Source organism: Lathamus discolor, chromosome W (assembly GCF_037157495.1).
Source record: "Lathamus discolor isolate bLatDis1 chromosome W, bLatDis1.hap1, whole genome shotgun sequence".
Taxonomy (NCBI): domain Eukaryota; kingdom Metazoa; phylum Chordata; class Aves; order Psittaciformes; family Psittacidae; genus Lathamus; species Lathamus discolor.
In genome coordinates, this window is record NC_088908.1 from 4,231,679 (window position 1) to 4,303,090 (window position 71,412).

A 71,412-nucleotide genomic window follows, 5' to 3' on the forward strand; every position below is an offset into this window, starting at 1 on the left:
GACTCTGATCTCTCTCCGGTGTTGAAGGCGCCCTCTCTCGAGCTACTCACCTCAGCAATTGCAAAATTGATGATAAAGTTAAAACGAATCACATCCAGAATTCAAAAATTGGCTCATGTTCCTGTCTAAACCTGAAAAGGATTCAGTTTGACCCTTTTTCCTGGCTACCTGGAGACCCGTGGGTTAAAGAAATTTTACTGTTATGTGGCTTTGCCTTGTTTTTATGTTTACCTTGTATTATTCCTTGTCTCGTTCAATTAATTCAGTGTTGTAACAAATATGCAATTTGTAACTACTGCCTCTCCTGATGGAACTAAGCAAATCAGATTAATATGTCCACAGAAACCATCGGTTGTAAAGATAGTTTAAACCACTGCTCTTTTAATTTCTTGGCCTCTTTTGTACTATCTCTTTTCTGAAACCACCTGGATCCAGAACAATCATTGAGACCCTGGGTGGTGTGAGAGGCTGAACTGAAATCAGACTCCACCATCCATTGTCTCAAAGATTGGTGTGAGAAGCTGAGGTCCACTATCTTGAAGATGAGTGTGAGGAGCTGAGATAAGACTCCACTGTCCATTGTCTCAAGGACAATGTGTGAGGAACTGAGATCCAGTATCTCAAGGATTGCTGACAGACATGCAGTTGAAGAGCTGGCTGCAGGTAATCCACCATGAATGTGCAGTAGGTGGCATTAAGAACAGAGGTACATCCCCCTGACACAATAAAAGGGGAAAAGGTAATTGCCATGTGGCTGCTCACCACCAAAGACAATGACTATGAACCCGCGGGACGCCACTGGATCCATGGTAGTGACTATCTCTCTTCATTCTGAATTCCTGCTTAATTCCCATCCTTTTTTTCTGATCTGTCCTATTGATATCTTTTTTATAATTGTCTTTTTATAATAAACAAACTGACCAATAGCAGTACTTGACCTTGCTTGTGTCTGAATTTCACTCTGGGGATCATGAACAAAATATTTCCAGTACTGGGTTTTATCTAGTTGGACCTTGACACTGTTCCCAGCAGAAATGGTACAGTTCAGATGGGTGTGCTGGGCTGGCCCTGAGACCAGATGGGCAACTGCAACAACTCATCTGGGAGTCACTAGGCAGGAAAAGAGCAAAAATTATGTGCTGTTGTGTGTGCAGAGGTTACCATCTCCTGACAGACCTTCACTGCTTCTCTCCTCTCTGGTTATGTACTGATTTTCTGGTGGAATATGATTTAGGAATGTCTCTCACACAAGTAAAACATCCCCAAACCCTGTTCTCTCCTTCTCAGGAACACCAATTTATCCTTGTCCTGGGTTCAGCAGTAGCAGTTATTTTTCTCCTTCTTAGTAGCTAGTGCAGTGCTGTGTTTTGTTTTTTTGGTCTGGGAACAGCGCTGATAACACCGATGTTTTTAGTTGCTGCTTGAATGTTTGGTCTGCCAAGGACTTTCTGAGCCTCATGCTCTACCAGGGAGGAAGGAAAACTGGGAGGAAGCAGAGACAGGACACCTGACCCAAGCTAGCCAAAGAGGTATTCCATACCACAGCACATCATGCCCAGGATGTAACGGGGAGTTAGCTGGAAGGGCTAGAGGACTGCAGGGTTGGATGAGGTATTGGTCAGTGCTCGGCTGGGGGGAGTGGGGCGAATTATTGGTCGGCTGGTGTTGAGGTGTTGTATTCTCTTCCCTTGTTATTTCCTTTATCATTATTATTACTGGTGGTAGCAGTAGTGATTTGTGTTATACCTTAAGTTACTAAACTGTTCTTAACTCAACCCGTGGGAGTTGCATTCTTTTCGATTCTCCTCTCCGTCCCTCCGGGAGTAGGGGGAGGGCAAGAAGGGGGGCAGTGAGGGAGTGACTGTATGGTTTATTGCTGACTTTGTTTAAACCATGACAATCCTAAAGCCTGAAATTTCCACGCTTGGGTTCTATGTTTGGAAGTGACTCCACATCACATTAGCTAGTATGAGGGACCCCAGGCGGTCCACGCAAATCCTTCTCCTTTGTCTTTCCATATGAAGAACAAATGAGAAGTAGCTTTTTCTGTATATTCATAGCTTTGCATTGGTGTGTAATCAACCCAGTTCCTACACCTTCCTAGAGAAATCCAATGGGTCAGGCTCACCACGCACAAACTGTTCACTCATGTAAGAGTGTCACAGATTCCACAATTTAAAAAATACATTTTGTTCATGACACAAATTCTTAAGCAGAAACCACAAAGAACTGCAATCAGGATAGTGCCAGTCATTCCACTGACATCTTTCCCCCGCCAGGGTGGAGAGACATCAGTAGCAGACTCAAGGTGCAGAGCACATGAATACATCTAAGGATAGCAGTTGGAGATCTGAGAACATCATGATAAAGACAATGGAAAAGCTCATAATTTTCTCCTAGGCATGAACCAGCACCTCAGCCAGAAAACAAGGGTGAAAGGGGAAGAAAATCACCCATTCCAGGCTACATAGGGAAAGAAACCATAAGACAGTGACCAACAGAGCATTGGCACACAGGTTTGCCTTTTTTTCATGGATGAAACCTGTTGGAAGACATTATCTACCTGGGCTTGCGCAAAGTGTTCAACACTATCCCACACGACATTCTTGTCTCTAAACTGGAGAGACATCAATTTGATGGATGGACCACTCAGTGGATAAAGAACTGGCTGGATGGCTGCATGCAAAGAGTTGTGGTCAACAGCTCAATGTCGAACTGGAGAACAGTAATGAGAGGTGTCCTTCAGGGATTGGTGTTGGGACCAGTGTCTTGTTCAACATCTTCGTTGCTGACATGGACAGTGGGATTGAGTGCGCCCTCAGCAAGTTTGCTGATGACACCAAGCTGTGTGGTTCGGTTGATACACTGGAGGGAAGGGATGCCATCCAGAGGGACCTCAATACGCTTGTGGGATGGGTAGATGCCAACCTCATGAAGTTCAACCAAGCCAAGTACAAGGTCCTGCACCTGGGACGGGGCAATCCCCGGCACAGCTACAGATTGGGCAGAGAAGACATTCAAAGCAGCCCTGTGAAAAAGGACTTGGGGGTGTTGGTTGATGAGAAAATGAACATGAGCCAGCTTCAGTGTGCATTCACCCCAGAAAGCCAACCGTATCCTGGGCTGCATCAAAAGGAGCATGACCAGCAGGTCAAAGGAGGTGATCTTACCCCTCTGCTCTCGTGAGACCCCACTTGGAGTATTGTGTACAGTTCTGGTGTCCTCAACATAAAAAGGACATGGAGCTGCTTGAGTAAGTCCAGAGGAGGGCCACAAGGATGGTCAGGGGGCTGGAACACCTCCTGTATGAAGAGAGGCTGAGAAAGTTGGGGCTGTTCAGCCTGGAGAAAAGAAGGCTGCATGGAGACCTCAGAGCAGCCTTTCAGTATCTGAAGGGGCCTAGAAGGCTGCTGGGGAGGGACTCTTCATCAGGGACTGTACTGATAGGACAAGGGCTAATGGCTTCAAAGTTAGAGGAGATTGGAGTTAGATATAAGGAAGTAGTTCTTTACTGTGAGGGTAGTGATGCACTGGAATAGGTTGCCCAGGGAAGTTGTGAATACTCCATCCCTGGCAGTGTTCAAGGCCAGGCTGGATGGAGTTTTGGGTGACATGGTCTAATATGAGGTGTCCCTACCCATGGCAGGGGGGTTGGAACTAGATGATATTAAGGTCCTTTCCAACCCCAACCCCCAACCCCTATGATTCTAAGACACCTGGAGGGGACTTTGGACAAGGGCCTGAAAGGACAGGATAAGGGGGAATGGCTTTAACCTGACAGAGGGGAGAATGAGATGAGATGTTCTTCCCTGTGAGGGAGGTGAGGCACTGGCACAGGTTGCTCAGAGAAGCTGTGGCTGCCCCAGACTGACTGGTCTGTAGTTCCCTACATCTTCCGTTTTCCCCTTCTTGAAAATGGGGGTTATATTTCATTTTTTCTGGTCATTGGGAACTTCACCTGGCTGCCATGGTTTTTCAAATATGATGGAGAGCGGCTTAGCAACTTCATTCACCAACTCCTTCAGGACCCGTGGATGGATTTCGTCAGGTCCCATGGACTTGTGCACATACAGGTTCTTAAAATGATCTTGAACCAGATCCTCTCGTACAGTGGGCCTAAGGTCTTCATTCTCACAGTCCCTGCATCTGCCTTCCAAGACTTGAGTGGTGTGGTCAGAGCATTTGCCAGTGAAGACTGAGGCAAAGAAGTCATTAAAAACGTCAGCCTTCTCCAAATCCAAGGTAGCCATTTCTCCTGATAGCTTCCGGAGAGGGCCCACATGTCTGTCTGTCTGTTATTTGCTACATACCTATAGAAGCCCTTCCTGTTATCTTTCATATCCCTTGCCAGATTTAATTCTAATTGGGCCTTAGCTTTCCTGACCTTGTCCCTAGCTTCCCAGACAATATCCCTATATTCTTTCCAGGCCACCTGTCCTCGCTTCCACCTTTTATAAGCTTCTTTATTCCCCTCTAAGTTTCTTCAGCAGTTCCTTATCCATCTATGGAGGTCTCCTGTCGCTCCTGCCGCATTTTCTTCTAGTCAGGATGCAACACTCCTGAGCTTGTAGCAGGTGATCCTTGAATATCAACCAACAGTCTTGGGCCTCTGTGCCCTCCAGGGCTTTATCCCATGGAACCTTACTAAGCAGGCTCCTGAAGAGGCCAAAGTCTGCTCTCTTGAAGTCCAGGGCAGTGAGCTTGCTGCATGCTCTTCTCACGGCCCTGAGGATCTCTGACTCCACCATCTCATGATCGCTGCAGGCAAGGCTTCCCTGGAGCATCACATTTCCAATCAGCCCCTCCCTGTTGATGAGTACGAGGTCAAGCATGGTACCTCTCCTTGTTGGCTCCTCTATTATTTGCTGGAGGAAGTTGTCTTCCACACAATCAAGGAACCTCCTGGATTGCTTGTGCCGGGCCGTACCATCCCTCCAACAGATATCAGGATGTTTGAAGTCCACCATGAAGACAAGGGCCTGTGAGCGTGAGGCTTTTCCTATCTGTCGCTTTATCCACAGAGTCCTCTTGATCAGGCGGCCTGTAACAGATCCCCACAGTAATGTCCCCCTTAGCTGTTCTCCCTTTAACCCTGACCCACAAACTCTCTCTAAACTGCTCACCTGTCCCCAGACAGAGTTCCATACTCTCCAGCCTATCCCTAACATAAAGGGCAACTCCCCCTCTCCACCTGCCGGGCCTGTCTTTTTTAAAGAGCCTGTAACCTTCCATTCCAACACTCCAGTCATAGGAGCCATCCCACCATTTTTCTGTGATACCTATTATATCATATCCCCATAGACGTGCACACATCCCTTATTCCCCATAGTACAGGTGTTGGTATGGAAGCATCTGAGCCGAGCTCCAAATAAAGCCAACTTATTGGCTGGAGCAGCTGTAATATCTCTTCATCACTCCAAGCATTTATTACAGGTGCTGGCAAGTGACTGGGAGTGTTGGAATGGATCAAAGCCTCCCTCCCCCAACACATCTAGCTTAAAGCTGCCTTTATGCACTGGAACTGCTCTAAGCTCTCCCCTTATAGGAGCCTTTTCCAGGCTGAACCAGGCCAGCTCTCTCAGCCTGGCTCCAGAGCAGAGCTGCTCCAGCCCTTGCAGCAGCTCTGTGGCCTCCTCTGGACTTGCTCAAACAGCTGCACATACTTCTTGTGCTGTTGTCCCAGAGCTGGACGCAGGACTGCAGGTGGGGGGCTCCTCAGAGGGCAGTAGATGGGGAGAATCACAGAGATCTGTAGCTCTGGCTGCTTTTCATTTCCTCCTTCCTCGCTCGGGGCCTATAGCTCTCAGAGCTTCCCTGTCCGGGGTGACATCCCGTCCCGGTTACAGGTCCGGTACAGCTGTAACGAAAGCCCAGGCCTAAGGCGGGCCCTTACAGGGCTGCGACCCTCCTGCCGCCGGCTCGCGAGAGAACAGAGCACGGCAGAGCCGCCCGGGGAAGGCTGGGCGGTAGTGGGGCAGGCGGGACCGCTGGGTTTGCCCAGCAGTGGCCCCAGGACCCTGACAGAGAGTTCAAGGTAGACCCCACTGAGGCGAGAGAAATCACCCTCCTCTACCTTCGCCTCCCCCTCCGTGTTCCAGCCACTATCCCACAGTGCTCCTTAACATCGTCTTGCGAACCCAGCACCGCAAAGCCCCCCTCCCTTCATTCAAATGAGTCACCGCGGGCGGTGGCGCGGAGCACACCGGGAGTTGTAGTCCTCCATGTTCCTCTCATAGCACGCGCCGGTGGTTGGCGGGACTTGCTGTCCCGGTGTGCTTCGGGGCGGGGAACGTAACGTGGTTGAGAGAGGTTGAAGGTGTTTGCGTCATGCACAGTGTTACTGCCGCCATAGTGGGAGTTGTTGGGTGAGTGCGGGATGGTGGGACTGAGGACCGGCCTTTCCTCAGTTCTACCGCCGACTGGTACATGGTGTGGCGCCGCCCCACCCCGCGCTCGTTGGCTGCGGCCCTTCCTCGGACTGGGCTGCAGCCACCCTGACCTTCTCCGTCTTTGAGACGCCGCAGCGCAGTCCCAGAGGAGCCGCGGCCAGCGCCCGCGCTTAACGGCTGAGGGAGCGGCTCTGCCTGAGGCTGAGGGGTCTGGGCGCGGTCCCACGGGCGGTGGGGGTAGGCCTCTGTCCCGGCTCCTCCGGTAAGAGCGAGGGGTCTCAGTCCTGTGGGCGTAGCTCCGGGTGGCTGGGAGGTGACGGCTGCTCCTCTGCCCCGCCAAAGTATCGGCACTGCCCGGGAGAGCGGTGGTCTGAGGTACCGGGAGTTTTTCTTGGTGCTTGGCGGTGCTTCCACCTCGTTTTGCGATAGCCAAAACGATGTCTGTGAGTTGTCGGGGGGGGGGGGGGAGGGAAGGGAGAGAGAGAGGGAGGGAACTCTCAGAGCTGATTTGTGTAGCCGAAATTTACACTGGAGTGTGCTTCGAGTGTTCCTGTTCTTGCTATATTACTACTTACTAGGAGCTTGTGCCAGGATTGACGTGGTAGAATCGCGTTGTCACATAGGAAATGCAGCGTTCATGCTTCCTTGGAGGAAAGTTACCGAAAGTGCATGTGTTCAGGGATTTGCTGCAGCCGGGTGGGTTTTCCTTTGAGTTGCTAGTTTCCAGTGTGATTCTACAAGAAGTTTGGGGTTATTTTTTCTTTCATCTCTTTAGCTGTTGTCACCCTTTTAGTTTTAAAAACAATCAAAACCTACAGTAATTTATAGTAGCAAGGAGCATGTGTTGCATTTTGTTAACATGGGACATCTTTCTGGAGACATTAAGTCCCCAAGATGCTGCTCTTGCAATTCCCGTTTAACTTCCTATCAAAGGTAGGCTGTGATAATGCATCAACTGGTTGTTCTTATTTGAAGTCCAATGCTTCCAGTGTAAATGTGTCTTTTAGAGCTGTATTTCTGGCATACACAGTGTTGCAGACAAATTGGAACAAAGTTCAGGTAAATGTTTGAATAGGAATCAGGTGCAGGACTGTTACTTGAAAGTTAATCTGATTCCTTAATTAATTGCCTTCTCAAGTTGATATTCTTTTTAATTTCTCTTTTTCTGGTGTTCAAGTAATGCTGTCTGGTGACTTTAAGTTTTCTTTTAGCAGTGGCAAAAACAGGCATTTCACAGATCTTCACATAGAAGTGCATACCATAGTTAGTATCATTGCCAGTGAAACACATCATCTAATTTAAAGTACAATGATATTTTAGCTTGCTTTTGGACTATTCAGCTGGTTTCCCACTGGGGTCCTAATTATTATCTCAAGTGCTTCTCAAAGATTGTAAGCTATTTGGTAGATGGGTTGAAATAGATTTGCTTTAACAACCATGTTCAGTTCTTTAGAACAGTGCAAATGGGGGCAACTTTCTGTAGTTCTCTGCTGGGATTTATTTTGTCTCCTTAGTAGTGGAGTTGTCTAGTTAGTGATGGTGTAGAGTATGTTTTGTGTGAGGATTATGATATATACTAATAGCTGGTAACATTTTAAGTATGATTACTTTCAGTTCTGAAACTCCTGGGTACTGTGGCTTCACAGGCAGTTTAGATATTCATATTTGTGTGCATATGTACCATGTTTCTGGAAGCAGGATTGTTGTATGAGGTAGACATGTTCAGAAAAGTTCTGGTGACTTTCGCAGATGTTTCTTGTAAATTTGGAGCTCAACCAAAGACCTGATACCAATTGTATAGAGGTGAGGTACAAGCAGCCTTGCTTACACACATGAAAAGCTTACTGATCATAAAGCGTATTGGAGAAAGCTTTCTATGTTTGGAATGACACCAGTCAGTAATAGAGGAATGCTGGGGCTAAACCTAAAATTATGGGGCAATATAATGTGAAATAGCAATGTTATTTTGGTCCTCTTGTATTTAGCACTGCATGAGGGTACCTAGAGTTATGTTTTTAGGGATGATTACCTTTGTGCTATCTTCATAGAATCATAGAATGATTAGGATTGGGAGGGACCTTAAAGATCATCTAGTTCATCTAATTCAGGGCTGTTATTTACACAACTGGCTGCCTTAATGAACATACAACACTGATTGTTTTCAAATGTCCTGAACTTCAGTTGTGAACCACAAGAAAAATTGCAAGGGTCAGATTGCAGTTGTTGGTAGAAGTTCTAGTTAGAATGAAAATTGACACTGAATATTATTTTCCTACTGAGTTCATGAGCAAACCTGGTTAAGTTTGATTTGATAGAGAAGAACATATAACTGAAATTTGGTGCCTTTGCTTCTATAACTTAAGAAAAAAAAAAAAAGGCTGTTTTTTAACTGGAAACAGTTGTCATGATACAGATAGTTCTACCTATCTTCTGCTGTTTCTTGGAGATTTAATATTATGTTACAGTGCCTATAAGGTGAAGAAAAATGCAGCGCAGCAGTTCTCCTCCCCTCCTCCCCAATTCCCCCATGTCTCCTCTGTTATTTTAAAACTGAGCAGTCTTAGGTTCATCCTGGGGAAAAGAAATGGAAACTTGAATTCAGTTTTTGGCTTGCATAAAGAATACTGGGGGGGGGGGGGAATGGCAGATGTGGAGCATTGTTAACATTATGTTTTCCTTTCCAATTATGTGTAATAGGTGTCTCTATATTTGAAAGTCACTTTGCTTTGCAACTCTACTGGGTTGTTGGGTTGCAGACAGGGCAAGCATCAAGCTGTAGTCACAGTAAAAGCTTTTCCAGAGTCCTCCCCATGTGTTTTGTTTGCTAGTGGCCTTGTACCTGCTGACATCTATAACAAAAAAACCCCATCTACTTCAGGTTGGCATAATTCCTGCATTAATTTCTTTTAATGAAGTTGAAGTAGAGGAATAAAAAGAGAAGGGGGAAGTCAATTTATTTTCTGTATTTTCTTTGAATGAAACAGACTGTACCTTGTCATTCTTCCCTTCTTTCCCTTTCCATCCTTCTACTGTTCACATATATAGACATAAGTATTTTTAGATCTGAAAGCATATTTAGAATAATGTAATTTCTTGCACAATGCAACCCATAGCAATTACTTGGTGAAGGTCTCTGTTGAAATCAGTAATTTCTGATGGTCCTGGAGCAGTAATTTTCAGATTAACCTCCATAGATTGGTCAGCTGATGTGGAGATGATAGCGAAGGTACCTAGGAGAAGCACTTCTTTCTTTCAGTCTCTGAATGCCTTAATTTGCTTCTCAATGGGAAATTTCAGAGTTTTTTAAATGGAAAAAGGTTGACCACTGAATTAGCATTTATCAGAAAAGTGCAGTGTATTTAAGGTAAATGACTGATGGTGCATGATGTCCCTGAGTACGTTGCAGTATTCCATCATCCCTATGTTAATGTACCTGATGCCTGGTCTTGGGCTTGCTTAGCCTGTTGGAAGAGAAGGCTTGAGTGGTGCTTAGGTGTAGCCTCTGATACCTGTCAGCCATTATCAGGAGAATGGAGCCAGGCTTTTCGGAGGGGTGCTGGGTGGAGGGATAGGAGACAAGGGGCATGAACTGGAACAGGAGGGATGTAGGAGAGCTGCCCTCTGCATGAGGACAGTCAGGCATTGGAAAAGATTGCCCACAGAGGTTATGTAGTCTCAATCATCAAGAGGTTTTTGGGATCAAGGTGTGGATAAAGGCATGGTCAGTCTTGTCTGATCTCTTAGCTGACCCTGCTTTGAGCTGGAGGAGGTACCTTACAACCTGAATTATTCTGTGATAATTTGCATGTTTTCTTCTGTTGAGAGTGTGTGCCTTTGCTAAAGGAAGGTGACCTGTTATCAGGTGATTCTGGGTGTAATTGAATAGACTGTCTGAATCATAGAATCAACCAGGTTGGAAAAGACCTTTAAGATCAAGTCCAACCATTGCCTAGCACTACCAAGGCCACCACTAAACCACATCACTAAGGGTCTTGTCCACATGGTTTGTGAATGCTTCCAGGGATGGTGACTCCACCATTGCCCTGGGCAGCCTGTTCCAATGCTTGAACACCCTTTGGGGAAGGAATTGTTCCTAATCTCCATCTAAACCTCCCCTGGTGAAGCTTGAGGGTGTTTCCTCTTGTCCTGTCACTTCCTCCTTGGGAGAAGAGACTGACCCCTCCTGCTCCATCCTCCTGTCAGGCAGTTGTAGAGAGCAATAAGGTCCCCCTGAGCCTTCTCCAGATTAAGCAACCCCAGTTCCCTCAGCCGTTCCTCACCACACTTGTGTTCCAGGCCCTGCACCAGCTCTGTTGCCCTTCTCTGGCCCCACTCCAGCACCTCAATGTCTCTTGTCATGAGGGGCCCAGAACTGTACATGGGATTCGATGTGTGGCCTCACCAGTGCCCAGTACAGGGGGATGATCTTGCACTTTTTGTAGAGAGTTGTCATATTGGCCAACCTCCAGTCCTCTGGGACTTGCCCGCTACACCAGGACTGCTGATAGATGGTGGAGGGTGGTTTGGCAAGATCCTCTGCCAGTTCCTTCACTCTTGGGTGGAACCCATCTGGCCCCATAGACTTGTGTACATCTAAGTGGAGCAGGAGATCACTAACCATTTCTTCTTGGATTATGGGGACTTCAATCAGTTCCCCATCTGTCATCCAGTTCAGGGGACTGAGTGTCCTGAGGATGCTGGTGTGACTATTAAAGACTGGATTAAGTGGTCCTGTGATGCTTGTCTCATTGTGTGCAGGAGATGCTCCTATTCGGTTTTAGTGGCAATAGAAATGAGTGAAGGAAAAATAGTCTAAAACATGTTTGCCATTTTGCTTTTTCATTTTTTATTGCAGTCTAAAGTCTGCTCATTCTTTTTCATCTAAGCGATCAAAAATACCTGATAGAAATTGGATGAATAATAGGAACTGAAACAACTTGAGAGCTCTTTCATTGTCCTTATTTACTCTTGTTAATCAGTAGTGAAGGTTGCAGCAACTGATGGTCTAAATTGTGTTTGCTATGGATTCACATGTTCCCTTGGACCAACAACACCAATTTAAGGGGGGTATTGGTGCTGACTTTCAAACTTTCCGGAAAATAGCTTGAATTCAGTCTTAAGAGAGTTAAACTTTGGTGCAGTGGTGTATAGGGCCAGCTTGAAGTGTGATTTATTAATGTTCTGATTACTTATGGAATAAGTGTAGTCATAACTGGATAGCAAATGTTTTGGGTTTCTTTATTTCCTCCACTAGCATGTTAGAATGTATTGGTTTGAGGCTTTTTCCTCTTTAAATTCAGTTGTTTGTTTCTTGGTGTTCTGCAGATCAGCAAGTCTTTACTGATCTTATTTGCCCATGATGGTTGTTCATGGATTCTTTGAATCCAGCTTGTTTTTTAAATGTGGCCATCTCTGGGAGACCACCTTTGTTTTCTCTAGTACTTTACATTATACTTTACTACTGCTCATATTAGTTTTTGTTGACTTCTTTAAGGACTCTTTAGAAGTGCAGGTCTGCCATGTTTGTATTCAGAAAGACTTAATTTTTTATGACTTAATTTTAAAGCATGCATGTGTCCAGGTCTGATAATGCAGCAAACATAACTGCTAGTTGAAACAATTCATAGAATCATAGAATAGTTAGGGTTGGAAAGGACCTCAAGATCATCTAGTTCCAACCCCCCTGCCATGGACATGGACACCTCACACTAAACCATCCCACACAAGGCTTCATCCAACCTGGCCTTGAACACTGCCAGGAATGGAGCACTCACAACCTCCCTGGGCAACCGATTCCAGTGTCTCACCACCCTAACAGGAAAGAATTTCCTCCTTATATCCAATTTAAACTTCCCCTGTTTAAGTTTTAACCCGTTACCCCTTGTCCTGTCACTACAGTCCCTGAGGAAGAGTCCCTCCCCAGCATCCCTATAGGCCCCCTTCAGGTACTGGAAGGCTGCTATTAGGTCCCCACGCAGCCTTCTCTTCTCCAGGCTGAACAGCCCCAACTTCCTCAGCCTATCTTCGTATGGGAGGTGCTCCAGTCCCCTGATCATCCTCGTGGCCCTCCTCTGGGCTTGTTCCAGCAGTTCCATGTCCTTTTTATGTTGAGAACACCAGAACTGCACACAATACTCCAGGTGAGGTCTCACAAGAGCAGAGTAGAGGGGCAGGATCAACTCCTTTGACCTGCTGGTCACGCTCCTTTTGATGCAGCCCAGGATACGGTTGGCTTTCTGGGCTGCGAGCGCACACTGCGGGCTCATGTTCGTTTTCTCATCGACCAGCACCCCCAAGTCCTTCTCTGCAGGGCCGCTCTGAATCTCTTCTTTGCCCAGTCTGTAGCTGTGCCTGGGATTGCTCCGACCCAGGTGTAGGACCTTGCACTTGTCATGGTTGAACTTCATAAGGTTGGCATCAGCCCGCCTCACAAGCGTGTCAAGGTTCCTCTGGATGGCATCCCTTCCCTCCAGCATATCAACTGGACCACACAGCTTGGTGTCATCGGCAAACTTGCTGAGGGCGCACTCAATCCCACTGTCCATGTCAGCGGCTAAGATGTTAAACAGGACACTGGTCCCAACACCGATCCCTGAGGGACACCACTTGTTACCGGTCTCCAGCCGGACATCGAGCCATTGACCACAACTCTTTGTGTGCGGCCATCCAGCCAGTTCTTTAATTATTGGGTCTTTCTCCATATTGCAGAGACGTGCTGATATCTCACATGCTCCAGATGTCACTGGTGCTTACATGTTCCAGGGGAAGCCATCTGTCTGTTGGCAGCCAACTCTTTCTACTTGGCCAGGTGAAAAAGTGGCTTTTCCTTAGGTTGCACCTCTGTGTAGCTCTGATGTAACTTTAACAGAAGGATGGACTTTGTGCTGCAGTGTGCTGATAGACAATTTTTCCAGATTGTTCTGTGGTCCCTTGTTTGTGAAGGAGGCAATGGGAAGAGGTTTCATCCAGACCCATTTGCAGAAATGGGTCTTAGAAGGACTGTGTTCCCCTTTAGGAGTTACAGGCAGTCTTGGTACGTTTGTGCTGATCTCTCATGTCCAGAGTTATAGCAGAGAAGGGAGAGGGATGAGTGTAGATAAGAACTCCTAAACTGGGTCAAGCCATGGTAAAGATTCTGTGGACAGAATACCTGCTGCCTTAGGCCCTGGTCTAATTCAAGGTCACTCATGGCCCATGTGAAGGCTTCATTCTCTTCTAGTCTTCTGCTGTTTCATACCTTGATACATCTTCCTTCTTGGTGCTACTGCTCTCTGCGTCATGCAGCTTCCCATGGTATTGGTGCCATCTGCCATGTGTCAAAGCAGATGAGGGGGAGCTTAATTCAGGCAGTTGTCTCCCTCCTGGACCAGTATGGCTGGTGGTGCAGGACAAGCTGGAGGAACTTATGAGGAAGTGGGGAGAAAGGCTTTGGGGTGTAGCATCACCTTTGATGATTTGGCAACATTAAGTAGCAACAGAAGCACTGGGCAATATGGACTCTGTGGGCAGGGCTGCTGGGATTGTGGGGCTGTGGAAACCAGTTGGTGTTGAGAATCTGTAACTGTGTGTAGGAAAGCCTGGTGTGCTAGGAAACTGGGAAGTTCTGCGTGGTATAGGGCATGAATTCCCTCTCCCGTGCTGCAGGATACTGTCTGTGAGAGCTTTGCTGTGTGTGCAGGGATGCTGTGTACGCCAAGGTGTTGTGCAGCAGTGGCAGTTCCAGACCAAGGGACGGGCATGGGATGAAGATATTGGGGATACCATGGCACCTTGTAGGGTGAGATTTGTAGGAAGGTGTGGTCAGAGATATGTGGAGGGCTGGAGTTTACTCTTGAGGATGTCAGTGTGTGGCCTGGCAAAGGTATTGGAAAATGTGATTTAGATGTTGCTGTGGAAGAGCAATCCCAGTTCTGCAGTATCAGTGTGTACCTGTTGAAGAGATGGTTGCTGGCAGCTGCAGGTTTTGTGGACTGGATTGGGTTTCAGCTTGAGCACTGACTGCTGGGTGGTATTTGAGGTGGGGATAAATGCTTTAATATGAGCAGATTCTGGGAAATTGAGTAATATTAATTAAAGTGTTACACTCTGTGATGTTAGCTTAGCTTTGCTACTGTGCTTATACATAGAAGCTGTTAATCAAATGGACTGTGATGTTCTGAAGTGGATGTGATGGAGTAGCTTAGAAGTGTGTTGTGGTTTAAGCCCAGAACCATGCAGCCGTTTGCTTACTCCCCTCTTCTTCCTACCCCCACTACAGGAGGGATGGGGAGGAGAATCAAAAGAAAGTAAGTATCATGGGTTGAGATAAGAACAGTCCAATAACTAAAGTATAATACAAAACTATTACTGTTACTGCCAATAATAATTGATTAATGGCTTGGCTTCGTGAGCGAAGATTTGGGAAGGGGCTTACCCACGCTTACTACAAGCACGATGATTAAGGGCAATGTGGGATAGGCAAATCTGGTTGGAAAAAAGGCCACTTAGGCATTCAGGATGTTTCTGAACAGGACTGTCATCTCCTGGGACAATCTTGAGCGACCAATGTCCTGAACCACCACCAATAATAATGATAAGGGAAATAACAAGGGAAGAGAGAATACAACCACTCGCCACCTGCTGACCAATACCTAGCCCAACCTGAGCACTTATCTAGCCCTTCTGGGTAACTTCCCCCAGTTCCTATACTAGGCATGATGTGCTGTGGTATGGAATTACCCCTTTGGCTAGTCTGGGTCAGGTGTCCTGTCTCTGCTTCCTTCCGGCTTCCCCTCCTCCCTGACAGATCATGAGACTCAGGAAGTCCTTGGTCAGAGTAAATATTACTTAGCAGCAACTAAAAATATCGGTGTTACCAGCATTTTTCCCAGTCTGAAAGTCAAAACCATAGCACTGCACCAGCTACTAAGAAGGAGAAAAATGACTGCTACTGCTGAACCCAGGACAGTATCCACCCCTTATTCTATACCATTCACGTCATGCTCAGATTCTACATTTTTCAGTATACCATCGCTTTTGCCTCATATACACACACACACACACACACACACACACACAGATATCATTCCGTAGTCCATGGACCAATCCCTGTAAAGCTGATGGATTCATCCAGTCGATGATGTTGGGTTCCATCTCTTGTAACAGTCTTTCAGAGCAGGAGAGACTTATGTGCAGTGTTGGATTGTTGCCTGCTGATGAGACTGTGGAACTCATCTGGTCACTGCTAAGCCAGTCTGGTTTTGTCTAAGTTCATTCTCTGTGGGGATGATGATCGGATGGAAGTCAGGGTCAGTTGCTGGTGTCCTGAAGACATCTAGTTGGTGGGCTATAGAAGTGCTACATAGCAGGCAACAGCATACAATAGAGTTAATTGGCTGTTTTCCCCTAAAATCAAATCCCCTTGAGGTACACATCAGACTTCCCCATCTTCCCACATTACCCACCAAGTATATCTGGGTCCCTGAGCAAAAGCAATCCCACAAGTGGGTTTGCCTTTACCTGAAGCAGGAATCACCCAAACTGTCTTCCCCAGCAAATTCTTTCTGTGCACCACAGGACCTGTATCCCCTTCTACAGTATGTAAAAGTTCTGACTGGGCTGGGCCAGCTCTGTTGGCAGATCCTCTGGTGTTGACCAACCAGGTGGCTTTTGGTAAATGTGTATCCCAGTGTTTGAAAGTCCCACTACCCATTGCTCATCAGTGTAGTTTTTAACAGCTCGTACCGTTTGATTTTCCCAGAGACTGGTAAGGGATGTGATATAACCACTCAATGCCATGTTCTTTGCCCCAAGTGTCTATAAGGTTGTTCTGAAAATGAGTCCCATTGTCTGACTCATTTCTCTCTGGGGTGTCGTGTCGCCACAAAATCTGTTTCTCCAGGGCCAGGATAGTGTTCCAGGCAGTGGTGTGGTCACTGCATATGTTTCCAGCCATCCAGTGGTTGCTTCCATCATGGTACGCACACAGCATTTGCCTTGGCAGGTTGGTGGGATTGTGATATAGTCAATCTGCCAGGCCTCCCCATGTTTGTACAAGACCCATCAGTAAGCAAGGCATATTGCTTTTCATTTTCCGACAGTGTATTATATGGTGGGGCCTCTTCAGTACGCATCACCTCCTCCTTGTTGCAGCAGGGAGGAATCAACACGACCATTGTGATCAATAAGCACGATTCGTTTATTGGGCTTCTACCTTTGGTTTATATAACAGTGAATATGCAAATACTAGGCACTTGATTGGTTCTGGCACAAATAAGGTATTGCGTAAACTCTACACTTTTGCAGCTACACCGTGCAGCCCCCCACCATCCTCTTTCTCATGCACTTATCGCTTAGTGTCCTTGGCTGTGATTGGTCATAGCATGTTGCCGTTTGCCGGTGTCCTTCAGTTCCTCATTATCTGGTGCTAGTAAGTCTGCACCATTCTCTAAACAAATGTTCTATTTCAGCTCGTTGATGGGAACGTGACCTTTCTCTGTTAGCCACTTCTCCACACCTCCTCTGGTGACATTCCAAAACCTCTGCCCTCTGGCTGGTTCATGATGACTTCTAGAATTCCTGGACGCCTGGGATTTCCTATTCTAGCTAGCTGTGCAGTTAGTGTGGCTCACTTACTTCATAGAATCATAGAATAGAATCATAGAATAGTTAGGGTTCGAAAGGACCTCAAGATCATCTAGTTCCAACCCCCCCTGCCATGGACAGGGACACCTCACACTAAACCATCCCACACAAGGCTTCATCTAGCATCAGTTGCATGATATGTAGAGGAGACTCTGCCTTTGAACATCCAGCCCATCACGGGCAACCAGGGTGCCAGGAGGAACTGTGCTTCAGTGCCAGTCACCTCTGAAGCAGCTCAAACCCCTTCATAAGCTGCCAGTATCTCTTTTTCAGTTTGAGTGTAGCCTGCCTCGGATCCTCTGTATCCCTGACTCCAAACGCTGAGGGATCTACCTCAAGTCTCCTTTAGAGCTTTCTGCCAGAGGCTCCAGGTAGGACCATTCTCCCAGGCTGCGGTGTAGAGTACACTTTTCACATCTGGCCTTGGACTGGTCCAAGGGCTACTGCATGAACTATCTCTCGTTTAATTTGCTCAAAGGCTTGTTGTTGCTCAGGGCCCCATTTGAAAAATGACTGCTATAGCTGAACCTATGACAAAGAAAGTTAATTAGCTTAAGGAAGCTTTTTCCTTTTCCATGAGGAATTAAGGTGGAATATTCAATAAAACTATAATTTTGTTTTTTCGCTCATCCAGTTTCAGTCCCCTGCCATGGGCAGGGACACCTTCCACTAGACCAGGTTGCCCTGTCCATCCCATTAAAAAATGGAATAGGTATGTTTTGCGCATCTTTGACCTCATACTTAAATAAAATTCAGTTTCTGAGGTGTACTTAAGAGCTAGCATTCAGCCAGCATTAGTTAAAGGTCAAAACTCACAGCATGCTTTTGGGGTGCCCTGTCCCATCAAAGCTCCTCCTGCTGAGCCTCTCCTCTTTCACAGGCTGCAGAGCATCCCTTTCTCAACAGGGACAACCACTTTGCCAGGTCTCTATGCTGTCACGTTCTCTGTTCCATAGATTCCAGCCATTTTCTTCCACAAGTAGTTCTGGGGATCTAAGCTCTAGCATTTCTTGGTCTGTATTTTACTTTGTTAGTTGAATTTACCACTCTGAAAACTTGTATGCTACCTCCTGTTACACCATTGATCTAATAAGATATTTGCTCTTCTGTAAGTGTGGCCAAATTTGTGTAACCTTAAAACTTCTGGACTAGGGTTTGAACCATTTCACTTCCTGTTTGTGTGAATAATGCTCAAACAGCCAAAGGCCTAAAACATGAAAAGAGCTTTCTTTTCTGCACAGAAAGCTAGGCCTGGTGATGCTTGATGTGGAGAACTTGGTAATATGTTGGTTTGCTTCTTTTAATAATTTGACAGTTCCAGAACCACTTACAGGTGTGTAAGTAATTGATATCTAAAGGAAGCCAAAATAGATGTCATGTCTTGCATCTTAAACCAGAATTTCACCCTTTTGTACACTTGCAGTACAACACAGGCCTGTAGCTCAAGGGTTCCTGGTTGGGGATTGCAAAGAGGGTCTAGTGGCTGTCAGATCTTGATGTTTAGCAACTATAATAGAGTTTGAAGTAAGCTTGGATCTTAAAATATAATGTCATGGGTATTGAGTGCAGTGCTGTTGCATTTTGAATTTTAGCCCATTTCTTCAGTCTTTTAGAGAGAACAGGATAAAGAAAATTAATTTGCTGTCTTGAAAAGCTCATTGGCATGGTAAAGCAATCGTACTGATCCTGCATGATCATTTCTAGACTGGGTCTGCCTGGACTTTTGTACATGCTGTATGTCTAATCCCTCTATTTCTAGAGGGACTCCTGTTTGGAAGTGTGGGATGCCCCTGAGCTTCCAGTACCTTCCCTGGGACCTGCAGGTTCTCAGCACTGTGAAAACTCATGGTTTGTATCTTGAAATTGCTACAGACTCAGACAAATGCCAAGTGTACTTCACCTTTAGTGACAGCATAGAAGAGGGAACTAAGTGTGTTAAGCAAAGAGCTAGTGAATTAACTCCTGTTGTGTATCATTGAGAGGACATCCTTCCTTAGAGTGGCCTGGGGATGGTGAAATACTGAGGAGCTGAACAGATAGATCAGTTGGTATAAGGCACTTGCAGTAGTCAATATTAACATGTTAATTGTTTACAGTAAATGAGATGAAGTTGAAATAGCAAGTGCTTGCCAGCTTCTTGGTCTGGTTAGAATTGTTAAAGTATGTGAATATAAGGTGGTAGCAATTGATCAGTTTTATTTTCATTCTCCACTTCTGTATGCGAGTTGTGACTTTGCTACTGTAAAGGTCAGCTGAGGAAACTCTCCAAGACTTAATGTGGAGTTCTTGAAAGCAGCATTCTTTATTGCAGCACGGGGTGCATACGTGAATCATTTTGCAAAGGTGAGTGCACCCGATACTTGCCAGCAGTGGCTATATATTTAGCATAATTATGCTGGTTTCTGTAACATAAAAACTTGGGCCTCCACAGCCTTTTCATGAGGAACATGTATCTGATTTTTTGTTGTTTGATTTTTTTTTTTTTATGTAATTTATGCATGTAATTTACCCAGTAATCCAATAGCAGCATGGGGCACACAGGCATGTAACGAAATCTGAACATCTATCAACATCTGTTTGGCAATTTTAAAGGTTGTAAGAAAGGCCGTGTTCATATCCAGCCTGTGGCACCAATGCCTGAAGCTGGTTGCTTGCTTGCTGTCCTGGGTTCAGCAGTGGCAGTCATTTTTTTCCTTCTTAGTAGCTAGTGCAGTGCTGTGTTTTCATTTTTTGGCCTGGGAAGAGAGCTGATAAAGCCAATGTTTTTAGTTGCTGCTCAAATGCTTGGTCTGGCCAAGGACTTTCTGAGCCTCATGCTCTGCCAGGGAGGAGGAGAGGCCAGGAGGAAGCAGAGACAGGACACCTGACCCAAACTGACCAAAGAGGTATTCCATACCACAGCAGGTCATGCCCAGGATGTAATGGGGAGTTACCCAGAAGGGCTAGGGACTGCAGGGTTGGACGAGGGATTGGTCAGTGTTGGGCTGAGGGGAGTGGGGCAAGTTATTGGTTGGCTGGTGTTGAGGTGTTGTATTCTTTCCTCTTGTTATTTCCTTTATCATTATTATTATTGGTGGTAGCAGTAGTGATTTGTGTTATACCTTAGTTACTAAACTGTTCTTATCTCAACCCGTGGGAGTTGCATTCCTTTCGATTCTCCTCTCCATCCCTCCAGGAGCAGGGGGAGGGCAAGAAGGGGGGGGAGTGAGTGAACGAGGTTTGTGGTTGGGTTTAAACCACGACAGTTCTTTTTGGCGCCCAACGTGGGGCTCGAAGGGTTGAGATAACGACAGAGATGATCGGATTAATACTCGTCACAATGCTGATTTATTGGCTCTCAAAGTTGTTTCTCTTGCTCTCAGAGTTTCACAATGTAGTAAATTACTTAGAGCCGGTATTTGCTGTGATAGTGTTTATCAAGTGTGGGGCCTGGGCTAAGTTTCTTGTTTCACTATACTTTATGGCAATGACTTGTAATACGGTTGGGCTCCGGCAGCAGGGAGAGATGGATGTGGCCGTGGACTTGTACCTGGCCGTCCCGCTGCTCTTCACTGTCCTGGCCCTTGTCCTCCCCTCTGTCTTTGTGAGGCTGCGGGGAGCTGAGGGGGAGCGGCCTCGAGAGCCAGCCGCGGCTGAAGCGGCCCGGGAGAGCGGCCCCGGGGACCAGGCAGCGGCAGGAACGGGGCCCGAGCTGAGCAGTGGGAGGAGGCGGCCGAGGAGCCAAGCCCTGCGGAGGAGCCCAGCCCCGCAACAGCCGAGAGCTTTCCCCGGAAGCCGCCCGCCGAGCCCCAGGAGGATGCAGGAGTCCACGCGGCATTTCCCAGCAAGGCAGAGGAGGAAGATCTGCAGCACCCAGGAAAAGAGAAGCTGGTGGTGGGAGAGCTGGCAAGCACAGCAGCTACACCAGCCCCAGGGACAAGTACAGCAGCATCACTGGAGAGTTCTGAAGGGTTTGAATGGCCTTTGGGTACCCTTGGGACCTGCCTGCTGATTGTGATGGGGATCAGCATGTTGGCACACACACAGAGTGTGTTCTACTCATGGCCATTTTGTCTGATCTCAGAAGTCAAGCAGACTCAGGTTTGCTTCTTGTCCGGGGTTAGACCACAATATGGGAGGAACAAGAGATCTTCCCCAAGGCTGGACAGTCATGAGTGGCAGTGTGTGTGGGACAGTATGAGCGAGTATCTAGTCCACTGAACCCCTCCAGTGCTTTGGAAGTGTCGGAGATGGAAGGCAGCTGTATGGAGTCCCCAGCAACAAGCTGCAGAAACTGCTGAAGGGGACAGTGAATTATTTTGAGTCTGGTGGGTCCCTGACACTTCAGGCCATCAGGGCAGAGATGCAACATACAGATGGACTCATGATCGAGGGGTGGACTCAGCAATGGACACTATTGCCCAGGTTATTCACAAGTGTGAACGCTGCACACAGCCTCTCCCTCTCTGAAAGACTGTTACAAGAGATGGAGCCTGCCATCATGGACCAGATGGACTCAGCAGCTTTATAGGGACTGGTCCATGCACTAAGAGTGTACTGAGATAAGAGTGATGGTATACTGAAAATGTGGGATGTGAGCATGACGTGAATGGTATGGAATAAGGGGTGGATACTGTCCTGGGTTCAGCAGTGGCAGTCATTTTTTTCCTTCTTAGTAGCTAGTGCAGTGCTGTGTTTTCATTTTTGGCCTGGGAAGAGAGCTGATAAAGCCAATGTTCTTAGTTGCTGCTCAAATGTTTGGTCTGGCCAAGGACTTTCTGAGCCTCATGCTCTGCCAGGGAGGAGGAGAGGCCGGGAGGAAGCAGAGACAGGACACCTGACCCAAACTGACCAAAGAGGTATTCCATACCACAGCATGTCATGCCCAGGATGTAATGGGGAGTTACCCGGAAGGGCTGCAGGGTTGGATGAGGGATCTGTCAGTGTTGGGCTGGGGGGAGTGGGGCAAGTTATTGGTTGGCTGGTGTTGAGGTGTTGTATTCTTTCCTCTTGTTATTTCCTTTATCATTATTATTATTGGTGGTAGCAGTAGTGATTTGTGTTATACCTTAGTTACTAAACTGTTCTTATCTCAACCCGTGGGAGTTGCGTTCCTTTTGATTCTCCTCTCCATCCCTCCAGGAGCAGGGGGAGGGCAAGAAGGGGGGGAAGTGAGTGAACGAGGTTTGTGGTTGGGTTTAAACCATGACACTTGCTTACTTGCCTTTTACAAGTACTTATAGCAGAATAAGTAGCTTTTGTTTCTACAAGAAATTTTTATCCTATCATAGAATAGTTAGGGTTGGAAAGGACCTTAAGATCATGTAGTTCTAACCCCCCTGCCATGGGCAGGGACACCTTGCACTAAACCATGTCACTCAAGGCTCTGTCCAGCCTGGCCTTGAACATCGCCAGGGATGGAGCATTCACAACCTCCCTGGGCAACCCATTCCAGTGCCTCACCAACCTAACAGGAAAGAACTTCCTCCTCATATCCAATCTAAACTTCCCCTGTTTTAGTTTTAACCTGTTATCCGTTGTCCTGTCGCTACAGTCCCTAATGAAGAGTCCTTCCCCAGCATCCTTATATAGACCCCCTTTGGGTAATGGAAGGCTGTTATGAGGCCTCTACGCAGCCTTCTCTTCTCCAGGCTCAACAGCCCCAACTTTCTCAGCCTCTCGTCATACAGGAGGTGCTCCAGCTCCTGATCGTCCTTGTGGCCCTCCTCTGGACTTGCTCTGACAGTTCCATGTCCTTTTTATGTTGAGGACACCAGAACTGTACACAATACTCCAAGTGAGCTCTCACGAGAGCAGAGTAGAGGGGCAGGATGATAACCTCCTTTGACCTGCTGGTCACGCTCCTCTTGATGCAGCCCAGGATATGGTTGGATTTCTGGTCTGTGAGTGAACATTGAAGTTGGCTCATGTTCATTTTCTCATTGACCAACACCCCCAGGTCCTTCTCTGCAGGACTGCTCTGAATCTCTTCTCTGTCCAACATGTAGCTGTGCCTGGGATTGCCCCTACCCAGGTGTAGGACCTTGCACTTGGCTTGGTTGAACTTCATGAGGTTGGCATTGGCCCACCTTACAAGCGTGTCAAGGTCCCTCTGGCTGGCATCCCTTCCCTCATGTGTATTAACCAAACCATACAGCTTGGTGTCATTGGAAAATTTGCTGAGGGTGCCCTCAATCCCATTGTCCCAGTCATTCCCCAACTTAACTATAGTCAGGGGTTCTGCTGGGGAGGGTTTTGAGTCTTTCCCCAGTCCTCCTCAGTCTTCATCTGAAGTAATAATTTTCTCTGCTTGTCCTGACATTCCAGCAAATCTCCGGTGTTTATTTTGATTTTGAGGGCATTCCCTCTTCCAGTGCAAGCAGTGGAGTCTGTTCACAAACCTTTCCATGTAGTTTTTCTTTATTCTTTTCCTGGGCCACTCCCCTGTTTCCTAGGTGAGAACTACAGCCAACAGTTTTTCTTTTTTTTTTTCTTTTTTTTTTTTTTTGTTTTGTTTTGGGGTTTTTTGATGGTTTTCTTGTTTGTTTTTTCTTTTTCCCCCTAAACATTCCAATTTTACTCTGGAGCTTCTCTTATGCCCTTCCCACATATATAGTAACAGATTTCTAGTTGAAACCAGACATGTTATAACCCACAATACACAACATTGTATTATATCAGGCAATAATATTAATAATTGCGGACTCCAACCCCTTCCCACTGTCATTTGAACCGTTTCAAGGAACTTGCACCAGAGCAGTGGTGGTCTGATTGTGATAGGTCTCCCAGGCCACATTCATTATTTTCCCCAAACTGTATTGGTCTTCCCCCTTAAGCTTTTGTACCTTCCATGGATTGACCTTTTATTAAATGGCCTAATTCCCTCCCTCCCTCCCTTCCTTCCTTCCTTCTTGGACCTTCCTTCCTTCCTTCCTTCTGTCCTGGACCTTCCTTTTTTTCCTTCCTTCTTTCCTTCCGTCCTGGTCCTTCCTTCCTGGACCTTCCATCCTTCCTTCCGTCCTTCCTTCCATCCTTCCTTCCGTCCTTCCTTCCTGGATCAATAGTAGTGCATTTACAAAACACCTCTTTTAATCTCTCCGTGAATCCAGAGGGTGATTCATTTATATCTTGCATTATTTCATGTAGCTTAGACCAGTTCAGTGCCTTGGGGAATGCATTCCTAATACTGAATAAAATCCGCCTCTGATATTGTTTCAAAGCCTGCCTGTCCTGGTCCTGATTAGGGTCCCAGTTAGGATTGGTGGTAGGCACGTGAAGATTCACTGTACCTGCCAATGTGCCTGCAATTATGTGTTGCTCTACTGTGGTCCGAGCCATATGAATAATGATATCCCTGTCAACAGTCTCACAAACATGATGCATAATTACCAGCCACTTGTTTCCAAATATTCGGATCTATAATGGTAAAGCGAATCTTTATCGTGACTGGACCATCACTGCCCACAGCTTGTCTTAAAGTCAAAATCACAGTTTCCCCTTGTTTTCCCCTAGTTTGCCCTGCTATAGGGCAAAATCCTTCAGCCCCCTCTAACATCTCCACTTTCCTGTGCTTGTGCGTGATTCTCGTTGTCTGCACCTTCGGCCCCATTATTCACAATACCCCTTCTCTGGGGGCTACCATCAAATCGAAATCCTCCTCCGCATTCTTCAAATGTTTAGTGCATAATTGTCCTGTGCTGCACAAAGAGCAACAGCGTTTAAACAAATTTTACTGTCTTTCTCCAAGGACAATATTAACGGGTCCTGGGGTGAAAGATCAAAACCACAAACCTTTTGCCATTCCAGATTATTTCTCAAAATGAAAAACATTTCCACATAGGCTACTTCATCCCAGTTTCTTTCTTGTCTCAAGAATAACATCAATTGTATCAAAGTATTATAATTAATTGTGCAATTCATAGGCCACTTTTCCCCAAAATCCAGTTTGTATAACAGCCACCACTGGTTACAGTATTTTACCAAAGTCTCCCAGGTGACTGTGCCCCTTGGGGGTCCACCACTTTGTTTCCAGTGTTGAAAACTGCAACCCAGTGGGGATTTCTTCAAACCACCCCCCCCACCCCCCCCCCAGAGGCAATGATTTGGACTTCCACCCAGATTGCAGAGTGTTGCAAAATGCAACCCAGTGGGGACCTTTTCAGGACTCCCCCTTCAGAGGCAGTGGTACCCATGATCCTGACCACACCCAGATACCAGAGTCCAGACAACCAGAACCAGACTACCTTTACCTACTGTGCAGGGCATCCCCTGTGACTACTGTGGAAAGGGACCAGAAAGAATGCCTTTGTCAAAGAAATAAATTCAGGGTCTTACCGAGGTCCTGAGTCGGTCTGGGGAGCTGTGGTTCCTTTCAGGGAAACTCCCCCAAAGCCAGCATGAAGGTCCCAGAGACTCCCCAGATCTGTGGCGAACACGGCAGAGGGTCCCTGTTCGGGTGCCAAATTGTTACTGTAAAAGTTGGTTGGAGTGTCATTGTTAAAGCCCAGGTGATAACTTGGAACTGAGCAGCTGCTTACTTGCTCTCCACCTTCTTCCTTGCCTGCTCCTGGAGGGAAGGGGAGGATAATTGAAAGAATGTAACTCCCATGGGTTGAGATAAGAACAGTCCAGTAACTAAGGTATAATACGGGTCAACTACTGCTACCACCAATAATAATAATAATAATAATAATAATAATGACAAGGGAAATAACAAGGGGAGAGAATATAAAACTAAAAGGGGAAAAGGATAACCACAAGTGCTGGACAATACAATTGCTTAGCACCTGCCAACCGATACCCAACCTGACCCAAGCAGCAATCTCTGCCTTCTGGGTAACTCTCCCTAGTTTCTACACTGGGCGTGATGTGCTGTGGTATGGAACACCCCTTTGGCTACTTTGGGTCATGTGTCCCATCTCTGCTTCCTCCCTGCTTCCCGTGCACCTCCTCACTGGCAGAGCATGAGACTGAAAAGCCCTTGATTGGAGTAAGCATTACTTAGCAACAACTGAAAACAATGGGTGTGCTCACCTTTGTGAAATGATTTGTGTGTGTGCCTAGTGCTGCAATAAAGAATGCTGCTTTCTAGAACTCCACATTGAGTCTTAGAGAGTTTCTTTATATTCTGGGTTCAGCTGTAGCAGGTATATTTCTCTTTCTTAGTAGCTGGTGCAGTGCTGTGTTTTCAACTTCAGTCTGAGAACAGTGCTGATAACACATCGATGTTTTAGTTGTTGCTAAGTAATGTTATACCTGGAAGGCCCAGATGGCTGCTCAGGGTGGGCTGGGTATGGATTGGCGGATGGTGAGCAATTGTATTCTCTCCCTTTGTTATTTCCCTTATCATTATTATTATTGGTGGTAGCAGTAGTAGTATTGTGTTACACTTTAGTTACTGGACTGTTCTTCTCTCAGCCCCTGGGAGTTAACTTCTTTCAGTTCTCCTCCCCATCCTTCTGGGGGTGTGGGGTGGTGGTGTGAAGAAGAGCAGGGGAGTGAGCGAGCAGCCGTGTGGTTCTGAGTTACTGGCTGGGCTTAAACCACAACAGCAGGTTAGAGCAATTTACTGTACTATTTACTAACTATGTACTATTTACTAACTATGTTAGTTTAAAGATACACTATTGTTAGTTTAAATCTATGATTTAAACCTACAACTTCATACTGAAGTAGCTCTAGAAATATCAAAATAATAATGAATTTAACCAATTGGTATCCTAGGTTTTTATTTACTAAAATCTAGAGTATAGAGGTGAATTTTGTCCCAGTTTTTCCAAAGAAAAATTCTGGCCATCTGAGGGGACCTGTGTTTATTGGTGCCAAGCACTCAAGCCAAGTGTTATGATTATTTCTGACAATGGTTTGTGTTTTTGTTTGTGTGTGCTTTGTGGCTTTTTTTGTTTTGTTTTTTTTTGTTGTGGGTTGTTTGTTTGTTTGTTTTTTTTCCTCCCCTTTTTTTCTTTTTCAGTCACAGGCTTTAGGTGAGGATTCAGAATGGGAGACAAGCCTATCTGGGAGCAGATTGGGTCCAGCTTCGTACAACATTATTACCAGCTTTTTGATGCAGACAGGACTCAGTTAGGAGCAATATATGTAAGTATCTACACAAAGGGGGCTGGGGCTCTGTCCCATTACCTGTCTAGGTTTCCCCATTTTTGATGGGTGGGAATACACAGGGTAGGATAGTGGGTTTTATCCTGACTCCAGGGTATTAGTCAGTGCAGTTACACTTACTCAACTTTTATTTATTGCATTTCTTTTATGTTTCACTTCTGTTTTGAGCTTTGTATGCCTTATAGACAGACTCATAAAAGCCTTGGTTGGCTGTGGACAGTGGTTCATAGTGGAGGGGGCTGATGATGATACTGTGAAATTCCCTGTAAAAGCAAATATTCTACCCTTAGTTTGCCATTAATACACAGGTGTAGATATGCTTGGATCCCTCTTGATGTGATTTAAGTCCTAATCTGTTTAGCAGTTCTTGCTGGTGTTTCTCAGCTCTTATGCTGTGTTAATCCTCTGAACATTAAAATAAATTTAAAAATTTGGATCCAGTTTAAATATTTAGAATTTGCTAAGTAAATCTAAATTCAGTTTGAATTTCTTAAAAAAAAAAAAAAAAAAGTTTTTTATTTTTGCTCCTTGTTTGGGGCAAAGTAGACTTGGCTTCCAAAATGAAAGATGGTAACAAGCCCAAGGAGCATCAGCTGAGTTTTGGGTGAAGTTTCCTTCAGAGCATGCAAAGTGCTCTGCCTATGGAGTTAATTACTGGTGGTGAGGAATACTGCTGGGTGGCTGAGGTGTTTCAGCAAGGCATTCAAGTTTTACAAGTCTCTTAGCAGCATATCCTGTTTTTTTGACCTGTATTTTATCTGCTGGATGAGTTGTCTGAAGCTTCACCAAGCTCTTGAGGATTGGGACTGTTGCACGAACAGTTCTGCATCTGATCCCCCTCCTTATACCTTAGCAGTATCCACCAGCACTGACTGTTTGCCTTTTGGATGTGTTTGCTCTCTCTTTGATTGTTGCCTTATTTTGGCTAAGAAGCTGTGTACAGAGAGCCTATAAAGCAAGAAAAACAAGTAGCCTGTGTTCGATCCACAGCTGTAAACAGGAAGGCACTTATTAAATTCTGTCATGTTATTACCAAAACACATTCAGTCCTCAGAAGACTGGTGATAACTAGGGGCCTTCCACACAGTGAACTCCTGGCTTTTTAATACCCTTAGGATCTTTCTGCCTTTTATCATTCATTGGAGAGACCTAGGCAAATGTAGACAGAACTGCTACAGGTCACCAATATGTTTTGTGGAGTTCTTGAACTACAGAGGATGTGAGCCTGTTTTGTGTGGCTAAAATGCACCAAGGTCACAACTTGTCTAAATTAGAGGAGGTTCTGTAGAAATGTGCTTTTACAGATGAGCTTTTTGCCTTCATAGACCCTGTGGGAGCAAACAAATGTTATAGCATGTGGGAATGCAGCAGAGAGCTCTTGGATTTCTTTTGCATTCCTTTATCTACTTCACCTGAAGGTTCAGTTTTCTGCTTTAGTGGTGTAATCCAAGTCAGTTGAGCTTTTGTCACCTATTCCAGGTAGGGATGTGGGCCAGTCACTTTTTCTGTGAATTACTTGAGTTACGACTTGTTTTACAGTTACCCACCTGCAGTTGTTTGGCAGGAAAATGCTGCAGCTACTTCTTTCCTCTGTTTTGGGTGTGTGGCTACTATAATATTTTGTTATTTTTATGCCATTTTTTCATCTGTAGGGCTTTGGGATAGAGGAGGAGTTGCTTTTTATTTTTGAAGCAGTTGCTCCCAGATTCTCAATACAGCAAGTGGTTGTGGAGGTAACCTGTAGCAGAGAGTCAGGTGGACACTAATTAGGTACAGTGTGAAGCTGAGTGTTTCAGGAAGAACAGATTTCCTCACCAACTTAATCTTTGTTCTCTGCTGCTCTTTGAAGCATCAGGAGGGCCCTGCACCACTTCATGCTCACCGGCTGATTGTTAAAGTTGATTCAGTAAGGCAGGTTCTGGGTCCCCTCTGCTTTTGTGGCTTTCCATACTTGAAGGCAGTAATTTGAATGCTTGAGAGGATGGCCTCATTCCCTGGCCTGGCTTCTCAATTTATGAGTGTTGGGTTGATGTCATGTAAGATGCAAGTGGTGTCAGCTAGGTGATTTGCTATGTGACCTCGGGTTACGCAATCCAAGTCTATCTTCTCATAAAAGGAGCGTGTCCAAACTCAAGACTTAGAGGCTGTATTCAGGGGCTCTTTATACTGCTTTTGGTTGCATCTGTGACCCTGAAATACTTCGTGCTGTTGCCTCTGGTCCCCTTCTTTGTTCTTTTGGCTCTTGCTGCACTGTATAGTTCTTCCTGATGATATGTGGAGGACCAGAAGCTTTTTCAGCATGGTTGTGATGTTGTGCAGGTGCAGCACAGTGTGGCTGAAAGAAGTGTTTTTTTTTATGTGGTGTGGATCAAAAACAAGCCCTGGAAAATCTGCTAGCATACAAGTGGAGTTCTTAGGAATCTGCCATTTTCTGCAGAGGCATTCAGAGCTTCAGTGAGAGTTGAAGACTGGATGGGAAAGAGTTGGGAATTGTGTTCCTGGAGGTATTTAAACTCAAAAAGGTAGAAGGAACTCCCATCTATGGTAGGGTGCACAAGAACTTGGGCTGTCGGGTATAGCATGAGGGTGCTGTTTGGAGATGGCAGCAGGCGAACTTTTGAGCTCAGTGGAAACCAATTTAAATGTCTGCAAAGTTTTAAGATTGGGTTTGAGAAGGCAGAGCTATGTCAGCAATTGGATATTGTGACTCCAGTTTAAACAGAGGGTCCTAAGCTGAGCAGAAAGCTTGTTGTCAGGTGCAACAAAAACAGACAAGAGCATGCTCAGAACACCCTTCCTCATATCCTGGAAGTGCCTGTAGGCTGAACCACCTCAGTCACTTCATGCCCCACCTCAGTCACTTCATGCCATGCAGGGCAGTTTGTTAGAAAACCTTTAGAGGCATATTCTGTGTTTCTGGGTGTGAGTAGGATATGCAAATCAGTACCTGAGAGGAAAAAAAATTGGTAGTGTAACTCATTTTGTCAGATTTCTTAATGTATTTTTGTCTTTCTACATGCTTGACTTTGTGTCCATAGTTTGTTTGTGGGGTTTTTTTTTTTATTTGTTGGTTGGTTTTTTTTTTGGGGGGGGGGGTTAACCTTCAAATTTGTTTCTGAGAGCAAGCTTTGATCCAAAGGCAGGAACTTTCTTTGCTGGTACAATCATGATAATGAAATTTAGTCTACTTAATTCCTAGTTGATTCTTCCAAACTTTTTCGGTTGTTCTTTGTGGCTTCTTTCCATTTCTCTTGGAGGTAGTTTTCAAACAGCTGGATTCTAAGGATATATGCCAAGTAAACAAAGTCTCTCACCAGGGTTGTTTGGGGTTGTTTAAGGGTTACCTAAGTAGGCTAATGACTTTTTTTCTTCCTCCCCCCCCCCCCCCCCCCCCCAGATTGATGCATCATGCCTTACATGGGAAGGACAGCAATTCCAGGGCAAAGCAGCTATTGTTGAAAAACTCTCTGTAAGTCTGTAATCCTTCCTGAATGCTTTATGAAACAGTTCTGAAGACTCTTAAGTGAATGGATTCTGAAAATGTGAGTTAGGCTTCAGCAGTTTAAAAATCTCAAATATGGAACTTGTGCTTCCAACTTCTGGTCTTCAAAAAATGTTACTTGTGATTAATTCTGTGTAGTGGGGTGTTCCATTGGGGGTTCTACTGGAAAAATGTTAACTGACTCCCTTAGTTTGCAAGATTATTTTTGTGACTGTAATTGCATTTGACTTTATTAAAAAAAAAAACAAAAAACCCCACCAAAACCAACAAAAAAACCAAAACCAAAACAGAAGTTGACCCCATGATCTAGAGAAATGAAAGGTGTTGATTTTTTTTGTTTGTTTTTGTTTTGTTTTGTTTTTTCTCTTTTAAAGCATGCCATGGAAGTAGCAATAGCAAACCTGTTATTTGAATCTGCCTGTGACAGGCTAAACATGTTATTTCAAGGAACCATTTGCTTTCTGACGCATAAACTGCAATTAAGTACTACAGTGGAGAACCTAGCTTGTCAATGCAGCATTTCTCAGCTGTTCAGATATGAACAGTTATGGTTCAGGACTTTGAAACCAGTATTTTCTCTTCAGCAAGTGACAGGAGACCATTTCTTACTTCATAGAGACTGAAGCTCCGTGTTCATTTAGTTAAACTTGCAGAAGTTTTATCTTTTTGAGTAAATCCATGCTTCTGTTATAAAATTGGGTGTACTTATAAGTTGTCATGAGACTAGAAAGCTATTCTCTTGCAAGATGTGGAGGGCATGTTTTAGGTCCTCATACCATGCTCTGAGCAGAATGTCTATCAGGCTGATACACCATTTTTATTGTACATTGAGAAGAAAAATCTTCAACTCGGATGCTTGTCTTGTTGCACAGCTACTGCTCCTTTGTTTTGGAATCACTGCTTTCATCGAGGACGTCTTGAACTGTGAAGGCTGAGGTTTGCCCTTGGGTCTGCATCTTAGGTGCCTGCATTGCCTTTGAGAAGGCCATAGCTAGTGCACCTGTACATTGCTAAAGAGTGGGAATTAACAGTTGTTCCTTCTGTCTTAATTGGTGCTGGACTTCAGAGTTGTTTCAAATAGAGTGCCTGTGCTAATCAGGAGCAGACGGATTTCCACTGAGCATTTGAGGTAATTATCCTGTAGTTCTATGAACTTCCTGGACCAAGGAGGAGGCTGGAACAGGTAGTTTTATTGCCAGGAGTGAGTTTCAGTTAATCAACTTTATTCTTGCAAAATTTCTCTTAACTGACTTCAAAGAAGATTCAATGGCTTTGGTGGTGAAAACCCAGACAACTTTGAGTGTCAGAAGGCACTTTATCCTGCTCTTGTGAGACACCACTTGCACCACAGTGTGCAGTTCTGGTGTCCTCAACATAAGAAGGACATGGAACTGTTGGAACAAGTCCAGAGGAGGACATGAGGGGGCAGGGGGGCCCAAGACTCTTGGTTGATATTCAAGGACCACCTGCCACAAGCTCAGGAGTGCTGCATCCCAACTAGAAGGAAGTGCGGCAGGAGGGCCAGGAGACCTCCTTGGATGGATAAGGAGCTGCTGAGGAAAATTCAGAGGAAAAAAGAGGCTTATAAAAAGTGGAAGCAAGGACAGGCGGCCTGGGTAGCTTACAGGGATGTTGTCCGGGAAGCTAGGGACCAGGTTAGGAAGGCTAAGGCCCAGTTAGAATTAAACTTGGCCAGTGATGTTAAGGATAACAGGAAGGGATTCTACAGGTATGTAGCAAACAAAAAACAGACTAGGGACAACATAGGACCCCTGAGAAAGCTTTCGGGAGAACTGGCTACACAGGATTTGAGGAAGGCTGAGGTTCTGAATGACTTCTTTGCCTTGGTCTTCACTGGCAAAGGCTCTGACTGCACCACCCAGGTCTTAGAAGGTAGATGCAGGGACTGTGAGAATGAAGACCTTGGGCCCACTGTAGGAGAGGATCTGGTTCGAGACCATCTTAAAAATCTGAACATGCATAAGTCCATGGGACCTGATGAAATCCATCTGTGGGTCCTGAAGGAGCTGGCGAATGAAGTTGCTAAGCCACTGGCCATCATATTTGAAAAATCATGTCAGTCAGGTGAAGTTCCCGATGACTGGAAAAAGGGAAATATAACCCCCATTTTCAAGAAGGGGAAAATGGAAAACCCGGGGAATTACAGACCAGACAGTCTCACCTCTGTGCCTGGCAAAATCTTGGAGCACATTCTCCTGGAAGGCATGCTAAGGCACATGAAAAACAACAAGGTGCTTGGTGACAGCCAGCATGGCTTCACTAAGGGGAAATCCTGCCTGACCAATTTGGTGGCTTTCTATGATGGGGCTGTGGAACTGATGGACAAGGGTAGAGCAGTTGATGTCATGTACCTGGACTTGAGCAAAGTGTTTGACACTGTCCCACACCACATCCTTCTCTCTAAATTGGAGAGATATCAATTTGATGGATGGACCACTCGGTGGATAAAGAAATGGCTGGATGTCCGCACACAAAGAGTTGTGGTCAATGGTTCAATGTCCGGCTGGAGACCAGTAACGAGTGGTGTCCCTCAGGTATCGGTCTTGGGCCCAGTCTTGTTTAACATCTTCATCGCTGACATGGACAATGGGATTGAGTGCGCCCTCAGCAAGTTTGCTGATGACACCCAGCTGTGTGGTCCGGTTGATACACTGGAGGGAAGGGATGCCATCCAGAGGGACCTTGACACGCTTGTGAGGTGGGCTGATACCAACCTTATGAAGTTCAACCATGACAAGTGCAAGGTCCTACACCTGGGTTGGAGCAATCCCAGGCACAGCTACAGATTGGGCAAAGAAGAGGTACAGAGCAGCCCTGCAGAGAAGGACTTGGGGGTGCTGGTCGATGAGAAAATGAACTTGAGCCCGCAGTGTGCGCTTGCAGTCCAGAAAGCCGACCGTATCCTGGGCTGCATCAAAAGGAGCGTAACCAGCAGGTCGAAAGAGCTGATCCTGCCCCTCTACTCTGCTCTTGTGAGACCTCACCTGGAGTACTGTGTGCAGTTCTGGTGTCCTCAACATAAAAAGGACATGGAACTGTTGGAACAAGTCCAGAGGAGGGCCACAAGGATAATTGGGGACTGGAGCACCTCCTGTATGAAGATAGGCTGAGGAAGTTGGGGCTGTTCAGCCTGGAGAAGAGAAGGCTTTGTGGAGACCTCATAGCAGCCTTCCAGTATCTGAAGGGGGCCTATAGGGATGCTGGGGAGGGACTCGAGGAAGACTCGAGAGACTGTAGTGACAGGACAAAGGGTAACAGGTTAAAACTTAAACAGGGGAAGTTTAGATTGGATACAAGGAGGAAATTCTTTCCTGTTAGGGTGGTGAGACACTGGAATTGATTGCCCAGGGAGGTTGTGAGTGCTCCATTCCTGGCAGTGTTCAAGGCCAGGTTGGATGAAGCCTTGGGTGGGATGGTTTAGTGTGAGGTGTCCTTGCCCATGGCAGGGGGGTTGGAACTAGATGATCTTGAGGTCCTTTCCAACCCTAACTATTCACAGAATCACAGAATCCCAAGGGTTGGAAGGGACCTCAAAAGATCATCTAGTCCAACCCCCCTGCAAGAGCAGGGTAACCTACAGTACATCACACAGGAACTTGTCCAGGCAGGCCTTGAATATCTCCAGTGTAGGAGACTCCACAACCCCCCTGGGCAACCTGTTCCAGTGCTCTGTCACTCTTACAGTAAAGAAGTTCTTCCTGATGTTAACGTGTAACTTCCTATGCTCCAGTTTACACCCATTGCCCCTTGTCCTATCACTGGATATCACTGAAAAAAGCCTAGCTCCATCATCCTGACACCTACCCTTTACATATTTGTAAACATTGATGAGGTCACCCCTCAGTCTCCTCTTTTGCAAGCTAAAGAGACCCAGCTCCCTCAGCCTCTCCTCATAAGGGAGATGTTCCACTCCCTTAATCATCTTTGTGGCTCTGCGCTGGACTCCTTCAAGCAATTCCCTGTCCTTCTTGAACAGAGGGGCCCAGAACTGGACGCAATATTCCAGATGCAGCCTCACCAAGGCTGAGTAGAGGGGGAGGAGAACCTCTCTTGACCTACTAACCACTCCCTTTCTAATGCACCCTAAGATGCCATTTGCCTTCTTGGCCACAAGAGCACATTGCTGGCTCATGGTCATCCTCCTATCCACCAGGACCCCCAGGTCCCTTTCCCGTTCACTACTTTCCAGCAGGTCAACCCCCAACCTGTACTGGTACATGGGGTTGTTCTTCCCCAGATGCAAGACTCTACACTTGCCCTTGTTAAATTTCATCAAGTTTCTCCCCGCCCAACTCTCCAGCCTGTCCAGGTCTCGCTGAATGGCAGCACAGTCCTCTGGTGTGTCAGCCTCTCCTCCCAGTTTTGTGTCATCAGCAAACTTGCTGAGGGTGCACTCAGTTCCCTCATCCAGGTCATTGATGAAAATATTAAACAGCACCGGTCCCAGCACCGACCCCTGAGGAACTCCACTAGTCACAGACCTCCAGCTAGATTCTGCGCCATTGACCACAATTCTCTGCCTTCTGGAGCACCTTCCGTATGAAGACAGGCTGAGAAAGTTGAGACTGTTCAGCCTGGATAATAGAAGGCTGCATGGAGACCTCAGAGCAGCCTTCCATTGCCTGAAGGGGGCCTACAAGGATGCTCGGGAGGGACTCTTTATTAGGCACTGTAGTGATAGGATGAGGGGTGATGTGTTCAAACTGGAACAGGAAGTTTAGGTTAGATATAAGGAAGAAGTTCTTCCCTGTGAGGGTGGTGAGGCACTGGAATGGATTACCCGAGGAAGTTGTGAATGCTTCATCCCTGGCAGTGTTCATTGCCAGGTTGTGTGGAGTCTTGGGTGACATGGTCTAGAGGAAGGTGTCCCTGCCCGTGACAGGGTGTTGGAACTAGATGATTTTAAGATCCTTTTCAACCCTAACCATGCTGTGATTCTATGACACAAAACCCCTAGTTGTAGTTTGGCTTCTTACTTGTTAGCTGCTTTTTTGTACTCTTCATACCTAGAAATGCTTCTCTCCAGTACAGATGGATGTCCGTAAGCCAGGTAGCCTCTCTCTATTGTAAAAAATCAGTGATCTTTCCTGTCAGCTGACCCTACCCTTTCCAGTGGGGTTTTCCCCACTGCATCACCTGAGTAGCTCATTTGGCCAGCCAACCATTGGGGAACTTTTCTCTGAATGGGACAGTCAGGTACTTGAAACAGGCGCTGTCTTACGCAGCCTTGTCTTTGGCTCCTTGTCACTGTTTTGTAGCACTCTTGACTCCAAAGCTGGAAAGTCTTCTCTCCCCAGTCTCACCTCTCATTGGCATTTTGTTACACTGAAAGCTGGGTTCTGGGTGCAACCACATTTATTCCCTTTCATCCCTCTGCCTTTTCAAGAGACTCTTCTTGCAGGACTTGTTTCAACAAGAAGCTGTTGTGCTAAGGTGAGAGCAGGCTTCATAGTACTCTTTTCTCAAAGGAAGGGTGTGCAATGCCCCAGCCTATGTGGGCACATTGCATGTTCAAGTTTGGGATGGTAACCCTGTAAAATATTCTGCTGGTGGTTCAGAAAAGACTGATCTGAATTTTATTTTTTGTTCCTAAATGTCTATTCCATTTTACAAACCAGTTGGCTCACTTTGCAGTTCATAGTAGGTTGTGATTGTTCTCCTAGCCAAGAGGAAACACTGCAGGCTTTATTGGAGTGTTCTTGAATAGTGTCCCTCTGATTAGAGGACTGCTCCCTACATTTCCTTTGCTTCCCCAGGTCCTGATCCTTCCACACTTTGTGTTTTCTGTTATCTAAGGATTTAGCTTCAGGTATTCTTCCTAGTGCCTTATGCTTGTAGAACCAAATCTGTACTTCACATCCTTGATGCTGTGACTCCGGTCTCCCATTCCTGTACTCTAGGCCTTCTAGGAAGTTTTTCAGGCTCCTTCCACTAGAGTGGAATGCAGAACTTGTCAAAGAATGTGTTTGGGTCTGCTTCAGCCTGTTAACAAACCAGGAAAATGAAGCAAGGGCATTAAAGTACACCCTGAAGTCTAAAAGATCACCTGCTGCTGTCCTCTGCAGTGCATGGACTCTGGGTTTGGTGGTCTCTCAGAGCTCTGTCGTGCTGAACTGCCACTTCTAAAGCATCTAGCATTAACACAGCTTTTGATAGAGCAGTGCCAGAACATCATTTTATGACAGGACTCTGAGAGATCCCCTAGATATTTGATACTCACTGCTTGGAATCATCCATGGTTGTAATATGAATGTGGTCTTGGTTGAAAGAGAGGATTTGTGACCCAGTGTCTGGTGTTTCTCAGCGTGTGTTCCTTGTACACTTAACTCCAGACACACTTGCACTGGCTATGAGCATCAAGGGAAGACAGAAGGGGAGAGGTGGATTTCCAGTCTTGAAAACTGGTTCTGGATCAAACATATTTCCTTTCTATTCATAGCCACTTGAACAAAGAAGCAAACTGGGAATTGTCTGGTAAACCCCAGTACTGGTTCATACAGTCTTTGAACACTGTTAAGAGTAGAAGCAGCTTTGTGTCTTTATGTGAACTTTCAGCTTAGAGTTGTTTTGAAGCTTGTCAGGCAGTGTAATTAGACCAGGAAAAGGTGCTCTTTACTGTATAGGGTGACGTTATTTCATGTCTCAGTGCTTGAAAAGCACAACTGTTGATCAACCCAGCCTGAGTAGTGTTGAGTTTCAACTCTCCACACACTACTACCAAAATAGTCTAATGCTTCATAATGTCGGATTTGCTTGATCTTTGTTTTGCCATCATGCAATGACTGTACACTTCCTTATTTTGCTTTCTTTTCATTGCAGAGCCTCCCTTTCCAAAAAATACAACACAGCATCACAGCACAAGACCACCAACCTACACCTGACAGCTGTATACTCAGTATGGTAGTGGGACAGCTTAAGGTAAACTCCTTCCATGACAGGTTAACAAATGCTTATGTCGTAGGTTTTATTTTTAGGATTCTAAATCATCTGATCTCTTAAAACATTAAAATACTCTCTCGAGTGGAGAAGGAACACCAGTAAGCTTGTATTGGGGCATCATTCTTCTGCTCTTCCAGACTGTCAAAAAACTGCTTATCCTTTCAGATAACTAGCACTAGGTAAACCACCTGTAATTTGACAGCCCTATGTTCCTGCCAAGCAAATTGACATGGTTTTTACTGTGCATACAAATACTGGAGGCTCTAGAAGCATTAGTATTTCTCTTACCCTGATTCAGTAAGGTTTCAGTGTCTTCTGTTGCATTTAAAAGCATCATTACAGTGTTCTTGGTCAATATAAGCACATCTAGTTTAATGTGCTCTTTGATGTAACATGCATCAAGCTGTGGCTTAGCAGACACTTTGTTAGCTGTCAACCCTTCAGTAAGACCATGCTTTTTTGTTTGCTATCACAGTACACAAGAACACAGTCCTGGTGTTAATACAGTTCAGTACTTCTGTGGTCAAAACTGGTTCAGCATTCAGAGTGTGGCCTCTGAGATCAAGCACACTTACTGTTTAAACAGTTGCTGCTTGTGAAGAAATCAGATTATTTTTCAGGCTGTAGTATGATTACATTGCTGTTTAAGTTGTTGTTGTTCAGTTACACAGCTGAACTGTGTAAACTGACCCAGTCCTGTTGTTTTGAGGATGTGTTGTATCTTATACCAGGGTCACAGAGTTGTAAATTGATAGGACTACTTATGAAATAAATTGTCCTGGAATTTGCAAAAAATATCCTGTATGTAAAGTCAGCTAAAGGCAGACCATGCTCACAGTAGGCAGTGTTTATTTGCAAAGTGTGAAATTACATACCAGTAGTTAAAATTACCAGAGTTAGTTTTGTCAGGGCTTGGTCCAGCCATGCAGACAAGTCAGGACTCTAAAGCCATCCAGTCTTTAAAAGAAACTGGGTTCAAGTAACTCTAAAGTAGCTTTTCAGGCTTCCTTTTCCTGTTAAATCTGAATAGCACCTCTGGTATCAAAACATTCAAACTTGCACTGACTGAACTGTTAACTAAGTAAACATAGGACTGAAAGTCTGAATCTGCTATTCCTCTTAATTGTTTTGGACTGGGCGTTTGAGAAGAGCGGTTCCCAGTGTGTTGCATCCATTTCTAAGCCTAGCATAGATAGCTTTGGCTCTCACAACAGTTGCTCCTGCTTCCTAGCTGCAAGTTGGGTTCCAGCTTTCTTGTTGCTTAGTCCTACCTGCACACACTGTTGAGGAAAGACAGCTATACACTACCATGGAAAGCACTGAATTGCAGGACAGGCATGAAATCAGACATGCTGAGCTCATATGTCATAGTCTTGGGTATGCACAAAACTCACTGATGAGCCCAAGACTTCTTGACTCAATGTCTTGGGCCATTCACATATGCACCTGGTTTCACACAGTCATGTTTTTAAGGTTATTGCAAAATCATCAAGGAGATCACTGCTTGCAACAATGACTGTATTGAATCCTGTGCCAAGATAGTAAGTTCTGAAAGATTCTGTAGAGCTTTGGGGTTTTCTCATCCATTAGTATTGTCATTAGGGTTGTAGATGCAATCTGGGAGCTTTCCATAAATACCATGGCTTAGAGTAGTATTTCTTACTGTGCTGGTTTTATTCTCTGAATAACTTCAGCTTCTTGAAATTATCCATAGTAACTCAGGGATAGCATGTTAGTGCATCTGTGTATTTGGAAAGAACAGAATGGATTATTATTATTATTGTCTGGTGTGGTTTAAGCCCAGCTGGTAACTCAGAACCACGCAGCCGCTCGCTCACTCACTCCCTCCACCCCCACCCCAGAGGGAAGGGGAGGAGAATCGAAAGAATATAACTCCCATGGGCTGAGATAAGAACAGTCCAGTAACTAAAGGTATAACACAAAACCACTGCTGCTACCACCAATAATAATAATGGTAAGGGAAATAACAAGAGAAGAGAATACAACCGCTCAGCACCCGCGAACTGGTACCCAGGCAGGTTGCTGTGATTTGTCCCCCTCTTGTATGACCAGGAAGACAACACAACTTATTTAAGCATTTTACTATTTTTTTTTTTTGGTTTTGCATTTGTTCAGTGGTGAAGTTCCAAAGCACTGGAGGGGCCCACCGGCCTAGATAGTTGACCATACTATCCCACACACCCTGCCACTCATGACTGTCCAGCCTTGAGGAAAATCTATTGGTCCTCCTATATGGTCATGTAACCCTAGACAAGACCCAAACCTGACTCTGCTTAACTTTTGAGATCAGATGAAATGGTCATGGGTAAAATACACTCTGTATGTGAGCCAACTTGGTGGTCCCCATCACAATCAGCCGACAGGTCTCAAGGGTACCCAAAGGCCATTCAAAACCTTCATAACTCACAAATGATGCTGTAAATAGTCTGGTGGAGGGGCTGGGAAGGTAAGGGAATGTCTCAATCATAGGTTAACACCCACCCCCCCCCCCCCCCCCCAAGGAGGGGAAAAAGAAAATAAATAATTTAATGGCTAAACACTTTCATGATATACCTCCTGAAGTATAGAGGTGCTGACCACACTGGGAATGCAAGCCAGATCAGTTTCATGATCAATGATTCTATTTTATTACAAGTCATTAACATCTAGTACAGTGAAACAAGAACCTTAGCCCAAGGCCCCCAGCCAATTAAACACTAAAACAGCGAATACCAGCAGTAAGGTGTATGACATGCTGAACCTGTGAGATCAAGAGCAACAACTTTGAGAGACAATAAATCAGCATTGTGATAAGTGGCTATTAATATGAAATTAATATGAATGCTTATCACAAATAGACACACCTTGGTCAGATCTGTTGTTATCTCAATCCTTCGAGCCCAATGTTGGGTGCCAAAAAGAACTGTCATGGTTTAAGCCCAGCCAGTAACTCAGAACCACGCAGCCGCTCGCTCACTCACAGAATCCCAGAATCCCAGAATCCCAAGGGTTGGAAGGGACCCAAAAAGATCATCCAGTCCAACCCCCCTGCAAGAGCAGGGTAACCTACAGTACATCACACAGGAACTTGTCCAGGCGGACCTTGAATATCTCCAGTGTAGGAGACTCCACAACCCCCCTGGGCAACCTGTTCCAGTGCTCTGTCACTCTTACAGTAAAGAAGTTCTTCCTGATGTTAACGTGGAACTTCCTATGCTCCAGTTTACACCCATTGCCCCTTGTCCTATCACTGGATATCACTGAAAAAAGCCTAGCTCCATCATCCTGACACCTACCCTTTATGTATTTGTAAACATTGATGAGGTCACCCCTCAGTCTCCTCTTCTCCAAGCTAAAGAGACCCAGCTCCCTCAGCCTCTCCTCATAAGGGAGATGTTCCACTCCCTTAATCATCTTTGTGGCTCTGCGCTGGACTCCTTCAAGCAATTCCCTGTCCTTCTTGAACAGAGGGGCCCAGAACTGGACGCAATATTCCAGATGCAGCCTCACCAAGGCTGAGTAGAGGGGGAGGAGAACCTCTCTTGACCTACTAACCACTCCCTTTCTAATGCACCCTAAGATGCCATTTGCCTTCTTGGCCACAAGAGCACATTGCTGGCTCATGGTCATCCTCCTATCCACCAGGACCCCCAGGTCCCTTTCCCCTTCACTACTTTCCAGCAGGTCAACCCCCAACCTGTACTGGTACATGGGGTTGTTCTTCCCCAGATGCAAGACTCTACACTTGCCCTTGTTAAATTTCATCAAGTTTCTCCCCGCCCAACTCTCCAGCCTGTCCAGGTCTCGCTGAATGGCAGCACAGTCCTCTGGTGTGTCAGCCACTCCTCCCAGTTTTGTGTCATCAGCAAACTTGCTGAGGGTGCACTCAGTTCCCTCATCCAGGTCATTGATGAAAATATTAAACAGCACCCCCTTCCTTCCTCCTCTGCTCCTGGAGGGATGGGGAGGAGAACCGAAAGAATGTGACTCCCATGGTTTGAGATAAGAACAGTCCAGTAAGAAAGGTATAACACAAACCACTACAGCTACCAGCAAAAATAATTATGATAAGGGAAATAACAAGGTAAGAAAATACAACCGTTTACCACCTGCTGACCAATACCCAGCCTGACCTGAGAAGCGATCTAGTCCTTCTGGGTAATTGTCCCCCAGTTTCTATACTGGGCATGATGTGGTGTGGTATGGAATACCTCTTTGGTTAGTTTGGGTCAGGTGTCCTGTCTCTGCTTCCTTCTGGCTTCCTTTCCTCCCTGGCAGAGCATGACACTCAGAAAGTCCCCGGTCAGACTAAACATTTGAGCAGTAACTAAAAACATCAGTAGCACCAGCTACAAAGAAGGAGAAAAATGACTGTCACTGCTGAACCCAGGACAGTATCCACCCCTTATTCCCAGACTGTTTTCCCCAGCAAATTCTTTATGTGCACCAAAAGCACTTTATCCCCCTCTGGAGTATGTAAAAGTTCTGACTGGGCTGGGCCAGCCCTATTGGTGTTGACCAGCCAGGTGGCTTTTGGTAAATGTGTGTCCCAATGTTTGAAAGTCCCACCACCCCTTGCTCTCAGTGTAGATTTTAACAGCCCGTTATACTGTTCAGTTTTCACAGAGGCTGGTTCATGGTAGGGAATGTGATATACCTACTCAATGCTATGTTCTTTGGCCCAAGTGTTTATAAGGTTGTTCCAGAAATGACTCCTATTGTCTGACTCAGTTCTCTCTGGGGTCCCATGTCACCACAAGATTTGTTTCTCAAGGCCCAGAATAGTGTTCCAGGAAGTGGCGTGGGGCACAGCGTATGTTTCCAGCCATCAGGTGATTGCTTCCACATGGTAAGCGCATGCACTTGCCTTGGCAGGTTTGTGGGAGTGTGATATAGTCAATGTGCCAGGCCTCACCATATTTGTACTTCAGCCATTGTCCTACATAAATGTCTTGGTTTAAACCCAACCACAAAGCTCATTCACTTACTCCCCCCCCTTTCTTTCTTCTTCTTTCTTTCCTCCCCCCCCCCGACCCTCCCCGCTCCCAGAGGGATGGGGAGGAGAACTGAAAGAATGTAACTCCCACGGGTTGAGATAAGAACAGCTCAGTAACTAAGGTATAACACAAATCACTACTGCTACCACCAATGATAATAATGATAAGAGAAAATAAGAGAAGAGAATACGATACCACTGCCGAACAAGTTCGACCCCCCCAAAGAGAGACTGTGCCCTTCCGGGTAACTCCCAGTTACGTCCCTGGGCGTGATGTACTGTGGTATGGAATACCTCTTTGGCTAGCTTGGGTCAGGTGTCCTGTCTCTGCTTCCTCCCGGCCTCCCCTTGTCCCCGGCAGAGCATGAGGCTCACAAAGTCCTTGGCCAGAATAAACATTACGTAGCAACAATTAAAAACAATTGATGTTATCAGCTCTCTACCCAGGCTGGAAGTCAAAACACAGAGCTTGCACCAGCTACTAAGAAGGAGCAAAACGGCTACTGGTAAACCCAGGACAATAACAAGGAGACTTTAACCACTTGGTTTGCTTAATTGCAGCACTCTTCACAGTTACGAAGAACCTGGGCAATAGTGTCCATTGTTAAGTCCAACCCTCGGTCACGGGCCCATATATATGTTGCATCTCTGCCCTGATGGCCTGAAGTGTCATAGGCCCACCGGGCCAAAAATAATTAACCTTTATGTTGCCAATCTAAGTCCATCTGAGCCACTTCAGTCTTAGCAGCTTGATCCACTTGTTGGTTGTTCTGGTGTTCCTCAGTGGCCTGACTCTTGGGTATATGAGCATCTGTCTATGTGTCATACCTTCATCACCAGGTTCTCCACCTGGGCAGCGATATCTTGTCGTAGTGCAGCAGTCCAGATCGGTTTACCTCTGATTGCCAGTTGCTCTGCTTCCATTGCTGCAACCACCCCCACAGGGCATTTGCCACCATCCACGAGTCAGTATAAAGTACTGGCCACTTTTTCAGCAATGTCCAAGGCCAGCTGGATCGCTTTCATCTCTGTAAACTGACTTGATTCACCCTCTTCTTCAGCAGTTTCTGCATGTCGTGGTTTAAACCCAACCACAAACCTCGTTCACTCACTTCCCTCCCTTTTGCCCTCCCCCTGCTCCTGGAGGGACGGAGAGGAGAATCGAAAAGAATGCAACTCCCACGGGTTGAGATAAGAACAGTTTAGTAACTAAGGTGTAACACAAACCACTACTGCTGCCACCAATGATAATAATGATAAAGGAAATGACAAGAGGAAAGAATACAACACCTCAACACCAGCCGACCAATAACTCGCCCCACTCCCCCCAGCCGAGCACCGACCGATACCTCGTCCCACCCTGCAGTCTTAGCCCTTCCGGGTAACTCTCCATTACATCCTGGGCATGATGTGCTGTGGTATGGAATACTTCTTTGGTCAGTTTAGGTCAGGTGTCCTGTCTCTGCTTCCTCCCAGTTTTCCCTCCTCCCTGGCAGAGCATGAGGCTCAGAAAGTCCTTGGCCAGGCCAAACATTTGAGCAGCAACAAAAAACATGGGCGTTATCAGCTCTGTTCCCAGGCCAAAAAATGAAAATATAGCACTGCACTAGCTACTAAGGAGAAAAATAACTGCTACTGCTGAACCCAGGACACTGCAGCTTTTTTTCAGGGACTCCATACAGCTGCCTTCCATCTCTGATGCTTTCCCACAATATAGCAGGACCCATCAGTAAACAAGGCATGTTGCTTTTTACTTTCTGACAGTGTATTATATTGTGGGGCCTCTTCATCATGCATCATCTCCTCCTCTGGTGACATTCCAAAACCTCTGCCCTCTGGCCAGTCCATGATGACTTCTAGAATTCCTGGACTACTGGGATTTCTTTGAGCTCTTTGTGTAGTTAGTGTAACCCACTTACTCTATGTAGCACTGGTTGCATGATGTGTAGAAGAGACCCTGCCTTTGAACATCCAGCCCAGCACTGGCAACCAGGGTGCCAGGAGGAGCTGTGCTTCAGTGCCAATCACTTCTGAAGCAGCTCAAACCCCTTCATAGGCTGCCAGTATCTCTTTTTCAGTTTGAGTGTAGCCTGCCTCGGATCCTCTGTATCCCTGACTCCAAACGCTGAGGGATCTACCTCAAGTCTCCTTTAGAGCTTTCTGCCAGAGGCTCCAGGTAGGACCATTCTCCCAGGCTGCGGTGTAGAGTACACTTTTCACATCTGGCCTTGGACTGGTCCAAGGGCTACTGCATGAACTCTCATTTAATTTGCTCAAAGGCTTGTTGTTGCTCAGGGCCTCATTTAAAATCAGTCTTTTTCTGGGTTGCATGATAGAGAGGGCTTACAATCAAACTGTAATTTGGGATGTGGATTCTCCAGAACCCCACAGCACCTAAGAAAGCTTGTGTTTCTTATTAGTTGGTGGAGACATTGCTGTTATCTTGTTGATCACATCTGTGGGGATCTGGCAATGTCCATCTTGCAGTGTTTTTCCAAAATCTGAATCTCCTGTGGAGGTCCCTTGACCTCTCTCTATTTTAGGGCAAAACCAGCTTTTAGCAGGATTTGGATTATTTTCCTTCTTTTCTCAAAGACTTTTTCCACTCTATCGCCCCACACAATAATGTCATCAGTGTATTGCAGGTGTTCTGGAGCTTGCCCCTGTTCCAGTGCAGTCTGGATCAGTCCATGGCAGATGGTAGGGCTGTTTTTCCACCCCTGGGGCAGTTGGTTCCAAGTGTACTGGACTCCCCTCCAGGTAAAAGCGAACTGCGGCCTGCACTTTGCCGCCAAAGGGACTGAGAAAAATGCATTGGCAATATCAGTTGTGGCATGCCACTTGGCCGCTTTTCACTCCGGTTCATATTGAAGTTCTGGCATATCTGGTACGGCAGCCTTCAGTGGTGTGACTTCATTCAGGCCACGATAGTCTAATGTTATTCTCTTCTGTCCTTTAGACTTTCACACTGTCTGTATGGGGCTATTAAAGGGTGAACGGATCCTACTGACCACTCCTTGGCTTTCCGGTCTACGGATCAGTTTATGGATGGGAATCAGGGAGTCTCGGTTAGTGCGATATTGCCACCGGTGCACTGTTGTGGTCGCAATTCGCTCTTGTTTTTCTTCGACCTTCAGCAACACCGCAACAGAAGGTTCCTCTGAGAGACCAGGAAGGGTGGACAGCTGCTCAGTTTTCTCTGTCTCCGAAGTAGCAATACCAAAAGCCTATTGGTACCCTTTTGGGTCTTTGAAGTACCCCCTCCTGAGGTAGTTTATGCCAAGAATGCATGGAGCCTCTGGACCAGTCACAATGTGGTGCTTTTGCCACTTCCTTCTAGTCAGGCTGATTTCAGCCTCCAGTGCAGTCAACTCTTGGGATCCTCCTGTCACTCCAGAAATATAGATGGGTTCCACCCCTTGACAGCTTGATGGCATCAGGGTACATTGTGCACTGGTATCTACTAGAGCCTTATACTTCTGTTGGACTGATGTGCCAGGCCATCTGATTCACACAGTCCAGTAAATCCGATTGTCCCCTACCTCCACCTGGCTGGAGGCAGAGCCCTTCTAATAGTCATCACAACGTTGGACACATAAGTCTTGCTGAAAGGGATTATTCTTCGTTATCACAGGAGCTGGAATAAAATCAGCTCTTCCGCTCCATCTGCAGCCCTGCTCACCAGAGACTGAAGCCACAGCTTTCATGTAATGATCATCCCGCAGGTTGATATGAGAACAGTAATGTAACTAAGGTATAACACTACTGCTACCACCAAAAACAGTTATGATAATGGAAATAACAGGGGAAGAAAATACAACCGTTTACCACCTGCCGACCGATACCCATCCCGACCAAAGCAGCAATCTAGTCCTTTTGGGTATTTGCCCCCAGTTTATATACTGGGCATGGTGTGCTGTGGTATAAAATACCCTTTTGGCTAGTTCAGGTCAGGTGTCCTATGACTGCTTCCTCTCAGCTTCCCCTCCTCCCTGGCAGAGCATGAGACTCAGAAAGCCTTTGGTTAGTGTAAACATTATTTAGCAACAGCTAAAAACATCAGTGTTATCAGTGATGTTCCCAGCCTGAAAGTCAAAAAACCACAGCACTGCACCTGCTACTAAGAAGGTGAAAAATGACTGCTACTGCCAAACCCAGGACATTGTCATGATCAAATCCAACTTGTTTGTGAATTTTTAGTAGGAGAGGCAACATTTTTCCACTCTTTGTGTCTCTGGTTTTGATTTTTAAAAAGGACATTTTGATGCCTGGGAATGCTGCTCCTTGTTGAGGAAGTGTCCCAAAAAATCAAAGTCAACTTATATCTTTGACTTCTTGCTTGTACCCTGTGTGATACTTACACAGGTAGAGAAATGGAAAGACCAGTGACAGTCAGTAGCCTGAATCATAGGATTATAGAATCAACCAGATTGATCAACCTTTAAGATCATCGAGTCCAACCTCTACCCCAGCACTGCCAAGGCTACCACTAAACCATGTCACTGAGGGCTTAGTCTACATGGTTTGTGAACACTTCCAGGGATGGTGATTCCATCACTGCCCTGAGCAGCCTGTTCCAATGCCTGAACACCCTCTCTGTGAAGAAATTGTACCTAATTCCAGTCTGAACCTCCTCTGGTGCAGCTTGAGGCTCTTTCCTCTTGTCTTGTCACTTGTTCCTTGGGAGCAGAGACCAGCCCCCTCCTGCCTCCATCCTCCTGTCAGGCAGTTGTAGAGAGCAATAAGGTCCCCCCTGAGCCTTCTCCAGACTAAACCCCCCCCAGGTCCTTCAGCTGTTCCTCATCACACTTGTGCTCCAGGCCCTTCACCAGCTCTGTTGCCCTTCTCTGGTCCTGCTCCAGCACCTCAATGTCTCTCTTGTAGTGAGGGGCCTAGAACTGGACACAGGATTTGAGGCACAGCCTCACCAGCGCCCAATACAGGGGGGTAGTCAGTGCCCTGGCCCTGCTGCCATACTTGTGCTGATACAGGACAGGATGCTGTTGGCCTTTTTGGCTGCCTGGGCACAAGCTCACTTTCAGCTCTGTCATTCAGCACCCCCATGTCCTTTTCCATGAGCAGCTTTCCATCCATTCTTCCCCAGGCCTGGAGCATTTTATGGGGTTGTTGTGGCCCAAATGTAGGACTTAGTACTTTGTCTTATTGAACCTCATACCATTGGCCACAGCCCATTGATCCAGCCTCTCCAGATCCCTCGGCAGAGCCTTCCTACCCTTTAGCAGGTCAACACTCCCAGACAACTTGGTGTCATCTGCAAATTTACCAAGGGTGTACTCAATCCCCTCATCCACATCATCAATGAAGATGTTAAACACCAAGCCCTGAGGGACACCCTTAGTTACTGGTCGCCAACTAGATGTGACACCATTTACCACAATTCTTTGGGCTCTGCCACCCAGCCAGTTTCCAACCCAGCTAAGAATACACCTATCCAGGCCATGAGTAGCCAGTTTCTCCAGGAGAATGCTGTGGGTGACAGTGTCAAATGCTTTGCTTAAATCCAAATAGACAATGTCTGCAGCCTTTCCTTCATTAACCAGGTGGATCACCTTATTGTAGGGGATCAGGTTGGTCAAGCAGGACCTGGCTGTCATGAACCCATGTTCACTGGGCTTGATCTTTCCGTTTTCCTGCAGTTGCTTTTGATCTCACTTAGGATGATCTCTATGACCTTCCCTGGAACTAAGCTCCGGCTGACAGGCCTGTAGTTTCTGGGGTCCTCCTTCCTGCCCTTTTTATAGAGAGGTGTCGTATTAGCCAACCTCCGATCACCTGTGACCTGCCTACTAGACCAGGACTGCTGATAGATGATGGAGGGTGGCTTGGCAAGATCCTCTACCAGCTCCTTCGCTCCTAGGTGGAACCCATCTGGCCCCATAGACTTGTGTACGTCTGAGTGGAGTAGGAGGTCTCTAACAATTTCTCCTTGGATTATGGGGACTTCAGTCAGCTCCCCATTTCTGTAATCCAACTCAGGGGACTGATTACCCTGAGGATGATTGGTGTGGCTATTAAAGACTGAGGCAAAAGCAGCATTAAGTACCTCAGCCTTTTCCTCATCCTCAGTCACTAGGTTTCCCCTGGCATCCAGCAGAGGATGGAGGTTCTCCTGGGCCCTCCTTTTATTGCTAATATATTTGAAAAAGTATTTTTTATTATCTTTGATAGCAGTGGCCAGATTTAGTTCCAGCTGTGCCTTCACCTTTCTAACTTTCTCTTTACAGAACCTAACAACATCCTCGTGCTCCTCATGGGGTGACAGTCCCTTCTTCCACAGGTGGTAGATTCTCTTTATTCCCAAGTTCCAGCTATATCTCCCTGTTGAGCCAGGCTGGTCTCTTTCCTGCTGGGTTGATTTTTGGCACATAGGGACTGCCTGCTCCTGTGCCTTAAGGATTTCATTCTTGAAGAGCATCCAGCCTTCCTGGACCCCTTTGTCCTTCAGTAATGTTTCCCAAGGAATTCTGCCAACCAGCATCCTAAACAGGCCAAAGTCAGCCCTCCAGAAGTGAAAGTTTTGCTGACCTTCTTCCTGACTTTTCCAAGGATTTTAAATTCAATCATTTTGTGATCACTTTGCCCAAAACATGTTCATGACATGTTCATGTCATATGTAGAGAATACTTGTGTGACTACATATGTGTTGACAGCCATTTTAACACATCTCAGTGCTGTTCTAGATACAGTACTGTAACTGGGAACAACTGGGTTCAGTTAGTGCATTGTAACAAGTGGTTCTTCTTTACCTTCAGTTGAACAGGGTGCACTTCAACACAAACATGGAGCTGCACACTTTTGTTTAAAAGTTGTCTTCTTAATGGTGTGGTAGTTCAGCTCACATCCATTGGTCTCAAGGAAAACTGAAGAGAAATTTGCACAAGGGAGAGCACTTCCAAGACCACCAGTAGCAGAAGGGAAAAGCCGTGCTTCCTGCTTACCGTTCAGTTATCCTTTCCATAGCCCTGTGAGCCAGATTCTTCAAAACCCAATACAGTCAATGCATATGCTTTTGAATCCTCTGCCATTTTCCAAAACATGCATCATTTCATGTAATGAAGGAGCATGCATAATGCTTTTAATAGAGTAATCAAAGAAAATAATAATGCTAAAATACCTCTTACATGTTCTTTCTAAGAAGTCATTCTTGGCATGATATTTAAATTGATTTTCTGAGGCCTTAGTTGCTTGAGTTCCTAGTTTCAAAAAATCAGTGGAAACTCACTCATTCTTAAGTCAGCTGGGCGCATCTTGTATTTCTTCCTTAAACCATTATATTTTGATCTTGTTTGATTTTAGTGAGGGAAAAAACCCAAACCAGAGTCAAAAAACCTTCTACTCTCCCTGCATATATAGTGGAGTGAACTGCTACCAAATTGTCACAAAGCCTCAGCTTTCTTCTTAACTGCACTAGAAGAGTTCTGAAGAAATCACAGAGCCAAGGACTATTACTGTCAGACCCTGTTTCCTTTGCCAGATTAGTATGCCTTAAGTAAGCTTGCAGGTTTGGGTTGTTTTAAGCCTTTGGCCTCCCCTGCTAGAGGGAGATTTAACAGAGGTCAATTGAAATCATTACTGCCCTGTGACAAGGTTGGGATGTGTATCTGCTCCAGCCCACCATGCTAATACCAGTATGAACTGTAAATTAAAACAAAGCAACATCTTTTGCAGCAGAATAATCAGCTGCACTGAGGGGACTGGGCACAACAGCTTCTTAGAGATAATGTTGGAGAATAATAGAGCATCTGAGTGGGGTGCATGTTACTAGCAAGGATCTTACTCTCAGTCTTTTATCATGTTTTGCTGCTGTTCTTCATCTGGGTGCATGTTTGTTTGCTTCAACTAGGAAGGATAAGCATCAGTTTAAGCCTGTAGGAGTGAGTTTTATTTGGTGTGACACTACTTTGCTAGTGTTCATCCAGAATGTCACCCAGTGTGCTTCACCTTGTAGCGTATTTCTCCCATTATGCTCAGGCAGATGATCACCAGGTTCTAGGCTTCCACCAGTCCTTTTTGTTGAAAAGTTCTCAAGGTGCCTGGGTGTGCACCAGTGAAGTCTTCAGGCTAGCCCTCCACAATGTCTTACCCTCTGCCTTACTGCTCTTCCGTGCTGTCCTGGTTGAGTAAGGAGTGCTCTCTTCTCGCTCTTCTGTCCCTTGAGCTTGGCTGAGAAGCATGGCTGTGGCTTGTGCCTTCTCAGAGCAACCTGGCAGACCTGTGGCTATCCCACAGAATGTGAATTTTGAAGTGATGCAGAATTAATTGTGAATAACTAATTGTTATGTGGTGTTTCCTAGCCTTAAAAGGGAAAGGCAGTTTGCAGTTCAAATCACTGGATGATTTTGTAATGCACAATGAACACTTAAAGCACTGCTTAAAGCCTGTTAAATGAGACTTAACATCTGAAAGAATCTATCTTAAGTAATGCAAATGGTGGACGTACCAACTAGGGGAGCAGCGCTGCTAGATTTAGTACTCGCCAACAAGGAGGGTTTGGTCGAAGTGGTGACGGTCAATGGCAGCCTTGGCTGCAGTGACCATGAGATGGTGGAGTTTAGGATCCTGTGTGGGAGGAATAGAATACCTAGCAAAGCCACAGTTCTGGATTTCCGAAGGGCCAACTTTGGCCTCTTCAGTCAACTGCTAAGGGAAGTCTCATGGGAAAGTGTACTAGGCGGTAAAGGGGCTCAAGATAGTTGGTTAGCATTCAAGGACCGCTTCTTCCAAGCTCAGGATCGGAGCGTTCCAATGAGTAGGAAGTCAAGTAAGGGATCTAGGAGACCGGCGTGGTTAAACAAGGAGCTGCTGGGCAAACTCAAGTGGAAAAGGAGAATCTATGGATTATGGAAGGAGGGGCTGGCCGCTTGGGAGGAATATAGGACAGTTGTTAGAGGATGTAGGGAGGCAATTAGGACAGCTAAGGCCTCCTTGGAACTCAATCTTGCTAGTCGGGTTAAAGACAATAGAAAGGGCTTCTTCGAATACATAGCAAATAAAACTAAAACAAGAGGCAATATAGGCCCACTGCTGAACGAAGTGGGTACCCTGGAGACAGAGGATATAAAGAAGGCAGAGGTGCTGAATGCCTTCTTTGCCTCTGTCTTTACTCCTGCAGACTCTCCCCGAGGGCCCCGGATTTCTATAGCCCCAGAAGGAGTCAGGACAAAGGAGGAGTTTGCTTTGGTAGATGAGGATTGGGTTAGGGATCAGCTATGCAAACTGGACATCTGTAAATCGATGGGTCCGGATGGAATGCACCCACGGGTGCTGAGGGAGCTGGCGGAGGTCATTGCTAGGCCACTTTCCATCATCTTTGGTAAGTCGTGGGAAACGGGCGAGGTGCCTGAGGATTGGCGGATGGCAAAGGTCACACCAATCTATAAGAAGGGCAAGAAGGAGGACCCGGGTAATTATAGACCGGTCAGCCTTACCTCCATCCCTGGAAAGATGATGGAACAACTTATTCTTGACTCCATCACTAGGCATATCAAGGATGAGGGGGTCATTAAGAACAGCCAACATGGTTTTATGAGGGGGAAGTCATGTATGACCAACCTTATAGCCTTCTATGAGGAAGTGACTAGGTGGAGGGATGATGGTAGAGCGGTAGATGTAGTTTTTCTTGATTTCAGTAAGGCATTTGATACTGTCTCCCACAGCATCCTCATAGATAAGCTAAGGAAGTGTGGGCTTGACGATCAAGTAGTGAGGTGGATCGAGAACTGGTTGAAAGGAAGAAGGCAGAGAGTTGTGGTCAATGGCGCAGAATCTAGCTGGAGGTCTGTGACTAGTGGAGTTCCCCAGGGGTCGGTGCTGGGACCGGTGCTGTTTAATATTTTCATCAGTGACCTGGATGAGGGAATTGAGTGCACCCTCAGCAAGTTTGCTGATGACACAAAACTGGGAGGAGTGGCTGACACACCAGAGGACTGTGCTGCCATTCAGCGAGACCTGGACAGGCTGGAGAGTTGGGCGGGGAGAAACTTGATGAAATTTAACAAGGGCAAGTGTAGAGTCTTGCATCTGGGGAAGAACAACCCCATGTACCAGTACAGGTTGGGGGTTGACCTGCTGGAAAGTAGTGAACGGGAAAGGGACCTGGGGGTCCTGGTGGATAGGAGGATGACCATGAGCCAGCAATGTGCTCTTGTGGCCAAGAAGGCAAATGGCATCTTAGGGTGCATTAGAAAGGGAGTGGTTAGTAGGTCAAGAGAGGTTCTCCTCCCCCTCTACTCAGCCTTGGTGAGGCTGCATCTGGAATATTGCGTCCAGTTCTGGGCCCCTCTGTTCAAGAAGGACAGGGAATTGCTTGAAGGAGTCCAGCGCAGAGCCACAAAGATGATTAAGGGAGTGGAACATCTCCCTTATGAGGAGAGGCTGAGGGAGCTGGGTCTCTTTAGCTTGCAAAAGAGGAGACTGAGGGGTGACCTCATCAATGTTTACAAATATGTGAAGGGTAGGTGTCAGGATGATGGAGCTAGGCTTTTTTCAGTGATATCCAGTGATAGGACAAGGGGCAATGGGTGTAAACTGGAACATAGGAAGTTCCACGTTAACATCAGGAAGAACTTCTTTACTGTAAGAGTGACAGAGCACTGGAACAGGTTGCCCAGGGGGGTTGTGGAGTCTCCTACACTGGAGATATTCAAGGCCCGCCTGGACAAGTTCCTGTGTGATGTACTGTAGGTTACCCTGCTCTTGCAGGGGGGTTGGACTAGATGATCTTTTTAGGTCCCTTCCAACCCTTGGGATTCTGTGATTCTGTGATTCCTTTGAGGTAAGTATAGTTGCAGCCCTGCAGTTTAATCAGCACATGCTGTGGGGTGCTAATGGAAGGGTAAAACTCTCTGACCAGAAAAGAGGAGCTGTGCAGCTAAACTTCGATTGCGAAGTAGTGTTGCATCTAATACTCTGACATGACCCACAGCTCTCTGAGCTGTGGACTTTCTACAGTTTGAGTCTCCAGGTCAGAAAAATGTAGAAAAACTGGAAGAAGTAAAAAATCTGCCAAGATTGTCAGTGTTCTATACGCAGCTTGTAGAGCTGGGAGAGGAGGGGCTAAGGGCAATCCGCCCTCCAGGTGGAAAGTAATTGAGCACTTAACCTGAAAGCAAACTGTTCTTGGTGGTGCCAGTGTAACAAAGGACAGTGGTTGCAAACCAGAACTTGTGAAGTTCAGATTGGGTACCAGGGAAGATTCTCACTAGAAGGCTAAAACCCTGGTGCCTGGTCACCTTGTGAAGTGTCTGTGCTTGGCGGCTTGGAAGACTGCTAGACAAAGCTGTGCCTGATCTAGTGGAAGGTGTCCCTACCTGTGGTGGGGATGCTGGAATAGATGATCTTTAAAGGTCCCTTCCAACCCAAACCATGCTGTGGTTCTGAATGCGCTGCTGCTGGTAGTCCATGCTCATGACGAGCATGAGGCTGGCCTGAAAACCAGATCTTTACAATCTGATTCTGCTTTTGTTTTAATTGAAGGATGTCATGAAAGAATTTGAACTGCATAAAGGAAAGCTTTGTGGGAAAAATAAAGCCCCTGTGTTTCAAGCCTCACATCTGGAATGCAAATTTTGAGTTGGACATAGCTGATTTTGGAGGGGGAAACTAAGGGTAAAGAATTTCAGTGATGTTATCTGAGCTGTGGTAAAGATCCCAAATAAAATGGGATAGGATTAGTTTATGCCTTCTAGAGCATCTCAAGTCACTCAGCTGTGGGTCTTTGCTATGTCTTAATAGGACATACTCAGAATTTTGGAAACAGACTATAAATTGTTTACTTTGCCTTAAATATAGTCCAGGATTTTCCTTGTCTTTAAAGTACACTGCTTCTCTATGCTGTGAAGACATAACATGAAAGAAATAAAGGAAGCAATGTGTTGTCCTCATGGGAATTTGCCATCTGTGCAACAACAAGTATTTGAGGAAGAATTCCCTTTTCTTTTAATCTTTTTTTTTTATATGTCCAGTCCTGAGTTGTGTGAAAGAGGAGGAAATTCTCCTTGAGCCAAAGCACTGAGAAGCTGCAGTGCAGCTGGGCTTAGCAGAAATGGAGGAAACCTACACTAAAGCTACTAAAGGTGGTAATATCTTTTTTCCAGAGGTATAGTTTTAAATTGTACTCATGTCAGTAATGATATACTCAAAGTTGGTGTGAAAACTACTTACACAACTTGTAATAGATGCCTCAGTGACCTAAGAAGACCATAGGGCGAGTATAATAATTGCTTATTAATACTTGCGATTAGAAGTGATTCAAGCTGAAATGATTCTGCCTGGCTGGTTTAAACTAAGCCATTAGAAAGGAGCTGACATGAATGTGAATTCATTCCAACTTAAGCATGGCTACAAAGAAGACAGAGACTCTCTTTTTATGAGGAGTCTCATATAAAAGTAGGACCTTGTTCTTTCTTTAGCTTGAGAGCTAAAACTGGGGACACCTCACCCTAGACCATATTGCCCAAGGCTCTGTCCAAGCTGGCCTGATGCTACTCAGTTTTCGTAAAGATTCCTTCATGGCCAGGAACCTATCAAGCAGCAGTGAGACCATACCGGAAAGCTAGAATAGGCATAAATGCACAGGTTTTGGTGCACAGGCCACCTCTTCAGCATGGGTATGCAAGCATCTGTTCTGGGCTGCTTTAATGGTGATACTACTTCCCCTGAAATAATTGGCACAACTGCTGCCATGTGCAAATGAACAAGATGGACGGTGGGTTTAATTGCTTGTGTTCATACTGTGCTGATTGTTAGGAAGCCTCTGCCTAATGCAAAAGGAGGTGTATATCAACATGACAAAAAGTTGCCCAGTTCATCAGCCTGTTGAAGAGTGGCTTTATTGACGCTTGTCTTGCTTGAGGAGTTTTCTTTCATTCGTCTACTGCACACTTGACCTGCTCATACTTCTGGCTTTGTTGCCTTCTTAAATTCTGGCTGTAGTTTCCTCATTCACGTTTTCCTTTATGGTTTTATAGAAATTTATCTTGCCTATTCCCCTCACCCTGATCACAATTTTGCAAGCCAGAGAGTCAGACTCAATTGACTTTCCTTGGTAGAAAGCTGTCCTGTAGCTGGATCATCTTTCTTGTCCTTCTCTGGCCTTTCCTTATTGTATGATTGTTTATTTATTTATTTTTTAGTGATAAGAAATGCATGCAGGGTTTGGTATGTGGGTGCTCTCTATGCACTTGTGCAGTTGCTTACTTACGGGTTTTGGTTCTCTGTTCCATTCTAATAATTGCTAACCCTGTGCTTGCCCTGATAGCTTTTGAGTTCCCAGCTGGTTTAAAAAAACCCCCACAAAACCTGTTCATTCTGATTTCAGAATAATTTTCCTGAGAGACCATAGCTAATATGTTTTTCCTCTGAGGATTAGCATACATTTACTGAAACCGCACTTCATCTACACCACTTTACTTCGTAGGCAGTTATCACTGTGAAATCCTGGCAGTGGTTTTAGAGCTGAATGCTGCTTTTACATGCACTTGATCCTTCTAGTGCTCTGGCAGACCTGCTGGTTTGCAGTATAACTGATGGCCTTAACAAGTTGCTCCTCAAAGCTGACTTGTTTCACAGTCAATTTATCACTTATGTATTACTTTTAAAAGTAAAGATATTTCTTTTCATGTGCTGTTCTTGGTGGAGAGCAGCAGAGCACTGTGAATAACTATTCAGCTCTCTGACAGGCTGTTTCATGTGCTGCTCTAGCTGCTGCTTTTCAATGTCTTGTTTTTCAATGCATTTCCCCCTTTTTCTGAAGCTGAATGGACGTGTGCTGAAAGAATAGAGCTTAAAATCCTCCCAAAATCCTGAATTGAATTGTGAATGTGAATGACCACACTGTGGTCACTATCAGAAGATTGTTTTGTAGCTTGGTCCCATGCACTGTTCAGATCAAATCCTGTTGTGTGACTTCCAACTCATTTGGGAATCATTTCTGTTGTTTTGAGGCTCTAGTTTCCGCATGGTGTCTCTGAGGAGACTGGTAAACATTAGGTAGAAGAACTAGTCTCCCTCTAATACTACATTAACAGAATCATAGAATAGTTAGGGTTGGAAAGGACCTTAAGATCATCTAGTTCCAACCCCCTGCCATGGGCAGGGACACCTTCCACTAGACCATGTCACCCAAGACTCCATCCAACCTGGCCTTGAACACTGCCAGGGATGGAGCATTCACAACTTCCTTGGGCAACCCATTCCAGTGCCTCACCACTCTCACAGTAAAGAACTTCTTCCTTATATCCAACCTGAACTTCCCCTGTTTTAAGTTTGAACCCATTACGTTCTACCTTTGTAGTAAATAACAAATATAGCACAGGTCCTATGCTAGTGCATGCAGGTGGATTGTCAAAGGCAGGAATTTTGAGTCTCTGCTGCAAAGATTCCCTGGGTTTGGAACACCTCATTGCAGCTATAGCAGATACTTTGCTCCCTTTGAGCTGTTCTTGACAGCAGAGGGGGGAAGTACAGTGTTGCTGGCCAGCTGAACCTGCTCTGGGAATGCTTTCAAAGGCATCAATCAGTGCCTAGATCATTGAGGCAATATTGATACTGACTTCCACAGAAAAACTCCCTTCTGTCACCAAAGCACAGTAGCTAAAATCTGATTTTGAAGCACCCTGGTTTATGCCTGGTTCCCAGGCAAGGCCCAAAGCAAATGTGCAATTCAGCACCGAGGCAGGCATGCTCTTATCAGTGTGGTGAAGCTGATGGAATGACATGGCCCCGAGCCTTCCAGAAAACCCAAACTTCAGGTCATCGCACTATTTCTGCATCCTTAGGCCCTCTGTGTTTGTCTGCAAAGTGCTCTGGAGCATAACCTCTGGTTGTATTATTTTCTCTCTCAGTACTCTGCATCTTACAGCATGTGACATTACTGTGAATGTTAGCTTTTCAGTTGTCTTATGAGTTTTGGAATACATTTGTCAATAAAAGAGCTTTTTGAACTTTTTTTCTCTCTGTCTCTGCAGGCTGATGAAGATCCTATCATGGGATTCCACCAGATATTTCTATTAAAGAACATCAACGACGCCTGGGTTTGCACCAATGACGTGTTCAGGCTAGCACTGCACAACTTTGGCTGAGCTGGCAACCCTGAGGCACCCCAGCTTTTTTTTTTTTTTTTTTTTTTTTTTTTATTTTATTTTTAGGTTGGTTTTTTTCACTCCTCTCCTCTTACTGGTATTATTCACACTCACGGAACATTCTAAATATCATACACAAACCTGCAGTGCTGCAGAGTATGAGCAAAGCAAGAGCTGTGACCTGCCCTTCTGCTGAGTTTACATTGTCATAGATGACTTTTTTGTGCATGATGTTTGGAAGTTAGACTTAGCTGCATTTGACAAGAGAAATTTGTGTTGTACCAGCATGCCTTGGAAAGAAGTAATAATGCAAAAGGTGGTTGTTTATGTACTGACACGATGCTCAAAGAAATGAAAGAACAGCAGCCTGTACAGCCCAGATATTGATTTGTTCAGATGTTTCACTGCTATACAATAAAACCTTGAAATTTTCTTAACAGTTTAATTTGTTTTAATGACTTGGATATGGAGTAGGTGATAGCACTTACTGTGGATGTCCTGTGTCTGCCTGGTATAGAAATGCTTACAAACTTACAATGCAGACTGAAGAGCGCTTGACAGTTGTACCAGGGGAGGCAGTTCTGATATGCCCTTGTCCATACAACTTCTTTCACCCTCCTTCCCAGCAACTTTTATAGCAAGACTTCTAGCTTGGTTTGACCAGGACAAATGCCTCAACACCCAAGGATGACAACAGTCACAGCAGCCTGTAGTTAATCTTCACGGACAGTCATTGTGGGGTATCAAAGACGGACTCCAGTTCTGGTGAAATCTGAAGAGCTTTATTGCTGGTATCCCTTTTATAGTCCACTAAGTGCTAAGCAGTAACTTTCCACTCTCTTACTTCATTGTCATCCTGATTCAGCAAAACTACTAAGGGTTACAAATATTTACATTGTTTGGTCTGTCTTTGAGTTGCTTGTCCTGCTTTATCTTGCAAACTGCCTGCTTTGTTTTGCTAACCGATCTTGACACTTCATTGTTCTCTTTACCATTCCCAAGGCTTAATCCTAACCAGGGCAATAGCACCTGGTGTTTTCTTCCCAGTGACCAGGGTGATAACACCTGGATCCATTTTGTTAACTATTTCTGTCCTGTCACCCATAGGTCATTACATTCACACTCGAAGTAGAACAGGCCAGCTGTATTTTCTTCACAGTCAGGAGATCACTACTGCCCTCCTAGAGTTTGTATCCAGCTCAGGCTCTGACCAGATCCATGCTCTGTGGGGATTTTCTAAGCATCCCTGTGCTGTCAATGGAACTGGTTGGTAGTACACCCTTTGCTGTGCAGGTTTCCAGGACCTGGTTGGCTGCGATGAGTCCTCCACCCTGGAGGTGGTGGTGTTCCACCACTGAAGGGATTTACTAATCCCAGACTGGTTTGGGTTGAAGGGACCTTAAAGCTCATCCAGTTCCAACCCCCTGCCACAGGCAGGGACACCTTCCACTAGAGCAAGTTGCTCCAAGGCCCCTGGCCTTGAACACTGTCAGGGGTGGGGCAGCCACAGCTTCTCCCGGCAGCCTTTGCCAGTGCCTCACCACCCTCACAGGGAAGAACTTCTGCCTAAGATCTCATCTCAGTCTCCCCTCTGGCAGGTTAAAGCCATTCCCCTTGTCCTGTCCCTACAGGTCCTTGTCCAAAACACCTCTCCAGGTTTCTTGTAGCCCCTTTAGGCACCGGAGCTGCTCTAAGGTTTCCCTGGAGCCTTCTCCAGGTTCTGTCCAGCAGATGAGGTGGTACAGGAGCAGAATTGCCTTCACTTTGCCTTCAGACCTCACTGGGCTGTTAGGACCCAGTTTAAAAGGGATTAGCATTCTTTGCTGGGCTTGCTTTTGAAGTTTATGACCATGGCATTGCCCTTTTTTTGAGGAAAGCCTGGAATGGGTCATGCTCAAGCCAGTCATGACTCAAATCTGCTTGCTTTGGCCTTTGAATTGGAATAGAACTTTCTTGGAAGCTGATGTTAGGACCCTCCTGCTCACTACCGCAACACTGTCATGCTCCCCATTTCAAATTTAGAACTGTTATGTCACTGCTTCTATGCTATGAAAGTTGTGCTCAAAATTCTTCACCCAAAGAGATTAGCTCTTTCAGTAGAAAGAGGTGTTTTTTGTGGTTGCTGCTAAGCAAGGATCCTTGTGCTGGATCTCCAGATCCAAACAAAGCCTGGCAGAGGAGTAAGAATCTAAGAACCTTGCTCTGCAGAACGATCTGCCCTGCAAGGTCAGGTTATTCCTCCACATAACGAGCTCAGGAAGCCAGGAGAGAGCTTGTTAAAAGTCAGTTTCAAGGGGGAAACATGGGGCAGGTGTTAGTTTTAGAACTATCTAAAATGAGATTCTTTGAGGCCATTAAAAGCTCAAATCAGTTATCCCCTGGAACTGGCCATGTAGATTGTTCAGGGGTGTCCTGGGTTTAGCAGTAGCAGTAATTTTTCTCCTTAGTAGCTGGAGCAGCACTGTATTTTGACTTTCGGCCTGAGAACATTGCTGATAACACGAATGTTTTAGCTGACCAAGGACTTTCTGAGCCTCATGGTCTGCCAGGGAGGAGGGAAAGTGAGGAGGAAGCAGAGACAGGACACCTGACCCAAACTAGACAAAGAGGTATTCCATACCACAGCATATCATGCCCAGGATGTAACAGAGAGTTACTCGGAAGGGCTAGAGGACTATAGAGTTGGACTAGGTGTCGGTCGGTGCTCGGTCGGGTGGGGTTGGCCGAGTTATCGCTCAGCTGGTGCTGAGGTGTTGTAATCTCTTACCTTGTTATTTCCTTTATCATATCACCAATTTGGTGGCCTTCTATGATGGGGCTACAGAACTGATGGACAAGGGTAAAGCAGTTGATGTCATCTACCTGGACTTCAGCAAAGCGTTTGACACTGTCCCACACAACATCCTTGTCTCTAAATTGGAGAGATATCAATTTGATGGATGGACCACTCAGTGGATAAAGAAATGGCTGGATGTCCGCACACAAAGAGTTGTGATCAATGGTTCAGTGTCCGGCTGGAGACCAGTAATGAGTGGTGTCCCTCAGGGATCGGTGTTGGGTCCAGTCTTGTTTAACATCTTCGTTGCTGACATGGACAGTGGGATTGAGTGCGCCCTCAGCAAGTCTGCCGATGACACCAAGCTGTGTGGTCCAGTTGATACGCTGCAGGGAAGGGATGCCATCCAGAGGAACCTTGACACGCTTGTGAGGTGGGCTGATACCAATCTTATGAAGTTCAACCATGACAAGTGCAAGGTCCTACACCTGGTTTGGAGCAATCCCAGGCACAGCTACAGATTGGGCAGAGAAGACATTCAAAGCAGCCCTGCAGAGAAGGACTTGGGGGTGCTGGTCGATGAGAAAATGAACATGAGCCGGCAGTGTGCGCTTGCAGCCCACAAAGCCAACCGTATCCTGGGCTGCATCAAAAGGAGAGTGACCAGCAGGTCGAAGGAGGTGATCCTGCCCCTCTACTCTGCACTTGTGAGACATCACCTGGAGTATTGTGTGCAGTTCTGGTGTCCTCAACATAAAAAGGACATGGAACTGTTGGAACATGTCCAGAGGAGGGCCACGAGGATGATCGGGGACTGGAGCACCTCCTGTATGAAGATAGGCTGAGAAAGTTGGGGCTGTTCAGCCTGGAGAAGAGAAGGCTTTGTGGAGACCTCATAGCAGCCTTCCAGTATCTGAAGGGGGCCTATAGGGATGCTGGGGAGGGACTCTTCCTCAGGGACTGTAGTGACAGGACAAGGGGTAATGGGTTAAAACTTAAACAGGGGAAGTTTAGATTGGATATAAGGAGGAAATTCTTTCCTGTTAGGGTGGTGAGGCACTGGAATTGATTGCCCAGGGAGATTGTGAGTGCTCCATCCCTGGCAGTGTTCACGGTCAGGTTGGATGAAGCCTTGGGTGGGATGGGTTAGGGTGAGGTGTCCTTGCCCATGGCAGGGGGGTTGGAACTAGATGATCTTGAGGTCCTTTCCAACCCGAACTATTCTATGATTCTATCATTATTATTATTGGTGGTAGCAGTAGTGATTTGTGTTATACCTCAGTTACTAAATTGTTCTTATCTCAACCTGTGGGGGTTGCATTCTTTTCGATTCTCCTCTCCGTCCCTCCAGGAGTAGAGGGAGGCAAAGAAGGGGGGGGAGTGAGTGAACGAGCTGTGTGACTTTGTTTGAACCACGACAAGGGGTTCTTTCTCCTGCCTTTCTCCACACAGTCACTCCTGGCTCCTTACTGAGACAAATACTGCTATTTCTAAATCAGTATTGCTTAATATTCTTGACTCCTACAGGAGCTTGTTGGCCTGTGAAGGGATACGGCCGAAGCAGAGGAGGCCTGGGAGGCCCCAGGAGATCACTAACCTCATAACCAGCCCACCTGAGCCTTCACATGTGAGGCTTTATGTGTCCCCCATGGTATTGGGCCTAGCAGGAGTTAATATTGGCGGTACTGCCAGGGCCATGGATGAGATTGCCTGACAAAGGAAGGGCTACAGATGTTGTCTATCTGGACTTCTGTAAAGCCTTTGACACAGTCCCCCACAACATTATACTCTCTAAACTGGAGAAATATGGATTTGATAGGTGGAATGGTAGATGAGGAACTGGCTGGATAGTCACATCCAGAGGGTCATGGTCAATGGCTCAATATCTGGATTTACATCAGTGATAAGTGGCATCCCTCAGGGGTCCATATTGGGACCAGTACTGTTTGATGTCTTAGAATCATAGAATCATACAATAGTTAGGGTTGGAAAGGACCTCAAGATCATCTAGTTGTGGGCAGGGACACCTCACACTAAGGCATCCCACCCAAGGCTTCATCCAACCTGGCCTTGAACATAGCCAGGGATGGAGCACTCACAACCATCCTGGGCAATCCATTCCAGTGCCTCACCACCCTAACAGGAAAGAATTTCCTCCTTATATCCAATCTAAACTTCCCCTGTTTAAGTTTTAACCCATTACCCCTTGTCCTGTCACTACAGTCCCTGAGGAAGAGTCCCTCCCCAGCATCCCTATAGGCCCCCTTCAGATACTGGAAGGCTGCTATGAGGTCTCCACAAAGCCTTCTCTTCTCCAGGCTGAACAGCCCCAACTTTCTCAGCCTATCTTCATACAGGAGGTGCTCCAGTCCCCGATCATCCTCGTGGCCCTCCTCTGGACTTGTTCCAACAGTTCCATGTCCTTTTTATGTTGAGGACACCAGAACTGCACACAATACTCCAGGTGAGGTCTCACAAGAGCAGAGAAGAGGGGCAGGATCACCTCCTTTGATCTGCTGGTCACGCTCCTTTGAATGCAGCCCAGGATACGGTTGGCTTTGTGGGCTGCAAGCGCACACTGCCGGCTCATGTTCATTTTCTCATCGACCAGCACCCCCACGTCCTTCTCCGCAGGGCTGCTCTGAATCTCTTCTTTGCCCAACCTGTAGCTGTGCCTGGAATTGCTCTAAACCATGTGTAGGACCTTGCACTTGTCATGGTTGAACTTCATAAGGTTGGCATCAGCCCACCTCACAAGCGTGTCAAGGTCCCTCTGGATGGCATTCCTTCCCTCCAGCATATCAACTGGACCACACAGCTTGGTGTCATCGGCAAACTTGCTGAGGGCACACTCAATCCCACTGTCCATGTCAGCAACGAAGATGTTAAACAAGACACTGGTCCCAACACCGATCCCTGAGGGACACCACTCGTGACTGATCTCCAGCTGGACATTGAAGCATTGACCACAACTCTTTGTGTGCGGACATCCAGCCATTTCTTTATCCACCGAGTGGTCCATCCATCAAATTGGTATCTCTCCAATTTAGAGAGAAGGATGTTGTGTAGGACAGTATCAAACACTTTGCTCAAGTCCAGGTAGATGACATCAACTGCTTTACCCTTGTCCATCAGTTCTGTAGCCCCATCATAGAAGGCCACCAAATTGGTCAGGCAGGATTTCCCCTTAGTGAAGCCATGCTGGCTGTCACCAAGCACCTTGTTGTTTTTCATGTGCCTTAGCATGCCTTCCAGGAGAATGTGCTCCAAGATTTTGCCAGGCACAGATGTGAGACTGACTGGTCTGTAATTCCTCGGGTCACCCATTTTCCTCTTCTTGAAAATGGGGGTTATATTTCCCTTTTTCCAGTCGTCGGGAACTTCACCTGACTGACATGATTTTTCAAATATGATGGCCAGTGGCTTAGCAACTTCATTCGCCAGCTCCTTCAGGACCCACAGATGGATTTCATCAGGTCCCATGGACTTATGCATGTTCAGATTTTTAAGATGGTCTCGAACCAGATCCTCTCCTACAGTGGGCCCAAGGTCTTCATTCTCACAGTCCCTGCATCTACCTTCCAGGACTTGGGTGGTGCAGTCAGAGCCTTTGCCAGTGAAGACCAAGGCAAAGAAGTCATTCAGAACCTCAGCCTTCCTCAAATCCTGTGTAGCCAGTTCTCCCGAAAGCTTTCTCAGGGGTCCTATGTTGTCCCTAGTCTGTTTTTTGTTTGCTACATACCTGTAGAATCCCTTCCTGTTATCCTTAACATCACTGGCCAAGTTTAATTCTAACTGGGCCTTAGCCTTCCTAACCTGGTCCCTAGCTTCCTGGACAACATCCCTGTACTCTACCCAGGCCGCCTGTCCTTGCTTCCATTTTTTATAAGCCTCTTTTTTTCCTTTGAATTTTCCTCAGCAGCTCCTTATCCATCCAAGGAGGTCTCCTGGCCCTCCTGCCACACTTCCTTCTAGTTGGGATGCAGCACTCCTGAGCTTGTAGCAGGTGGTCCTTGAATATCAACCAAGAGTCTTGGGCCCCCCTGCCCTCCAGGGCTATATCCCATGGAACCTTACTAAGCAGGTTCCTGAAGAGGCCAAAGTCTGCTCTTTTGAAGTCCAGGGCAGTGAGCTTGCTACACGCTCTTCTCACTGTCCTGAGGATCTCAAATTCAACCATCTCGTGATCACTGCATCCAAGGCTGCCCTGGAGTACCACATTCTCAACAAGCCCTTCCCTGTTGGTGAGCACAAGGTCAAGCATGGCACCTCTCCTTGTCAACTCCTCTATTACTTGCAGAAGGAAATTGTCTTCCACACAATCGAGGAACCTCCTGGATTGCTTGTGCCGTGCAGTACCATCCCTCCAACAGATGTCAGGGTGGTTGAAGTCCCCCTTGAGAACAAGGGCCTGCGAGCTTGAGGCTTTTCCTATCTGTCTATAGAGTGCTTCATCCGTAGGTTCTCCTTGATCAGGCGGCCTGTAACAGATCCCCACAGTAATGTCTCCCATGGCTGTTCTCCCTTTAACCCTGACCCACAAACTCTCTGTAAACTGCTCACCTGTCCCCAGACAGAGTTCCATACTCTCCAGCCTATCCCTAACATAAAGGGCAACTCCCCCTCCCCGCCTGCCAGGCCTGTATTTTCTAAAGAGCCGTAACCTTCCATTCCAACACTCCAGTCATAGGAGCCATCCCACCATGTTTCTGTGATGACTATTATATCATACCCCTGTAGATGTGCACACATCTCTAATTCCTCTTGTTTGTTCCCCATGCTACGGGCGTTTGTATAGAGGCATCTGAGACGAGCTCCAAATGAAGCTGGCTCTTTGGCTGGAGCAGCTGGAATATATCTACATTGTTCCAAGCATTTATTATAGGTGTTGGCAACTGACTGGGTGTGTTGGGATGGAATGATTCCCCATCCCCCAACACATCTAGTTTAAAGCCTCCCTGACCAGTCTGGCAAGCCTCCTACCAAAACTATTCTTCCCCTTCTTTATCAGACCAGCTCCACCAGCTTCCAGTAGACCTGGCCTACAAACTTCAGTCCTGTGTTCAAGACACCCAAACCCCTGCCTATGACACCACCCTTTTAACCATTTATTAACCTGGGTAATCCTCCTAGCTTTTTTTAGGTCCTCCCCTGTGCCCTGGAGAATTGACGAAAAGACTGAGCTCCAGAGCCCCTAACCATCTCTCCCAGGGCTCTGTAGTCTTTCTTTATGGTCCCCAGGCTACTACCGTCTATATCCCTAGCACCCACATGGATCACTAGGAATGGGTGTGGGACTTACTAGAGCAGGTAGCCTCTCTGTAACATCCCTGATCCGTGCTCCTGATAGGCAGCACACCTCCCTTGAGACGGGGTCAGGCCGACAGACGAGTGCTTCCGTCCCTTTCAAAGTAGAGTCCCCTATTACTACGACCCGCCGCTTTTTCTTGGCAGCACCAGTAGAGATCTTTACCTGCGCATCATCCGGCTGTTTGTGGTGCAAGTGCGTTTCCTCGTTAGCCTCCTGAAGGACAGCAAAGTGGTTCTGCATGGGGACAACAGATTTAGGAGGAAGCCCCTTGCCTTTAATTGTCCTTTTCCTCCTTCTTTTGTTATTTTTCTTTGTCACTAATTCCCAACTTCCCGGGTTGGTGGCCTTTTTCTTTCCTTCATGAGCTAGAGGGGAAGCTTGAGGCCCCTGCACAGTTTGGGGCTGGAGCAAGCAGCCCTGCTTCCTCTCAGCTACCCTAACATCTTGAAGCCTGCTAATAGCATCCCGCAGCTCAGCCACGTGCTGCAGGAGGACCTCCACCAGGGAGCACCGAGTGCAGCCCTGCCCATCGTGCACCTTTCCCTCACCAGACCAGTGCAGGCACCCTCTACACTCCGAGCTCTGCACTGCAGCCTCCCCTGTCATCTGCTCTGTCTGGGTGTCTACGCTGGCCACCGCCAGGGCAGCCAGAGCAGAGCTCCCAGCCCGTTCCCTGGTCATACGACGGTTGCTCACCATCCCGCTCGCCTGCCCGCGCAAACTGCCTCGACCCACTCTGTTTGCCCGCTCTGGTCGCTCCCGCTCCCTGGGGCAGTTTTTTAACCGCTCAGAAATGGTGCCGCTGCTCCTGGCTCCGCCCCCTGTGAGTCAGCTGCATCAGCAACATAGTGGGATTGAGTGCATTGTCAGCAAGTTTGCAAATCATAGAATCAAACAGATTGGAAAAGACCTCTAAGATCAAGTCCAAACATTCCCCAGCACTGCTAAGGCCACCACTAGCCCATGTTGCTGAGGGCCTCATCTACATGGTGTGTGAACGCTTCCAGGGACAGTGACTCCACCACTGCCCTGGGCAGCCTATTCCAATGCCTGACCACCCTCTCTGTGAAAAAGTTTTTCCTAACATCCAATCTAAATGAAAATCTAATATCTAGATGACATGAAGCTGAGTGGTGCAGTTGACACACCTAAGGGACAGGATGCCATCCAGAGAGACTTCTACAGGCTCGAAAGGTGGGCACATGCAAACCTCATGAGGTTCAATGGTGCCAAGTGCGGGGTCCTGCATCTGGGTTGGGGCAACCCCTGGTATCATTACAGGCTGGGGGATGGAGGGATTGAGAGTAGCCCTGTGGAGAAGGACTTGGGGGTACTGGTGGATGAAAGATTGGACATGAGCAGGAAATGTGCACTTGCAGCCCAGAAACCAACTGTATCCTGGGCTGCAGCCAGAGGAGCGTGTCCATTAGGTCAAGGGAGGTGATTCCAACCCTCTCCTCTGCTCTGGTGAGACCCTACCTGGAGTCTGCATCCAGCTCTGTAGTCCTCAGTACAGGAAAGACATGGATCTATTGGAGAGGGTCCAGAGGAGGGACACAAAAATGATCAGATGGATGGATCACCTCTCCTGTGAGGAGGCTTGTTCAGCCTGGAGAAGATAAGACTCCAGGGAAACTTTATTGCGGCCTTTCAGTTCTTAAAAGAGGTCTATAAGAGAGATGGGGAGAGACTTTTGAGCAGTTTTTTTACAATCCCAGACTGGTTTGTGTTGGAAGGGACCTTAAAGATCATCTAGTTCCAGCCCCCTGATATGGGCAAGTGTCCTGGGTTCAGCAGTAGCAGTTATTTTTCTCCTTCTTAGTAGCTAGTGCAGAGCTGTGTTTTGATTCTTTGGCCTGGGAACAGTGTTGATAAGGCTGATGTTTTCAGTTGCTGCTCAAATGTTTGGTCTGACCAAGGACTTTCTGAGCCTCATGCTCTGCCAGGGAGGAGGGGAAGCCAGGAGGAAGCAGAGACAGGATGCCTGACCCAAACTAGCCAGAGGTATTCCATACCACAGCACGTCATGCCGAGGATGTAACTGAGAGTTACCCGGAAGGGCTGGGGGACTGCAGGGTTGGACGAGGTATTGGTCGGTGCTTGGATGGGGGGAGTGGGGCGAGTTATTGGTCGGCTGGTGTTGAGGTGTTGTATTCTTTCCTCTTGTTATTTCCTTTATCATTATTATCATTGGTGGCAGCAGTAGTGATTTGTGTTATACCTTAGTTACTAAACTGTTCTTATCTCAACCTGTGGGAGTTGCATTCTTTTCGATTCTCCTCTCTATCCCTCCGGGAGCAGGGGGAGGGCAAGAAAGGGGGGAATGAGTGGACGAGCTGTGTGGATCAGTTTAAACCACGACAGCAAGGATACCTTCCACTAGAGCAGGTTGCTCCACGCTTGTCCAACTTGGCCTTGAACACTGCTAGGGATGGGGCAGCCACAGCTTCTCTGTGAAACCTGTGCCAGTGCCTCACCACCCTCACAGGGAAGAACTTCTTCCTTTCCACAGGCTTCTTGCTCTCCTTTTATTTTGATTGTGAACTGGGATCATAAATACCTCTCTTAAAATGATTGAGAGTGTTCTTCCTTTGCTTTGAGCTATTCTACTTCTCTGCTCAGAGTTCAGTAGACTCCCTTCTGCCTGTAAAAACACTTGTGGTGAACAGCAGCAGGCTTGGGAATCAACTGTACAATGCTCTGTACTTGAAAGACTGAAAAGTCAGAGGAGAGATGGGGAGCACCTGTTTCACAAGCAGTTTCTGAGATGAAGGGATGTGTTATGTTTGGGGAATGGTTGGAGTTGTTTCTGTTTTCTGAAGGTGATTTGACTTTCCTGTGAAGCAGCTTCTTGGTGGTTGAAGCAAAGGTGGTATTTATTGAGTGTGGCTCTTTTTAATTTCTCTTCTTTCCTATTCATTCCTATGTCAACTCTAGCACCCAAGAAGGCAGTTGAGAGGAAAAGGAGCAATTCGGCAGTAAGTCAAGCAGTAAGGAACCTGTGCTTGTTCTCAGCAGAAATCACTGCCTGGGTAATAGCAGATAGATTTGAAAGAACTGGACATAATAAGGTGAAGAGCAAGAGTTTGTTAACTGAAAGCCTCTGAAAATCCTGTTAGGATGTCAGGAAAGGGAAGCTGGAGGTCCTTCAAGACTTGTGAAAGAGAATATAAGCAGCCTCATGAACTGATTGTGTAGGGCTGGTCCTGTCTGGTATCAAGTTGCTGTGGTCAAAGTCCTCTCTAGTTGTGGTTTCTGTAATACCCTGGGTTTCTGTCATGTTCTAAGACCAGCCAGTAGCTCGGAACCACGCAGCTGCTCGCTCATTCCCCCCTTTTCTTCCTGCTCCTGGAGAGATTTGGAGGAAAATGGGAAGAATGTAAACCCCACAGGTTAAGAGCAGTCCAGTAACTAAGGTATAATACAAAACCACTACTGCTACCACCAGTAATAATAATAAGGGAAATAACAAGGGGAGAATACAGTTGCTCACCACCTGCCAATCTATACCCAGCCTGACCTGAGCAGTGATCTGAACCTTCCGGGTAACTCCCCCCAATTTCTATCCTAGGCATGATGTGCTGTTGTATGGAATACCCCTTTGGCTACTTTGGGTCAGGTGTCCTGTCTCTGCTTCTTCCTGCTTCTTGTGCCCCTCCTCCCTGGCAGAGCATGAGACTGAAAAGTCCTTGATTGGAGTAAGCATTACTTAATGACAACTGAAAACATGGGTGCGTTATCAGCGCTGTTCTCAGACTAAAGCCAAAACACAGCACTGCACCAGCTACTAAGAAGGAGAAAAATAACTGTTACAGCTGAACCCAGGACAGTATCCACTCCTTGTCCTATTGCTACAATCCCTGATGAAGATTTCCTCTCCAGCATTCTTATAGGCCCCCTTCAGATATTGGAAGGATGCTGTGTTAACCACTATACCACCAATGCTCACCTGGAAGACACCTGAAAACTTTTCACATATTCCACAGCTCGGTCAAGGTCAGGGATTGAGAAGTAACCTCTTCTTCCTCTTCCTCTGATTTCTGTAGTAATAACTCCTGTTCAGATGATGTCCCCTGTAGTAAGTGCACTGGGTCTTCATTTTTCTTCACTGCACAAGTTGCTCTTTGTAGCTCTCATTTGCTTTTCACCTTGCTTATAGGGGCAACCAATATTGGCACAGGTTGGTCCTTTGGTTTAGCTGCAGTGTCTGTTTCTGTGGTTGGAGTGGCTGCATTGTCTGTTGTTGGGGTTGGGACGCCTTTTGTTAATAGCTGAGACATGGGTTGGTACACGTGGGGAGCTGGATAGGTAGGATAAATTGTCTCTCAATTGTTTGAACTCCTGGGACAGTTTTTTCCCCAGTTGAAATGATGGAAGGGGTGAGATTGTCTTCGAACTCTCAGAGTTGATGAATCAGTTCATCCACTGTTGGTGGTGCTATGGCATGCCAGGTTATTGCTGCCAATGAGTGGACATATGATGACAGTGCATTCCGTGTAAATTTCTGCCACATGTGTCGTGTACATTTGACTTCATCTGGATCTACGGGTGCATTCCTGGCATGTGGCCTGTGATAGATCATCTCTACAATGGTTGATTCCCTCAGAGACTGGATGCCTTTCTCTAGCGTAGTCCACTTGGCCGAACGACTCAACATCATCCATGTATGGAAACCTTTCTTTCACAGCTGCCAAGAGCTGCCTCTAAAGGCTGAGGAACTGTTTCTCTTGTGCAATTGCTTTGTCAATTCCCCCTTCCCTAGCAAGTGATCCCAGCTGCTTGGTTTCTCTACCTTCTAGTTTGTGACCGTTGGCCCCATTGTCCCAGCACTGGAGAAACCAGGTGATGATGTGCTCCCCTGGATAACGGGTAAAATCTTTTTGTGTATTCCGTAGGTTGGTTGAGGTCCAGGGTCGAGAAGTTGCCTCTTCTTCCTCTTCCTCTGATTCATGTGATAATAACTCTTCTTCAGATGCTGTCCCCTGTAGTAAGTGCATTGTTTCTTCATCTTTCTTCACTGTATGAGTTGCTTTTTGTGCCTCTTTTTTGCTTTTCCCCTTGCATACAGGGGCAACCGATATTGGCACAAATTGGTCCTCTATTATAGCTGCCATGATTATCACTGTGGTTGGAGTAGCTGCAGTATCTGTTGTCGGGGTTGGTGTAGCTGCTGTGCTTGGGGTTTGAGTAGCACCAGCAGCTGCATTGTCTGTTGCTGTCAGAGTTTGAGTAGCTGCTGTACTTGTCGCTGGGATTGATGTAGTTGCTGTACTTGGAGTTGGAGTAGCTGCGTTGTCTGTTGTAGTCAGAGCCTGAGTAGCTGCTGTGCTTTTCACTAAGGTTGCTATAGCTGCTGTGCTTGGGGGTTGAGTTGCTGTGTTGTCTGTTGCTTTGCCATCAGATCCAGAGGTATCTTTTTCCTCTTGAAAGTGATGGATATCGTTGAGCAGGGCTCTAGGTGTAGGCCAACCCCAGCATGTTGCACTTGGTCTCGGAGTTTCAGCATGTTGCACCTTGCAGCCAGTATTTGCTATTTTAATGTTTATCAGCTGGGGGGCCTGGGCTAAGGTAGCACCTGCTGACCGGTACCCAGCATGACCCAAGCAGTGACCTGGGCCTGCCGCGTAACTCCCTCCAGTTTCTATCCTGGGCATGATGC

At 46.3% G+C, this 71,412-nt stretch overlaps 1 protein-coding gene across 2 annotated transcripts; it reads left to right on the top strand.

Annotated features, from left to right (window-relative positions):
- The first annotated feature begins 6,275 nt into the window (after positions 1–6,275).
- Positions 6,276–58,103, top strand: LOC136004197 (nuclear transport factor 2-like). 2 transcript variants are annotated; one of them, XM_065660477.1, is made up of 5 exons: positions 6,276–6,365; positions 26,962–27,086; positions 30,505–30,576; positions 37,450–37,548; positions 57,553–58,103. In XM_065660477.1, exons 2-5 carry the CDS (start codon positions 26,988–26,990, stop codon positions 57,664–57,666), a joined length of 384 nt encoding a protein of 127 aa, XP_065516549.1. In that variant the 5' UTR covers positions 6,276–6,365; positions 26,962–26,987; the 3' UTR covers positions 57,667–58,103. The 2 variants fall into 2 exon arrangements, with proteins under 2 accessions (XP_065516549.1, XP_065516548.1); XM_065660476.1 differs by lacking the exon at positions 6,276–6,365 and adding an exon at positions 6,372–6,651.
- The last annotated feature ends 13,309 nt before the right edge of the window (positions 58,104–71,412 follow it).

What these genes read in the sequence shown, in the direction of transcription:
- LOC136004197 (XM_065660477.1), top strand. Translation starts at nt 26,988, where the DNA reads ATGGGAGACAAGCCTATCTGGGAGCAGATTGGGTCCAGCTTCGTACAA. An exon ending in CTCAGTTAGGAGCAATATAT is followed by an intron (nt 27,087 to 30,504) that starts GTAAGTATCTAC and finishes CCCCCCCCCCAG; the next exon opens with ATTGATGCATCATGCCTTAC. An exon ending in CTATTGTTGAAAAACTCTCT is followed by an intron (nt 30,577 to 37,449) that starts GTAAGTCTGTAA and finishes TTTTCATTGCAG; the next exon opens with AGCCTCCCTTTCCAAAAAAT.